A 60948-nucleotide genomic window follows, 5' to 3' on the forward strand; every position below is an offset into this window, starting at 1 on the left:
CTAAAGTAACGTTACTAGGGGGAAGAGGGGGTACATGACTCGCCAAGCCACGCTTCTGTAACAGCCGCTATCTTAACCCGGAAGCCAGCCGCACCAATGGGTCGGAGGAAACACTGTTCAACTGACGCCCGAAATCGGCTTGCAGGCGCCCAGCCCACAACAAAGAGTCGCTAGAGTGCGTGAGCCAAGTAAAGCACCCGGCATCGAACCCCAGGCTGTAGTGACGCTGCAACACTGCAATGCAGTCTCTTAGGCAGCTGCGCAACTCGGGAGGCGTGGTGGACCATTCTTGATACACTTAGGAAACTGTTGAGCATGGAATACCCAGCGGTGTTGCAGTTCATGACTCAAACCGGGGCGCCTGGAACCTACTACCAGACCATTCAAAGGCACTTTAATATTTTGTCTTGTCTATTCACCCTCTGAATGGCACACATACACAATCCATGTCGTCTCAATTGTCTCTAGGCTTAAAAATCCTTCTTTAACCTGTCTCCTCCCCTTTCATCTGAAGTGGATTTAACAAGTGACATCAGTAATAGATCATAGCATTCCACTAGATTCACCCGGTCAATCTGTCATGGGAAGAGCAGGTGTTGATGTCTTGTACACACAGAGTATAGTGTACAGTACATCAAGACGCCATGTAGCGCACATCTATAACAGCTCTTCATCATGTGGAGGTTTCAAGGTAACGGTGCTCAAGAAATCAGTATAATGATTTCATCTCTGACATGTGAACGTCCTCGATCAGAGGAGGCTGGTGGTCAGAGATATAGAAGGACGGGCTCATTGAATGCCTGCAATTGAATAGATGGAAAGGTTTCCATGTGTTTGATACCATTGCATTTATTACCATACCAGCCATTAAAATGAGTTGTATCACCGCCCACCAGCCACCACTGACATCAGTTGATAGTTGTCTATGGCGTTTCTGTGAGTAATTCCACTGCAGAGCTTTACTTGTGACCACCGGACCGGGTGGAACAAAGTGCCCTATTCTTCACCATCGGTTTCCATAGCTGTTGGAAAATACCTACAACATGGCCGCAGGAAGTAGGGGTGCCGAGGGTGCTGCAGGAAGTAGGGGTGCCGAGGGTGCTGCAGGAAGTAGGGGTGCCGAGGGTGCTGCAGGAAGTAGGGGTGCCGAGGGTGCTGCAGGAAGTAGGGGTGCCGAGGGTGCTACAGCACCCCCTGATAAATAAAAAATATTTTTCAAACATTTTATCTCCCCAAAATGTGTTAACTAGGCCTTTAATTGCTCCTGTATGAGCAGAGGACAACACTCCTGTATGAGCAGAGGACAACACTCCTGTATGAGCAGAGGACAACACTCCTGTATGAGCAGAGGACAACACTCCTGTATGAGCAGATAAACAGGCATCTGTGTTTACTGGTAAGTATTGTAATTTGATATTTAGAAAAGTACAGCCCTAGTATGTGATTGTAGAGAAGACAACCAGTAGAAAGCATAGTACCTGACCAAAGCCCAGGTTTAGTACCTGACCAAAGCCCAGGTTTAGTACCCGACCACAGTAATCCACAAGGTCAAAGCCTGAAACATGTTCAGTGATCAGCCCAATAATCTCACTTTTGTCCTTAAGTGTGCATTCTGGGACTGTTTGCCACAAATCTAAAAGCAGTAGATTTCTCCCTACAACCAAAAGTTGTTTACATGTCCTCTTACCGGGCCAGTCAAAGACAACCGTGTGTGTGTGTGTGTGTGTGTGTGTGTGTGTGTCCTACAGAGGGAGACAGGGTGAAGACAAGGTTAAGCATTCGGGCAGCAGTAAACCCTCTTTATTGAGATGGAGATGACAGTGCAGGCCTCTAAACAACATCAAGCAGCCCCAGATCCTTCCGGCAGGTCCTCATACACACTGTCTACGTCTCAAACGGCACACTATTCCCCTACACTGGGGCCCTGGTTAAAAGCTGTGCACTTCATAGGGAATAGGGGGCCATAACAACAAAGACTTGGGGAAATGAAGGCTGGACCCGCTGGAACACACACACACACACTGGAACCCATCCAAACCCATTCCTGCAGAATCAGCTCCATAGCAGCCTTATTCAACTCATCTGATATTAAAACATACAGTTGGGTTTTCTATGAGGAAAGCAATGAGGGAGCGCACACACACACGGTCAAAACAGAGTTAATATACGACTCCTTTCAGACAGTGAGTATGGTCTTTAGAGCAGTGTGATCTATGGGCTGCAGTAGACAGGCGATGCCTCATTCTTAGCCCCATGCCAGCAGAGTAGAATCTGAGTTTAGCAGAATGACAGTTTTGGTTCCTCGAGTCACCACCAATTCTAAGAGCTTGTAGAGCCAAGCCCGTAGGCCTGTTGTCAGTAGAGAGATATAAGCTGACAACTTTACATGTGTCAGTTATATTTATGATTCCCCGCTTCTGTATAACTAGGCTAAACCACTGATGTCACGTAAGATAATTCAATCAATTATCTTTAGTCTACAGGAGCAGATGCCAATAGTCTAATTCAAGACACTGCATACTTCAGCGATGTTACACTTCAATTCTGCTTATATCAACATCACGGTCCGGGATTTGCATTTTGGGTCACATTCAATGAAGAGGTGTGCATACTGTACATCCTATGAATGATGCAATCCATATATATATATATATATATATATATATATATATAGTGCCTTGCGAAAGTATTCGGCCCCCTTGAACTTTGCGACCTTTTGCCACATTTCAGGCTTCAAACAAAGATATAAAAGTGTATTTTTTTTGTGAAGAATCAACAACAAGTGGGACACAATCATGAAGTGGAACGACATTTATTGGATATTTCAAACTTTTTTAACAAATCAAAAACTGAAAAATTGGGCGTGCAAAATTATTCAGCCCCTTTACTTTCAGTGCAGCAAACTCTCTCCAGAAGTTCAGTGAGGATCTCTGAATGATCCAATGTTGACCTAAATGACTAATGATGATAAATACAATCCACCTGTGTGTAATCAAGTCTCCGTATAAATGCACCTGCACTGTGATAGTCTCAGAGGTCCGTTAAAAGCGCAGAGAGCATCATGAAGAACAAGGAACACACCAGGCAGGTCCGAGATACTGTTGTGAAGAAGTTTAAAGCCGGATTTGGATACAAAAAGATTTCCCAAGCTTTAAACATCCCAAGGAGCACTGTGCAAGCGATAATATTGAAATGGAAGGAGTATCAGACCACTGCAAATCTACCAAGACCTGGCCGTCCCTCTAAACTTTCAGCTCATACAAGGAGAAGACTGATCAGAGATGCAGCCAAGAGGCCCATGATCACTCTGGATGAAATGCAGAGATCTACAGCTGAGGTGGGAGACTCTGTCCATAGGACAACAATCAGTCGTATATTGCACAAATCTGGCCTTTATGGAAGAGTGGCAAGAAGAAAGTCATTTCTTAAAGATATCCATAAAAAGTGTTGTTTAAAGTTTGCCACAAGCCACCTGGGAGACACACCAAACATGTGGAAGAAGGTGCTCTGGTCAGATGAAACCAAAATTGAACTTTTTGGCAACAATGCAAAACGTTATGTTTGGCGTAAAAGCTCACACCATCCCCACTGTCAAACATGGTGGTGGCAGCATCATGGTTTGGGCCTGCTTTTCTTCAGCAGGGACAGGGAAGATGGTTAAATACGCTACAAAGTATTAACTTAAGGGGGCTGAATAATTTTGCACGCCCAATTTTTCAGTTTTTGATTTGTTAAAAAAGTTTGAAATATCCAACAAATGTCGTTCCACTTCATGATTGTGTCCCACTTGTTGTTAATTCTTCACAAAAAAAAGAGTTCTATATCTTTATGTTTGAAGCCTGAAATGTGGCAAAAGTTCGCAAAGTTCAAGGGGGCCGAATACTTTCGCAAGGCACTGTATATATATATATATATATATAACATTACACCTTAACATTGACAGATGAATTATTAAGACCAAGTACTAGACTAGCAAGTCTTCAGTAAACAAAAAGGAGAATTGAAGATCAGGGCCGGACTAACGCATTTCAGGCCCCGGGGCACCGACCTCCAAGGGGCCCTGGAAAATTATGCAGTTTTAAAGAAAATGTCCTGCTATTCTACACATTTTGCCATTGCTTATGGCGTGTTAATATGCTATTTGCCCCCCTCCCCCCCTCAGCACGTGCCCTACCTGCCTGTTCGGTAATCCAGCCCTGGCGAAGGTAACACACTTACTTTTCCTTGGTTCCAACTACATTCAATTTCTCAGCATGACATCAACACCACGATTGTGAAAAATAACAGTTCAGGGTTTTGCAGCCAAGGAAGGAAAATACTCTTATTTGTCCAGCAGGGGGTGAGAAGTCTGGTCAGTAGTGAGCAGGCTGGAGGTACAGGAGGTGCAGATGGGACAGGGTTAGGGTCCACACCTTTCCAAAGCGGCACCAGGATCAAGCCTCATCCACGATGGAGAAGATCGTTTCAGCAACAACAATTATACAACAGTGCCTTACAGACCACTCTGGGGAGAGCAATAGGGAGAGAGCTGTGCCAAATGAAATCAGTCCAGGAACGAGAGACATCAGAGAAAAGATTAGGTAAGGAGAGGGGGGGGCAGAGAGAGAGAGAGGTAAGGGGGGCAGAGAGAGAGAGAGAGAGAGAGGTAAGGAGAGGGGGGGGGCAGAGAGAGCGAGAGAGAGGTAAGGAGAGGGGGGAACCAGGGAGAGAGAGGTAAGGAGAGGGGGGGCAGAGAGAGCGAGAGAGGGGGGGGGGGCAGAAAGAGAGAGAGAGAGAGAGAGGTAAGGAGAGGGGGGAACCAGGGAGAGAGGTAAGGAGAGGGGGAACAGGGAGAGAGGTAAGGAGAGAGGGGGGAACCAGGGAGAGAGAGGTAAGGAGAGAGGGGGGAACCAGGGAGAGAGGTAAGGAGAGGGGGGAAAAGGGAGAGAGAGGTAAGGAGAGGGGGGGGAACCAGGGAGAGAGGTAAGGAGAGGGGGGAACAGGGAGAGAGGGGGGAACCAGGGAGAGAGGTAAGGAGAGGGGGAAACAGGGAGAGAGAGGAACATGGAGAGAGAGGAACAGGGAGGGGGGGGGGGGGGGGGGGAACAGGGGATGCTAAATAGGGATGCTAAAAAGAAGCAGGTGGTTCTATTCTTCAGACTATTCCAAAAGTTCTGTTCCTCAGATTCTACTCCATGATCGTCCAAGACTCCAGTCACCTGTCCCTGCCTGACGGATTTGCAAAAAGTCCATTCTAACTAACCACTAACATTAGGCACCTGACAGTCTGAGTGTGAGAGGCCAGCTTTGCACGCTTTCGTGACTGTGCTGAGGAGGACTGTGTGCCAAAAGCAGCGTGGTGGTAACCTCATACAGGAGCAACCATGTACGGGTTGAAGAGAGGAGCTTTGATAGCAGGGAATCTGCCATAAATAGCCAGGGAGAAGTCTAGCTCAGAGGGATCAAAATCAGCTGTTAGAACAACAATCTAGGCAACCACTGCAGCTCCAGCAGTCCACACCACAGGGCCCCACTTCCACCACAGTAGGAAGAGCAGGGGGCATCTAATGCCAACTCACCACCATATATCTACACTGAGTAGACCAAACATTAGGAACACATTCCTACTATCGAGTCGCGCCCCCCCCCCCCCCCTCCCCTCCTGTTTTACCCTCAGAACAGCCTCAATTCGTCGGGGCATGGACTCTACAAGGTGTCGAAAGCGTTCCACAGTGATGCTGGCCCACGTTGACTCAAACGCTTCCCACAGTTGTGTCAAGTTGGCTGGATGTCCTTTGGGTGGTGGACCATTCTTGATACACATGGGAAACTGTTGAGCGTGAAAAACTCAGCAGCGTTGCAGTTCTTGACACAAACCGGTGCGCCTGGCACCTACTACCAGACCCTGTTCAAAAGCACTTACCTGTTTCGTCTTACCCATTCACCCTCTGAATTCCACACAGACACCATCCATGTCTCCAGACTTAAGAATCCTTCTTTAACCTGTCTGCTTCCCTTCATCTACACTGATTTGAAGTGGATTTAACTAGTTACATTAATAAGGGATCATATCTTTCACCTGGATTCACCTGGTCAGTCTGTCATGGAGAGAGCAGGTGTTCCTAATGTTTTGTTCACTCTGTGTATAGTATAACACAAATGAGTGCAGCAGATATATGGATGTTTCTCTACAGTGCAGCAGACATATGGAGTGTTTCTCTACGGTGCAGCAGACATATGGATGTTTCTCTACAGTGCAGCAGACATATGGAGTGTTTCTCTACAGTGCAGCAGACATATGGATGTTTCTCTACAGTGCAGCAGACATATGGAGTGTTTCTCTACAGTGCAGCAGACATATGGATGTTTCTCTACAGTGCAGCAGACATATGGATGTTTCTCTACAGTGCAGCAGACATATGGATGTTTCTCTACAGTGCAGCAGACATATGGAGTGTTTCTCTACTGTGCAGCACAATATGGATGTTTCTCTACAGTGCAGCAGACATATGGTGTTTCTCTACGGTGCAGCAGACATATGGAGTGTTTCTCTACAGTGCAGCAGACATATGGAGTGTTTCTCTACGGTGCAGCAGACATATGGATGTTTCTCTACGGTGCAGCAGACATATGGATGTTTCTCTACGGTGCAGCAGACATATGGAGTGTTTCTCTACGGTGCAGCAGACATATGGAGTGTTTCTCTACGGTGCAGCAGACATATGGATGTTTCTCTACGGTGCAGCAGACATATGGATGTTTCTCTATGGTGCAGCAGACATATGGATGTTTCTCTACGGTGCAGCAGACATATGGAGTGTTTCTCTACGGTGCAGCAGACATATGGAGTGTTTCTCTACAGTGCAGCAGACATATGGATGTTTCTCTACGGTGCAGCAGACATATGGATGTTTCTCTACGGTGCAGCAGACATATGGATGTTTCTCTACGGTGCAGCAGACATATGGATGTTTCTCTACGGTGCAGCAGACATATGGAGTGTTTCTCTACAGTGCAGCAGACATATGGATGTTTCTCTACGGTGCAGCAGACATATGGAGTGTTTCTCTACAGTGCAGCAGACATATGGATGTTTCTCTACGGTGCAGCAGACATATGGAGTGTTTCTCTACGGTGCAGCAGACATGGATTTTTCTCTACAGTGCAGCAGACATATGGAGTGTTTCTCTACAGTGCAGCAGACATATGGATGTTCCTCTACGGTGCAGCAGACATATGGAGTGTTTATCTACGGTGCAGCAGACATATGGATGTTTCTCTACGGTGCAGCAGACATATGGATGTTCCTCTACGGTGCAGCAGACATATGGAGTGTTTCTCTACGGTGCAGCAGACATGGAGTGTTTCTCTACAGTGCAGCAGACATATGGAGTGTTTCTCTACAGTGCAGCAGACATATGGAGTGTTTCTCTACAGTGCAGCAGACATATGGAGTGTTTCTCTACGGTGCAGCAGACATATGGATGTTCCTCTACGGTGCAGCAGACATATGGAGTGTTTCTCTACGGTGCAGCAGACATATGGATGTTTCTCTACAGTGCAGCAGACATATGGATGTTCCTCTACGGTGCAGCAGACATATGGAGTGTTTCTCTACGGTGCAGCAGACATATGGATGTTTCTCTACGGTGCAGCAGACATATGGATGTTTCTCTACGGTGCAGCAGACATATGGATGTTTCTCTACAGTGCAGCAGACATATGGAGTGTTTCTCTACAGTGCAGCAGACATATGGAGTGTTTCTCTACGGTGCAGCAGACATATGGATGTTTCTCTACGGTGCAGCAGACATATGGAGTGTTTCTCTACGGTGCAGCAGACATATGGATGTTTCTCTACTGTGCAGCAGACATATGGAGTGTTTCTCTACGGTGCAGCAGACATATGGAGTGTTTCTCTACAGTGCAGCAGACATATGGAGTGTTTCTCTACGGTGCAGCAGACATATGGAGTGTTCCTCTACAGTGCAGCAGACATATGGAGTGTTTCTCTACAGTGCAGCAGACATATGGAGTGTTTCTCTACGGTGCAGCAGACATATGGAGTGTTTCTCTACAGTGCAGCAGACATATGGAGTGTTCCTCTACAGTGCAGCAGACATATGGAGTGTTTCTCTACAGTGCAGCAGACATATGGATGTTTCTCTACGGTGCAGCAGACATATGGAGTGTTTCTCTACGGTGCAGCAGACATATGGATGTTTCTCTACGGTGCAGCAGACATATGGATGTTCCTCTACAGTGCAGCAGACATATGGAGTGTTTCTCTACGGTGCAGCAGACATATGGATGTTTCTCTACAGTGCAGCAGACATATGGATGTTCCTCTACAGTGCAGCAGACATATGGAGTGTTTCTCTACAGTGCAGCAGACATATGGAGTGTTTCTCTACGGTGCAGCAGACATATGGAGTGTTTCTCTACGGTGCAGCAGACATATGGAGTGTTTCTCTACAGTGCAGCAGACATATGGAGTGTTCCTCTACAGTGCAGCAGACATATGGAGTGTTTCTCTACGGTGCAGCAGACATATGGATGTTTCTCTACGGTGCAGCAGACATATGGAGTGTTTCTCTACGGTGCAGCAGACATATGGATGTTTCTCTACGGTGCAGCAGACATATGGATGTTCCTCTACGGTGCAGCAGACATATGGGGTGTTTCTCTACGGTGCAGCAGACATATGGATGTTTCTCTACAGTGCAGCAGACATATGGATGTTTCTCTACAGTGCAGCAGACATATGGAGTGTTTCTCTACAGTGCAGCAGACATATGGAGTGTTTCTCTACGGTGCAGCAGACATATGGAGTGTTTCTCTACGGTGCAGCAGACATATGGAGTGTTTCTCTACAGTGCAGCAGACATATGGAGTGTTTCTCTACAGTGCAGCAGACATATGGATGTTCCTCTACGGTGCAGCAGACATATGGAGTGTTTCTCTACGGTGCAGCAGACATATGGATGTTTCTCTACAGTGCAGCAGACATATGGATGTTCCTCTACGGTGCAGCAGACATATGGATGTTCCTCTACGGTGCAGCAGACATATGGATGTTTCTCTACGGTGCAGCAGACATATGGATGTTTCTCTACGGTGCAGCAGACATATGGATGTTTCTCTACAGTGCAGCAGACATGGAGTGTTTCTCTACAGTGCAGCAGACATATGGAGTGTTTCTCTACGGTGCAGCAGACATATGGAGTGTTTCTCTACAGTGCAGCAGACATATGGAGTGTTTCTCTACGGTGCAGCAGACATATGGAGTGTTTCTCTACGGTGCAGCAGACATATGGAGTGTTTCTCTACGGTGCAGCAGACATATGGATGTTTCTCTACGGTGCAGCAGACATATGGAGTGTTTCTCTACGGTGCAGCAGACATATGGAGTGTTTCTCTACGGTGCAGCAGACATATGGAGTGTTTCTCTACGGTGCAGCAGACATATGGAGTGTTCCTCTACGGTGCAGCAGACATATGGAGTGTTTCTCTACAGTGCAGCAGACATATGGAGTGTTTCTCTACAGTGCAGCAGACATATGGAGTGTTTCTCTACGGTGCAGCAGACATATGGAGTGTTTCTCTACGGTGCAGCAGACATATGGATGTTTCTCTACGGTGCAGCAGACATATGGATGTTCCTCTACAGTGCAGCAGACATATGGAGTGTTTCTCTACAGTGCAGCAGACATATGGAGTGTTTCTCTACGGTGCAGCAGACATATGGAGTGTTTCTCTACGGTGCAGCAGACATATGGAGTGTTTCTCTACAGTGCAGCAGACATATGGAGTGTTTCTCTACAGTGCAGCAGACATATGGAGTGTTTCTCTACAGTGCAGCAGACATATGGATGTTTCTCTACGGTGCAGCAGACATATGGATGTTCCTCTACAGTGCAGCAGACATATGGAGTGTTTCTCTACGGTGCAGCAGACATATGGATGTTCCTCTACAGTGCAGCAGACATATGGAGTGTTTCTCTACGGTGCAGCAGACATATGGATGTTCCTCTACAGTGCAGCAGACATATGGAGTGTTCCTCTACGGTGCAGCAGACATATGGATGTTCCTCTACAGTGCAGCAGACATGGAGTGTTTCTCTACAGTGCAGCAGACATATGGATGTTTCTCTACGGTGCAGCAGACATATAGAGTGTTTCTCTACAGTGCAGCAGACATATGGATGTTTCTCTACAGTGCAGCAGACATATGGAGTGTTTCTCTACAGTGCAGCAGACATATGGAGTGTTCCTCTACAGTGCAGCAGACATATGGAGTGTTTCTCTACGGTGCAGCAGACATATGGATGTTCCTCTACGGTGCAGCAGACATATGGATGTTTCTCTACGGTGCAGCAGACATATGGAGTGTTCCTCTACAGTGCAGCAGACATATGGATGTTCCTCTACGGTGCAGCAGACATATGGATGTTTCTCTACAGTGCAGCAGACATATGGATGTTCCTCTACAGTGCAGCAGACATATGGAGTGTTTCTCTACGGTGCAGCAGACATATGGAGTGTTCCTCTACAGTGCAGCAGACATATGGATGTTTCTCTACAGTGCAGCAGACATATGGAGTGTTTCTCTACAGTGCAGCAGACATATGGATGTTCCTCTACGGTGCAGCAGACATATGGATGTTTCTCTACAGTGCAGCAGACATATGGATGTTCCTCTACAGTGCAGCAGACATATGGATGTTTCTCTACGGTGCAGCAGACATATGGAGTGTTCCTCTACAGTGCAGCAGACATATGGATGTTCCTCTACAGTGCAGCAGACATATGGATGTTTCTCTACAGTGCAGCAGACATATGGAGTGTTTCTCTACGGTGCAGCAGACATATGGAGTGTTCCTCTACAGTGCAGCAGACATATGGAGTGTTCCTCTACAGTGCAGCAGACATATGGAGTGTTCCTCTACAGTGCAGCAGACATATGGATGTTTCTCTACAGTGCAGCAGACATATGGATGTTTCTCTACGGTGCAGCAGACATATGGAGTGTTCCTCTACAGTGCAGCAGACATATGGATGTTTCTCTACGGTGCAGCAGACATATGGAGTGTTTCTCTACAGTGCAGCAGACATATGGAGTGTTTCTCTACAGTGCAGCAGACATATGGAGTGTTCCTCTACAGTGCAGCAGACATATGGAGTGTTTCTCTACAGTGCAGCAGACATATGGAGTGTTTCTCTACAGTGCAGCAGACATATGGAGTGTTTCTCTACAGTGCAGCAGACATATGGAGTGTTTCTCTACAGTGCAGCAGACATATGGAGTGTTTCTCTACAGTGCAGCAGACATATGGAGTGTTCCTCTACAGTGCAGCAGACATATGGATGTTTCTCTACAGTGCAGCAGACATATGGATGTTTCTCTACAGTGCAGCAGACATATGGAGTGTTCCTCTACAGTGCAGCAGACATATGGATGTTTCTCTACAGTGCAGCAGACATATGGATGTTTCTCTACAGTGCAGCAGACATATGGAGTGTTCCTCTACAGTGCAGCAGACATATGGATGTTTCTCTACAGTGCAGCAGACATATGGATGTTTCTCTACAGTGCAGCAGACATATGGAGTGTTTCTCTACAGTGCAGCAGACATATGGAGTGTTTCTCTACAGTGCAGCAGACATATGGAGTGTTCCTCTACAGTGCAGCAGACATATGGATGTTCCTCTACAGTGCAGCAGACATATGGATGTTTCTCTACAGTGCAGCAGACATATGGAGTGTTTCTCTACGGTGCAGCAGACATATGGAGTGTTCCTCTACAGTGCAGCAGACATATGGAGTGTTTCTCTACAGTGCAGCAGACATATGGAGTGTTTCTCTACAGTGCAGCAGACATATGGATGTTTCTCTACAGTGCAGCAGACATATGGATGTTTCTCTACGGTGCAGCAGACATATGGAGTGTTCCTCTACAGTGCAGCAGACATATGGAGTGTTTCTCTACAGTGCAGCAGACATATGGAGTGTTTCTCTACAGTGCAGCAGACATATGGAGTGTTTCTCTACAGTGCAGCAGACATATGGATGTTCCTCTACAGTGCAGCAGACATATGGAGTGTTTCTCTACGGTGCAGCAGACATATGGAGTGTTTCTCTACAGTGCAGCAGACATATGGATGTTCCTCTACAGTGCAGCAGACATATGGAGTGTTTCTCTACGGTGCAGCAGACATATGGAGTGTTCCTCTACGGTGCAGCAGACATATGGAGTGTTCCTCTACAGTGCAGCAGACATATGGAGTGTTCCTCTACAGTGCAGCAGACATATGGAGTGTTCCTCTACAGTGCAGCAGACATATGGAGTGTTTCTCTACGGAACAATAAAAAGCAGGAGCTGATGCACATAGAATTGCAGGAGCTGCTGACTAACAGAAAGGCACAATTAATACCACGTTCTAGACACACTATACTGCCAATGATGATTTGGCATCACCAAGGTTTGGCCACAAACAGCGCATTCCTTTACAGGACACAACTGCACTAAACTAGAAGCTTCAGACTGGTCAAGATCAGAGCCATGTCGTTGGGGAGTTAGGACCACAGAGGTCCTGTTGAATTCTAATGACTGGGACCACGGTTTGTACATTCTGATGTATTTACATTAAACGTAACAATTCTACAGCAGCCATGTTAGTGCCTCATTAACATTACATAGGGAAGATTTGAATAATGCCACTTGACATCTAGAATTAGAACAATATTCAACATTCTAAAAGTTGGCACAACTCTAAATCTATGACTCTGGTCCTGATATAGTCTGTTCTGTGTATCTTCAACCATGAACCTGACCGTCTGACCCGTGGTATTTTACGAGGGCAGTAGATATGTGAGAATGTGCGAGCCCACAGGATAGCTAGCTCCGGTGTTGTTTATGCAAGGGGTTTTTCATTACCCATACGTGTGTGGGGAGAGGGGTCATACCCCAGGGTAAATATTTATCAAAAGCTCAGGCCAACACAAATGTTTTTCTCTCCAGAAATGGCAAGATCGAAGAAGCTTGAACACAATGTTTGACACTTTTGTTTCAATGTCTATAGTCTGAATATCACATGTACTGTGTTCATATGGGTATGAGCAGTAAACACTCAGTGGCCAGTTTAATAGGTACATCACCCCATTCACGACATTGAGTCATGTGGCTCGCTATAAAAAGCAGGCAGACAGACATCGAGACATTCAGTTACTGTTTGATTGAACGTTAGACTGGACAAAGCGAGTGACCTACGCCACTGAGCGTGGCATGATCATCGGTACTAGACTCACAGGATCCAGTATCTCAGAAACGACCACCCTCCTGGGCCTTTCACACATAACAGCGTCTAGGGTTTAACGAGAATGGTGTGACAGATTATTTATTTTTTAATCCAGTCAGCGACAGTCCTCTGGGTGAAAACAGCTCGTGGATGAGCGTTTGAAGGAGAATGGCAAGAATCGTGCCAGCTAAGGTGGGCCACAAACAGACAAATAACGGCGCAGTACAACAGTGGTGTGCAGAACGGCATCTCGGAACACACAACTCGTGGATCTTTGTCACGGATGGGCTATTGCAGCAGACGACCACACCGGGTTCCACTCCTATCAGCTCAAAACAAGAAGAAGCGGCTCCAGTGAGCAGGCCATCCCCAACAGGTTATTAAGGAAAAGTACCTTATACCATAGCAGTTCAAATATAATGCATTACAACAACCCGTAGTTCCCCCCTATAGCAGAATCACATCTCAAGACATATAGAATCGTAGTGCGTGAAGAATCGCAATGATTATCATATATATTGTAATACTGATCATATCGTGAGGTCCCTGTCACAACCCAGCCATTTTAGACAAGTTACCTTGGCAGATAGCCCTTGTTGAGACAGAGCTAGAAGGCAGACAGCCCTTGTTGAGACAGGCCCCTGGTTAGAGCTGAAAGACAGACAGCCCTTGTTGAGACAGGCCCCTTGTTAGAGCTAGAAGGCAGACAGACAGCCCTTGTTGAGACAGGCCCCTTGTTAGAGCTAGAAGGCAGACAGACAGCCTTGTTGAGACAGGCCCCTTGTTAGAGCTGAAAGACAGACAGCCCTTGTTGAGACAGGCCCCTTGTTAGCTGAGGGAAGGAACAGACTGTAAAACAGAGTTTGCATCCAAATTCCAAAAGGCAACTTATTCCAGGCCTATATAGTGCACTACTTTTGACCAGGGCCCATAGGGAATAGGGTGCCAGTTGAGACAGGCCCCTTGTTAGCTAAGGGAACAGCTACAGACTGTATGACAGAGTCCATTCTCAGTCCCATGTTTTTAAAATATGCCCCAAATTGCACCCTATTCCCTATCGGGGAGGCAGGTAGCCTAGAGGTTAGAGTGTTGGGTCAGTAACCGAAAGGTTGCTGGATTGAATCCCCGAGCTGACAAGGTAAAACTCTTGTCGTTCTGCCCCTGAACAAGGCAGTTAACCCACTGTTCCCCGGTAGGCTGTCATTGTAAATAAGATTTCTTAGCCGACTTCCGTAGTTAAATACATTAGAAATATATAGCGCACCTCTTTTTTCATTATCTATTTAGGCAAGTCAGTTAATTAAGAACAAATTCTTAGTTACAATGACGGTCCTACACCGAACCCTATTGGCCCTGGTCAAAAGTAGTGCACTATATAGGGAATAGGGCTCCATTTGGGATGTTCCCACAGTCTCCTCTCCCATGTATTTGGAAGAGATCCATGAGGAGTCAGGCGGATTGATGACATGGCATGATAACTCCGTCCTTCCATAGTTCAGTCAGCTGATGGGTGAAAGGGAGGAGGGTCAGGTTCACAGCAGAACACAACAGGTCATGGTTTTCAGTTCCTCTGTCACCCAGGCAGTATGATGAATAAATGACTGTGTATAAACCCTGCAGTCCCTCCAATGTGTTTTAGAAAAAAACGTTAGTCGCCATCTAGTGGACTAACACAGCTATTGCATGGCCACAGCAACACGAGTTCAATTCAAGACCATATAATCCCCCCTAATTATTTGACTCTAATATTTCTGAAATTGTAGATGGCGAACAGCAGGCTGCAATCAAAGCAATGTTTCTACAGAGAATTCATACAATAAGATACAAATGTAGTGGTATACAAGCGGATCTCTGCGGAAATGACAAGTGTTTTTGTTTCGAGACCGACTCAAGAGGGACAGTGGATCACTGTTCCAGGGAGTCAGTATATCACATATGGAATGGGTTCAGAGTCCGGGGTGTGGCTCATTCCAAGCCTCTCTCTGTGGGGTTGGGGTAAAGGCAGAGTCTGGGGTGTGGCTCATTCCAACCAAGCCTCTCTGTGGGGTTGGGGTAAAGGCAGAGTCTGGGGTGTGGCTCATTCCAAGCCTCTCTCTGTGGGGTTGGGGTAAAGGCAGAGTCTGGGGTGTGGCTCATTCCAAGCCTCTCTCTGTGGGGTTGGGGTAAAGGCAGAGACTGGGGTGTGGCTCATTCCAAGCCGCTCTCTGTAGGGTTGGGGTAAAGGCAGAGACTGGGAGAAGAGACTAGGAAAGGGGCAACTGACAGGACTGACAACATTCTGAAATTCCTCAGCATCAAGATTGGATTAACAGGTGTATTGCTGTACAATAATACACGTACTGTTTACAGACTGACCGAATGCAGAATGAGGCAGCTGTGTATTGGACTGTCAACAGCTAGGTGAAGCTACAAAACATCTGCAACCCATCTACCGTACATTCAGATACACAGTGTCTGTGTCCCAAGTGGTAACTTATTCTCTATTGTGTATTACTTTTGGCCAGAGTCATGGGCCCTTAGTACACTATATATTTGGGACACATAGATTATTGAATCTGTAGTTTACCTCCTATAAATCCTGGTACCATTCTGTCACTAAGTTGCTGCTGAGACCGAGTTGCACAAAATGTCCCAGTTCTCAGAGGGGATTTTCAGCATTATCAAGGAGTCCATGCAAGGAGATTTAGTTGAGCCTCAAAGAACACCTTATTGTACCGCGTCCTATGCCGTGCCTTCAAAACGAACCCTACATATTACATGACCTGACTTTGTAAGGCTGAATCATAGTTTACCTTATACATCGGTTATGCATATAATCTCTGAAGGGCGCAGAAACTGTTTTAGGGTTTATTCAAAGCAGGAAAAACAAGATACTGTGATAAAGCCCATTGGGCAAAAAAATGGTAGAGTCAAATCAAAAATAAAATGTTATTGGTCACATGAATACAACAGGTGAAAAGCTTACTTACAAAGCCTTAACTCTTATTTTTCTTAAGAAAATATTTACTAAATAAACTAAAGTAAAAAATAAGAGGAACTATAAAATAACAGTAACGAGGATAGATATATATATACAGGGGTACCGGTACAGAGTCAATGTGGAGGCTATATACAGGGGGTACCGGTACAGAGTCAATGTGGAGGCTATATACAGGGGGTACCGGTACAAAGTCAATGTGGAGGCTATATACAGGGGTACCGGTACAGAGTCAATGTGGAGGCTATATACAGGGGGTACCGGTACAGAGTCAATGTGGAGGCTATATACAGGGGGTACCGGTACAAAGTCAATGTGGAGGCTATATACAGGGGTACCGGTACAGAGTCAATGTGGAGGCTATATACAGGGGGTACCGGTACAGAGTCAATGTGGAGGCTATATACAGGGGGTACCGGTACAGAGTCAATGTGGAGGCTATATACAGGGGGTACCGGTACAAAGTCAATGTGGAGGCTATATACAGGGTACCGGTACAGAGTCAATGTGGAGGCTATATACAGGGGGTACCGGTACAGAGTCAATGTGGAGGCTATATACAGGGGTACCGGTACAGAGTCAATGTGGAGGCTATATACAGGGGGTACCGGTACAGAGTCAATGTGGAGGCTATATACAGGGGTACCGGTACAGAGTCAATGTGGAGGCTATATACAGGGGTACCGGTACAGAGTCAATGTGGAGGCTATATACAGGGGGTACCGGTACAGAGTCAATGTGGAGGCTATATACAGGAGGTGCCGGTACAGAGTCAATGTGGAGGCTATGTACAGGGGGTACCGGTACAGAGTCAATGTGGAGGTTATATACAGGCTGTTACGGTACAGAGTCAATGTGGAGGCTATATACAGGGGGTACCGGTACAGAGTCAATGTGGAGGCTATATACAGGAGGTGCCGGTACAGAGTCAATGTGGAGGCTATATACAGGAGGTGCCGGTACAGAGTCAATGTGGAGGCTATATACAGGAGGTGCCGGTACAGAGTCAATGTGGAGGCTATATACAGGAGGTGCCGGTACAGAATCAATGTGGAGGCTATATACAGGAGGTGCCGGTACAGAATCAATGTGGAGGCTATATACAGGAGGTGCCGGTACAGAGTCAATGTGGAGGCTATATACAGGAGGTGCCGGTACAGAAGCAATGTGGAGGCTATATACAGGAGGTGCCGGTACAGAATCAATGTGGAGGCTATATACAGGGGTACCGGTACAGAGTCAATGTGGAGGCTATATACAGGGGGTACCGGTACAGAGTCAATGTGCGGTGGGTATAGGGTAGTTGAGGTAATATGTACATGTAGGTAGGGGTAAAGTGACTATGCATAGATAATAAAAAGCAAGTAGCAGCAATGTAAAAAGGGAAGGGGGGGGGGGGGCGTGCAGCAAATAGTCAGAGTCAGGTTGGCCATTCGATTAGCCGTTCAGCATTCTTAGGAGCAGAATCTGTTAAGAAGCCTTTTGGACCTAGACTTGGCTGATCTGAGGCCCCATGCTAAATATTTTCATTCTGCTGAGGGGTAATAAACATTGTCATGCCCTCTTCATGACTGTCTTGGTGTGTTTGGACCATGATAGTTTGTTGGTGATGTGGACACCAAGGAACTTGAAGCTCTCAACCTGCTCACCTACAGCCCCGTTGATGAGAATGGGGGGGGTGCTCGCCCCTCCTTTTCCTGTAGTCCACGATCATCTCCGTTGTCTTGATCACGTTGAGGGAGAGGTTGTTGTCCTGACACCACACTGCCAGGTCTCTGACCTCCTCCCTACAGGCTGTCTCATTGTGGTCGTTGATCAGGCCTACCACTGTTGTGTCGTCGGCAAACTGATGGTGTTGGGAGTCGTGCTTGGCCACGCAGTCATGGGTGAACAGGGAATACAGGAGGGGACTAAGCACGCACCCCCAAGGGGCCCCAGTGTTGAGGATCTGCGTGGCAGATGTGTTGTTGCCTATTGAGGCGCTATGCAAATTGGTGTGGATCTAGGGTTTCTGGGATAATCGTGTTGATGTGAGCCATAACCAGCCTTTCAAAGCATTTCATGGATATAGACGTGAGTGCTACAGGTCAGAAGTAATTTAGCCAGGTAACCTTGGCATTCTTGGGCTCAGGCACTATGGTGGTCTGCTTGAAACATGTAGGTTTTACAAACTCGGCCAGAGAGAGGTTGAACAGTTCAGCGAAGACACTTGCCAGTTGGTCAGCGAATGCTCGGAGTACACGTCCTGGTAATCCGTCTGGCCCTGCGGCCTTGTGAATGTTGACCTGTTTAAAGGTCTTACTCACATCGGCGAGACTGATCACGAGTCACTGTTGATTCCGCTTCATTTCAACAATATTTTTTTAATGTGATGACATTGAATCAAAGTAGAAAACTGATTGGATTTGCAAAAAGTCATGAAAGTAAAGTCATTATTATTTATTTTTTCCACCTGACTTGTAACCTTAATCCAATGACAGGGTGAAATGTTTTGTTGATTTCACGTTGAATTCAGGTTAGTTGACAACTCAACCAACTGTAAATCAAAACTAGATGTTGAACTGTGCCCAGATGAGTCTACTACTTACTAGTGTGCAGTTACTAGTGGGCTACAGATGTACTGTAAGGTTATTGATCATTCATAGATCTCTCAATGCACACTATTCTCTCACAAACACACCTAATCTACTGTAGTCCTCATAGAAGGATTTCCAAACAGAATGCTCCACAGGACATCCATTGCCATAGGACAGTGTCATGACAACCACTATCATTCCCTGGGTGTGTCTAAGGAACCTGCAGCCTTCCAGTCAGTTGGTTGACACAGTGCCAACTAGCGTTCTGTGCTCCCACTACTGCTGTGTGCTGTCTGAGGAAGACAGACATCTCAGATGGGCTGCACGAGTGAAAAGGTCAACAATATTCACGTGGTTGGTGTGTGCTACTTCATTTCATGCCATTTGCACCCTGTCCTCGTTAGATCTACCGTAACGTCTGCATGCGTCTAAGAATATGATCATTATTAATGATGGAATATGAGCGCCGACTGGGGATGTGATTGCAAAGCATAGTCTAGCTACGAAATGTTAGTTCAAAATGTAAATTACATCTAAAAAAAAACATTGGTAAAAATGAAGCAAAAAATAAATAAAAAATACGATTTAGCCTACCTGTGTTTTACCTGTATCTCTCAATTGAACTTTTTTGATAACTTTGTGCCGCTTCCGCCCATTCTGTCTCATATTCTTCTTGACAAGAGAAAAACCACGGGGATGTGTCGAAAGAAGATTAAGAAAAATAAAGCGTAAAGGTAGCTAAAATCTAAACGTACCGTATTGTACTCCTAGCCAGAGGTCTGATTCTACTTGGCACCGTCGACTGCGTGCCAAATTCACGCGCTGAATCTCTCCGCGCATTTGTCGTGACAGCGGTCCACCAACCGTCGCCGTCTCTCCACAACAACCTGTACACTGTAGCAATTGAGCCTGGGGACGAGATTACAACAGTCTTAACATGGAGGGACGGATGAATGCCATTTATCAAGCATGTTCGGATGTATGCTTATAGTGTTAATTTGTTTAGTCACACTAATTTGTCATAAGAATTTGTTCGTAATTGACTTGTCTAGTTAAATAAGATATTTTTTTTTTCATATATAATTATAGGAGACTTCCATCAAAGGCTGCGTTTTCACTTGCGGCCTTATTCTGATAATTTGTTCCACTAATTGGACTTTTCACCAATCAGATCAGCTCTTTTGACAATAATTGGGCAGCCAATGAGATTCAGATTCCCAGGCTAGGCAAGCTAAATCACCATGAAGCACGTGCTGTGAAGTGTTGACTTGGCCAAGCAAGGAGGACAAATTAGCCTACATATCCCGAACAGCTGTATTCTGAGCAAGCATAACCTTATGGTGTGTGTCCTGAATCTCAAATGGCATCCTATGTACTGCATTAGTTTTAACAAGAGCCCATAGGGAATAGGGTCCTATTTGGGACATATTGAATGCATGGCCATTCCACAATGCCAAAGACAGCCTTAATTTGCTGTCATTCTACACTAATGCATCACCAAAAGTATGTGGACACCAGCTCCTCGAACATCTCATTCCAAAATCATGGTCATTAATATGGAGTTGGTCCTTCCCTCGCTATAATAACAGCCTCCACTCTTCTGGGAAGGCTTTCCACTAGATGTTGGAACATTGCTGTGGGGACTTTCTTCTATTCATCCACAAGAGCATTACTGAGGTCGGGCACTGATGTTGGGCGATTAGGCCTGGCTTAGGTGTTCGATGGGGTTGAGGTCAGGGCTGTGTGCAGGCCAGTAAAGTTCTTCCACACCGATCTCGACAAACCTTTTCTGTATGGAACTCGCTTTGTGCACAGGGGTATTGTCATGCTGAAACTGGAAAGGGCCTTTCCCAAACTGTTGCCGCAAAGAATCGTCTAGAATTTTTTATTTATTTATTTATTTCACCTTTATTTAACCAGGAAGGCAAGTTGAGAACAAGTTCTCATTTACAATTGCGACCTGGCCAAGATAAAGCAAAGCAGTTCGACACATACAACGACACATGGAGTAAAACAAACATACAGTCAATAATACAGTATAAACAAGTCTATATACGATGTGAGCAAATGAGGTGAGATAAGGGAGGTAAAGGCAAAAAGGCCATGGTGGCAAAGTAAATACAATATAGCAAGTAAAACACTGGAATGGTAGATTTGCAATGGGAGAATGTGCAAAGTAGAAATAAAAATAATGGGGTGCAAAGGAGCAAAATAAATAAATTAAATACAGTAGGGAAAGAGGTAGTTGTTTGGGCTAAATCAAATCAAATCAAATCAAATTTTATTTGTCACATACACATGGTTAGCAGATGTTAATGCGAGTGTAGCGAAATGCTTGTGCTTCTAGTTCCGACAATGCAGTAATAACAAGTAATCTAACTAACAATTCCAAAACTACTGTCTTGTACACAGTGTAAGGGGATAAAGAATATGTACATAAGGATATATGAATGAGTGATGGTACAGAGCAGCATAGGCAAGATACAGTAGATGGTATCGGGTACAGTATGTACAAATGAGATGAGTATGTAAACAAAGTGGCATAGTATAGTATAAAGTGGCTAGTGATACATGTATTACATAAGGATACCGTCAATGATATAGAGTACAGTATATACGTATGCATATGAGATTAATAATGTAGGGTAAGTAACATTTATATAAGGTAGCATTGTTTAAAGTGGCTAGTGATATATTTACATCATTTCCCATCAATTCCCATTATTAAAGTGGCTGGAGTTGAGTCAGTGTCAGTGTGTTGGCAGCAGCCACTCAATGTTAGTGGTGGCTGTTTAACAGTCTGATGGCCTTGAGATAGAAGCTGTTTTTCAAATTATAGGTGGGCTGTGTACAGGTGCAGTAATCTGTGAGCTGCTCTGACAGTTGGTGCTTAAAGCTAGTGAGGGAGATAAGTGTTTCCAGTTTCAGAGATTTTTGTAGTTCGTTCCAGTCATTGGCAGCAGAGAACTGGAAGGAGAGGCGGCCAAAGAAAGAATTGGTTTTGGGGGTGACTAGAGAGATATACCTGCTGGAGCGTGTGCTACAGGTGGGAGATGCAATGGTGACCAGCGTGCTGAGATAAGGGGGGAATTTACCTAGCAGGGTCTTGTAGATGACATGGAGCCAGTGGGTTTGGCGACGAGTATGAAGCCATGAAGTATGAAGAATGTCATTCAGGTAGCGTTCTCCTGGCATCCACCAAACCCGGATTAGTCCGTTGGACTGCCAGATGGTGAAGCATGATTCATCACTCCAGAGAACACGTTTCCACTGCTCCATAGTCCAGTGGCAGCGAGCTTTACACCACTCCAGCCGACGCTTGGCATTTCACATGGTGATCTTAGGCTTGTGTGAGGCTGCTCGGCCATGGAAACCCATTTCATGAAGCTCCTGACGATCAGTTATTGTGCTGAAGTTGCTTCCAGAGGCAGTTTGGAACCCGATAGTGAGTGTTGCAACCGAGGACTGACCATTTTTACAAGTTACGTGCTTCAGCAGTTGGTGGTCCCGTTCTGAGAGCTTGTGTGGTCTGCCACTTCGCAGCTGAGCCATTGTTGCTCCTAGACATTTGTACTTCACAATAACAGCACTTACAGTTGACCAGGGCAGCTCTAGCAGGGCAAAAATTTGTAAACTGACTTGTTGGAAATGTGGTATCCTATGACGGTACCACGTTGAAAGTCACTGAGCTCTTCAGTAAGGCCATTCTACTGTCAATGTTTGTCTATGGAGATTACATGGCTGTGTGCTCGATTTTATACACCTGTTAGCAACGAGTGTGGCTGAAATAGCCGAATCCACCAATTTGAAGGGGTGTCCACGTACTTTTGTGTATATTTTGTGTATTTAAAACTTTGCAATAACTTTTGTCTTGAGAGTAGTGTAACATAGGTTGTATAATATCAGCTGATGTGCTTAAAATACTTTTACCTTACCCTATAATAAGCCTATAATCTGTCTCGCTGCTTACATTTTGTTAGGTAAAATACATTTTGTAATCACCTTGGCATGAATCCCAAACAAGCCCTTAATGTTTTGTTCCCTGCTCACTCTTACAGAACAGAACATACACACATAGAATGGTTAAAGTGTCGCAAAGGAAAATCCAGATCCCATTGACATTTAACTCGTTGTTTACGTCCCGGATGGTACCCTAGTGCACTGCTATTGGCTAAAACTCTATGGACCATGGTCAAAAGTAGTTCGCTACACCGAGTGTTCAAAACATTAGGTACACCTGCTCTTTCAATGACAATAGCTGTGTTCGAATACCCATACTAACATACTGTATACTACATACTTAATGAGTATATACTACATAGTATATACAATAAGTTAATTTTAGAACACTGTAAATGAACAGTATGCTTTCAGTTGAGCGTACTAGCTCTTCGCCTGTCTACCGGAAGTTGATACTGTTGCTATGCAACTTCTTGCTAGCTAGTTAGCATAACAAATGACTAGTTAGACATTTTACAACTTTGGGTGTGTTCTTAAATTCAATGTGGAGTGCCAGGGTGCACTCGTAAATTCAGAGCATTGTCAGATTATAGTTTGTAAATTCAGAGCGCACACTGGACGCTTGGGCTGAGGAGTAGAGTTGATTTGAGCTTTCTGACCTTACAATGGCAGTCAAGAACCCAAGATAACTTTGGCCAGCTTGCTAGCTACTTCCAGACACAAATGAGACCACTCTGACCATTTTACTCGCCCTATCAGAGCTGGTTAGGCAGTTTTCATGTTATCCAGAGCGTTGGTGGCTGTAATTGTGCTGCTGGCAACAATTTAATTACGCTTTTTTGCCAACATTTACTGTGTTGAGAGCTCGTAACCGAATGTCCATTAAGAACACACACCGACTATACCATTTATACCATTTAGTCAATAAACGTTGGGTAGTTAGATAGCCTATAGTTAATATACTGTCAAGTTTGATGTATGAGTAGTGGCGAAATAATTACCACTATGACCTTTGAAGTGGAGGATGACCACAGCAGCATTCCAATCTGTAGGGATCTCAGACGATACGAGAGGTTGAACAGGCTAAGAGGGGTTGCAACAATTTCAGCGGATAATTTTAGAAAGAGAGAGTCCAGATTGTCTAGCCCAGCTGATTTGTCTCAGGGGGTCTCAGCCCCCAGCAGCAACAGTGAGAGATGTATTTCTGGAAAGGTGGATTTTTAATAGTAGAAGCTCAAACTGTTTGGGCACAGACCTGGATAGTATGACAGAACTCTGCAGGCTTTCTCTGCAGTAGATTGCAACTCTGCCCCCTTTGGCAGTTCTATCTTGACGGAAAATGTTGCAGTTGGGGATGGAAATTTCAGAATTTTTGGTGGCCTCCCTAACCCTAAACCAGGATTCAGACACGGCTAGGACATCAGAGTTGGCGGAGTGTGCTAAAGCAGCGAATAAAACAAATTTAGGGAGGAGGCTTCTGATGTTAACATGCACGAAACCAAGGCTTTTACGGTTACAGAAGTCAGCAAATGAGAACGCCTGGGCAATAGGTGTGATGCTGGGAGCTACAGGGCCTGGGTTAACCTCTACATCACCAGGGGAACAGAGGAGGAGTAGGATAAGGGTACGGCTAAAGGCTATAAGAACTGGTCGTCTAGTGCGTTGGGAACAGAGAATAAAAGGGGCAGATTTCTGGGCGTGGTAGAATAGATTCAGGCCATAATGTACAGACAAGGGTATGGTAGGATGTGAGTACAGTGGGGGTAAACCTAGGCATTGAGTGACGATAAGAGCTTGCATCTCTGAGACACCAGCTAAGCCAAGTGAGGTCTCCCCATGTGTTGGGTGTGTGACAAAATAGCTATCTAAGGCATGTTGTGCTGGACTAGGGGCTCTACAGTGAAATAAAACAATAACTAACCGAAACAGCAGAAGACAAGGCATATTGACATTGGAGAGAGGCATGTGTAGCCGAGTGATCAATGAGCAGCAATAGGTGAGTCCGGGGGCCGTTCGGTAGTCGCTACTATACTAGGCGAGCGGGAGGCACGGTGTTCAGAAAGCTAGCGGGCCGGGGATAGTAGATGGGTCTTCGGTGACAACGCAACGGAAAAGCCTGTTGAAACCACATCAGACGATTACGTCGGCAGACCAGTCGTGATGGATCAGCGGGGCTCTGTGTCGGCGATAAAGGGTCCAGGCCAATTGGCAAAAGAGGTATTGTTGCCCCCAAATTAGCAGGTATACCTCTTCGGATAGCTGGGAGATGGGCATAGCTCGAGGTTAGCTCAAGGCTAACTGGTGCTTGCTTCAGGACAGAGGCGTTAGCCAGCGGTAGCCACTCGATTGCAGCTAGCTAGCTGCTATGATCTGGTGTAATGGCCCAGAGGTTGCGGCAGGAATCCGGTGATGTGGTGAAGGAAAGCAGTCCGATATCTCTGCAGTCTTGCAGGTATTGACTGAGCTAATGCTGGCCGGTGACCGAGATAAAGTTGAAGAACGCTAGCCGTGGCTAACAGTGACTACTAGCTAGTTAGCTGGCTAGCCTCTGATGGAGGTTCCAGTTATGATGTATAACAATAGCAGATCCGTACCACATTGGGTGGGGCGGGTTGCAGGAAAGTAGATGGGAAGTGAGATTAAAATATATACAAAAAAATGATGAGACAGACTATTTACATAGGACAAGACGAGACAAGACAAACGCACGTCTGACTGCTACACCATCTTGGATGTTTGAGTATTCGAGGATGAGTATTCGAACACAGCTATGGACTGACCAGGTGAATCCAGGGGAAAACTGTGATCCCTTATTGACGTCACCTGTTAAATCCACTTCAATCAGTGTTGATGAAGCGGAGCAGACCGGTTAAAGAAGGATTTTTAAAGCCTTGAGACAATTGAGACATGGATGTGTACCATTCAGAGGGTGAATGGGCAAGACAAAATATTTCAGTGCCTTTGAACAGAGTATGGTAGTAGTATGGTAGTAGCTGCCAGGCACATTCCACCACCCAAAGGACATCCAGCCAACTTGACACAACTGTGGGAAGCATTGGAGTCAACAGCATCCCTGTGAAACACTTTCGACTCCTTGTAGAGTCCATGCCCCTACGATAAGAAAATAACAAATAATTAAAGAGCAACAATAAAGTAACAGTAACGAGGCTATATACAGGGGGTACCTGTACAGAGTCAAAGTGCAGGGGCACAGGTTATCATACTCTCACATGGGCTCCATGTCCTCCCTACCAGGGGGTCAAGGCTTCGGCCCATGCCCTTGGTCTTCACCTTTGACCTTATTATGTCAACCGGAGGAAGAAGAAAAAGAAGAAGCATAATAGTACAGTATTCGCATATAAAAGTGCAAAATGATAGTAATGATATGTCTATATAGACTTCCTTGTTCCAGAGTAGTGTTTCTGTCTATGATTGGCCCAGTCATTCCCCATCTCTGTGTAAGACAGAAACCTTAGGTCGCATTCCAAATGGCACCCTATTCTCTGCATAGGGCTCTGGTCAAAAGTAGTGCACTATGTAGTGAATAAGGTGGCCTTTTGGGATGCAGACGTACACTTTGTGATTTCATGCACATTTGAGCAGGAAAGTAGGATGGATATCCTCCAAGCCTTAAGACAGAGAGCATGCTGGGAAGTTTCTATGAGGTTTCCGTTCACAAAGGGCCGTGCCAACATTCTGATCCAACAGACAAAGCAGAGCTCAGTGTGACAGTCTGGTTGGGTAATGGGGCTGAAATTACTAGCAAGAACACACAGACAGACACACACACACACACACACACACACAGGTGCACACACACACACACACACAGGTGCAAACACACACACAGACACACACACAGGTGCACGCTCACACACACACACAGGTGCACGCTCACACACACACAGGTGCATGCTCACACACACACACAGGTGCACGCTCACACACACACAGGTGCACGCTCACACACACACAGGTGCACGCTCACACACACACAGGTGCACGCTCACACACACACAGGTGCACACACACACACACACACACACACACAGAGAGACACACACACACACAGAGACACACGCACGCTCACACACACACAGGTGCACGCTCACACACACACAGGTGCACGCTCACACAGAGACACACACACACAGGTGCACGCACACACACACAGGTGCACGCTCACACACACACACAGGTGCACACACACACACACAGACACACACACAGGTGCACGCTCACACACACACAGGTGCACGCTCACACACACACAGGTGCGTGCTCACACACACACAGGTGCACGCTCACACACACACAGGTGCACGCTCACACACACACAGGTGCACGCTCACACACACACAGGTGCACGCTCACACACACACAGGTGCACACACACACACACACACACACACACACACACACAGAGAGACACACACACACAGAGACACACGCACGCTCACACACACACAGGTGCACGCTCACACACACACAGGTGCACGCTCACACAGAGACACACACACACAGGTGCACGCACACACACACAGGTGCACGCTCACACACACACACACAGGTGCACACACACACACAGGTGCACGCTCCCACAGAGACACACACACACTCACAGGTGCGCACACACACAGGTGCACGCTCACACAGAGACACACACACACACACAGGTACACACACACACACAGGTGCACGCTCACACAGAGACACACACACACAGAGACACACTCACACACACACACACAGGTGCACACACACACACACAGGTGCACGCTCACACACACACAGGTGCACGCTCACACACACACAGGTGCACGCTCACACACACACAGGTGCACGCTCACACACACACAGGTGCATGCTCACACAGAGACACACACACACAGGTGCATGCTCACACACACACACACACACACAGGTGCACGCTCACACACACACAGGTGCACGCTCACACAGAGACACACACACACACACACACACACACACAGGTGCACACACACACAGGTGCACGCTCACACAGAGACACACACACACACACACAGGTGCACACACACACAGGTGCACGCTCACAAAAAGACAAACCGAACATGTACATGACATTTTTCTGCTTGGCAAAATGGCGTCATGCTACGTTATCTGAACTAACACGCTCAAGAAAATAAATCTAATTGATCACAAAGACAACCTTCATGCAAAGAGTTTATTCTGAATCAGACTGCAGTGTCATACAACAGCAGCACAATCTGTGTGTTATGCTGATAATCATCAATACAAAAGCAAAGGTATGAACGAGTTTCCTTTAGATTTTACTCTAAACATAGCATTTAAATACTTGGCATAGTTTTGTAAATAAAATTATGAAAGATAATGGTTGCCCATTGGTTTCCCCTACTGGGGAGTACCAACTGCAAATAGACTGTATGCAAAAACATGTTTTCCTCGTCTCTCCCTCTTTTCATGTTTTCCTCGTCTCTCTTGCATTTCATGCAAGGAAGAAAAAAAGATGTCAGGGAGTACAAAATTAATTAAATCTCATATGAAAATAGAAAATATTACAACAAGTGTGCATAATTATTCATGTTGCACATAGCCTGCAGTACAAAAACGTCAAATGACACCAAGTTCCAGCTTCCTCTGGCATACGAATTTATGGACAGTAGCCTAGCTATGTTCTGTAATGGCCATTTTTGTGTTGTGATCAAGGGGCAGTTTACTTCTTAAGGTAAATTTTAAAAAAAAATCAACTTCATATTCATCATCTCCAGCACCACCCCAACATCAACATATGTGAAAGTTGTGTTTTTCTATGTTTTGTAGTAAAAAGAAGATAGAAGATATGTTTCCAATGACATCATCATCCAATTAGTAGGCAATTAGTAGTTAATGCCTACTCATAATTGGTTAAAATCACATGATGCTGGCCTCCCGATTGGTGCAGCGGTCTAAGGCACTGCATCGCAGTGTTGCGGCGTCACTACAGCCAGACTGTGTCATTACTGGCCGTGACCGGGAGTCCCAAAGGAAGGCGCACAATTGGTCCAGCGTTGTCCGGGTTAGGGGAAGGCTCATCGCGCTCTAGCGACTCCTTGTGGCGGGCTGGGCGCCTGCAGGCTGACTTCGGTTGTCAGTTTAGTGGTGTTTCCTCCAACACATTGGTGCAGCTGGCTTCCGGGTTAAGACGGTGGGTGTTAAGAAGCGCGGCTCGGTGGGTCATGTTTCGACCTTCGCCTCCCGAGCCCGTTGGGGAGTTGCAGCGATGAGACAAGATTGTAATCACGAAATTCGGGAGAAAAAGGGGGGTGGGGGGTAAAAATTACAATAACAACATTTTCGATTTAAAAAATGTAAAATCCCACGATGCACACCGATGATGTCGTTAGAAACACTTACGTATCTTCCTCTATCTTTTTTCTACAACACATTGAAACGCAACATTTTAACATATATTGATGTTGGGGTGGTGCTGGAGATGAATATGGAGTTGAAAATGTTTTGAAATTTCCTTTTAGGACAGAGGACTTCACTACAGGTAAGTCAAGCAAAAGTCTTAAAAATGGTACTAAGTTCAGACGAAATGCGGGCGTCAACAACCGTTGGTAATCTATCCACCTGGTTGCTCTTTATGGGATATTAATCAATGATATTGATCAATGGACTCAATTGATCAATAAACTTCTGAATCAATGAATATAGTTATATTATATATAGTTGTTTGTTTCGAATGGGAGTTTGTGCATTTTTGGAAGTCTGTGTATTTTTTGAGTAGCAGCACTGTTCTCCTGATTGATTGAAAGACCCACAGTGAAGAAAGTTAAGTGCAGTCACTATGTACGTATGCAGTCAACATTGCTACCTTTCAGGCTTAAGAAATGGCAGAACAATATGTTGTTTGTGAAACTTACAGTTATGAAACAGTGTGCAATTAGTAATTATTTGGCCTTAATTATAATGTAATGCCGAAATTGCCTATGGCGGCGACGTGATAAAGAAAAAACAATTATAAATATCAGAAATATTAAGCGTAATTAAGATAAGAGTTCTAAGTCAATTAAATGCTACAACCGCAATAATGCTACATGAAAGTGAATGTTATAAAACGATGTGATTATTGAACAGTATGTATTAACCCTTGACAAATAGGAAAACAGCATTAATGTGCACCTTTTACAATGCATTATACACCATTCACTAACCATTGTATCATTGACAGCAGTCTAAAACACAAAATTCACTCAATGTAGAAAGAAAGAAATGTTAAGTTGCATGAATAAAATAAATTGGGTTTTTTTCTTCGTTTTTTTTTTTATTTCTAAACATGTTGCTATGAATCAGCGACAAAAACAACAGTACATGATTTGGCTTGGAAGACGATGACAAACATAAGACAAGTCACCAGGGTTGGGGTCAATTCCATTTCAATTCAGTTAATTCCAGAATTCCCCCCCCCCCCCCAAAAAAAAAACAATCCAATACAGAGGCATTGAGAAAAATGTTAATTGGAATTTCAGTTAGCTTCCTGAACTGACTGATTTGAAATGTAATTGACCCCAACACTGCAGGTCACAGCTGACCCTAAACATAAGAACATCAGCTGAGATGGATCGATGGATCATCAGTAAGAGAGTCCAACATCAAATGTTCAACTGTTTTTCAGACAGCGTGTGAAAATGCACTAGAAATGGGAACTCATGGCACAATCAGAATTTCCCATTAAGTCAAGACTCACAAAGAAGATAAACCCTCATCTTGTCACTGAACAGAATGACCGTTTGATCAAGGCACACTGCACATAGCTTTGCTTGTAAGGTCGATCCTTCTTTATGTCAATCTTTTTCTTTTGAAGCGCTAGAAAATTATATACTCTCATTATGATACTGTACAGACAATATAGTACTGTACAGACAATATAGTACTGTACAGACAATATAGTACTGTACAGACATGATGATACTGTACAGACAATATAGTACTGTACAGACATTATGATACTGTACAGACAATATAGTACTGTACAGACATGATGATACTGTACAGACAATATAGTACTGTACAGACAATATGATACTGTACAGACAATATAGTACTGTACAGACATTATGATACTGTACAGACAATATAGTACTGTACAGACATTATGATACTGTACAAACAATATAGTACTGTACAGACAATATAGTACTGTACAGACAATATGATACTGTACAAACAATATGATACTGTACAAACAATATGATACTGTACAAACAATATAGTACTGTACAGACAATATAGTACTGTACAGACAATATAGTACTGTACAGACATGATGATACTGTACAGACAATATAGTACTGTACAGACAATATGATCCTGTACAGACAATGATACTGTACAAACAATATAGTACTGTACAGACAATATGGTACTGTATAAACAATATGGTACTATACAGACAATATGATACTGTACAGACAATATGATACTGTACAAACAATATAGTACTGTACAGACAATATGGTACTGTATAAACAATATGGTACTATACAGACAATATGATACTATACAGACAATATGGTACTGTACAAACAATATGGTACTGTACAGACAATATGGTACTGTATAAACAATATGGTACTATACAGACAATATGATACTATACAGACAATATGGTACTGTACAAACAATATGGTACTTTCAACTTGTGATCAAAGTGTGGAGAAATAAAATAGAATGGTTAAATACAAAATATCTCTTAAAATATTTAAAATATACTTTATTTTGTACATTATGCAAACTGATTAACAATTCAATGATAACAAAAATGTATATTTGGTGAAATGTAGTCACTTAACACGATACACATGTATGGCCACTAATATTTTCTATGAAATAAGCACCCGCCCACCAGCATACCCTGATACATCTCCATTTAGCTACAGGATGATTCAAACGATGACTCGTAAAAATGGTACGTCCCAAATGGCACCCTATTCCCTATTTAGTGCACTACTTTTAACCAGTGCCCATGGGGCTCTGGTCTAATGTAGTGCAATATAGGGAATAGGGTGCCATTATGGACTTGGTAATAATTAGATTCCTGACAATGGTTCCCAGCTCCACTGACTATGCAACTAAGCTGTTTGTACGACAATATTGCTCTTATCTTTTTACTATGTCCATATAATTATTGTTTACAACTCAAAACTAGCACACTCCATACCATTATTGCTTCCTGAAATTACCTGGGAAATAGAGCTAATATACTACCCAGATAGATCTTTTTAAAACATTGATTTCACTGCCCAGTGGTCTTGTAACCTGATCCAGTCTATAATGAAATGCACATCTGTATACAGAAGGCAACGTCTGGTCCCAGATCCGTTTGTGCTCTTGTCAATTCCATTGCACATTGTCAAGCCAATGAGTGACAAGGAGTTGGCATGACAGCACAAACAGACTGTCACCTAGGTAACCCCCACCCCCCATAACGTAGAACCAATGCCTCACAAAATATATTTCACTGATTTATCATTTCTCCACATCAGGGTTTGGGTCAATTCAAATTGAAGTCACTCAATTCAGGAAGTGAACATTCATAAATGGAAAAACGTGTTTTAATAAATAGCTTCTCGTTTTAAATTTTTTGAGAAATCATTGAAAATAGATTGGAATTTCAGTTTACTTTCTGAAACGACTGACTTGAATTTGAATTGACCCTAACCCTGACATCTGGTAGGAATAGAGTCACTCTTCATTGAAGAGCTCTATGGATTATGATTACAGTGTACGGGAAAGCGATGAGACAGACAGGCCACAATGTAACAAAATAATAATAGACTGATTGATTGGTTGATTAATTGATTGATTGACGGATTGATCGATCGATTCATCTGAAAATTAAAACAGTTCTCGAGCCAAAGACATTAATGTCCAATATAATACATTTCTCACTTCTCTCTGTCCATAACAATCAAATGTAAATATTTTGGTGTAATCGACTGAATGTAACAGAACAGCTCTTATGACTCCTATGTCTACTTGGTTGTGTAAAACATGTTTACATTCATATCTAAACAGCTCGCCCATAAACAAACAGAATCACACAGCGTGTGAACGATGAGTCAGCTAACTGTATTCACTATGGACATTTTAGGTTGTTATACGCATGACGGAATTGCATAATGTCTGCCAATGAAAAGCATCTAGGAGAGTAGAATAATAAAGTCAATGAAAAGCATCTGGGAGGGTAGAATAAGCCAATGAAAAGCATCTAGGAGAGTAGAATAAGCCAATGAAAAGCATCTAGGAGAGTAGAATAAGCCAATGAAAAGCATCGGGAGGGTAGAATAAGCCAATGAAAAGCATCGGGAGGGTAGAATAAGCCAATGAAAAGCATCAGGAGGGTAGAATAAGCCAATGAAAACCATCGGGAGGGGAGAATAAGCCAATGAAAACCATCGGGAGGGTAGAATAAGAAAGGATAAAGAACAAGCTGCTACAATAACACTAGAAATGAGTCCCAAAATGGCACCCTGAACCCTATGCAGTGCACTGCCTTTGACCAGGGCCCAGTAGTGCACTATATAGAGAGTAGGGTACCATTTTGGACCCCTCCTAGAATGGGTTGGGGGGAGATAAAGGGGAGATGGGGGGGGGATAGATGGAAGCTGCCCCTAGGTAGGGGGACACCTCCCTTTTGGCAGTGGAACACTCTTAGCACTCAACGACGCCGAGGGTGAGGGTGTACACAATGCTGTTGTCGGAGAAGAAGGCCGTTTCTGTGTTTGGGATGAGATGAAGGCATTCTAATGGGCAGCCAGGTCACAGTGTTGGAGGGAGCTAAACCCTCAGATGGAGAAAGATGACGGGCGTCTCAGTCTCTCTCCACTTTAATCCACTGGGCTTGGGTCTCAGGCCTCTGGTAGAATACACAGAAAGAAGGGATACACTAGATCATTTAGAGTGAATATATGTGAGTCCCAAATGGCACCCTATTCCCTATCAAGTGCACTACATTTGAGTTTCCCTTTAAAATGAGCACACGAAATAAGTAATAGGGTTCCATTTTGGACGTAGACTATATCATGTGACAGTCCTCATAACATGTCCAAAATGTATTTCACACACGTAAAAAATGTCTTCAAAATTAATGAAAATAATGTCATATCAGTCGTGTGTGTAGTGGTAGATTTGAATTGTAGGTCAAATAGCCCCATCTTGTGGGAAGAGTCCATAATAACAGCCACAATTCACTGCTTGAAATACATGCACCATAAATTATAACTCATTATAGTCACAACCAACAATGTTTGTGTACTCACAGTTGGCAGTGAAAAAAGTATCACAAATGTGTAACAAACAAAACATGAAACTATTAATTCCTGGTGAAACACTCTCATATTCAGAATAAACGTGTAACACAGCTCGACAGAAAAAAAACTTGAACAAAAAACAAATGCATCAAGTAGCTACCCGAGACAGATGACACCTCCTCGTCTTGCAACACTGTATCTTCAGAGGCCTCTCCATCGTCCTCTAGCTTGACCTCTCTATCGTCCACTGTGTCACTCTGGGAGGGAGCAGGGAGGACAGCGTTCTCTTCCACTTGTTCAACGCCACGGCTGGCCTCCCCCTCCGCCTCCCCGTCCACCTCCCCAGAGTCTGTGCTCCTGATGCTGAATCTCATGCGGGACATCGAGTCCACCACCTTCATCCGAGCCAGGCGCTCTATCGCCACCTGGTGGCTGGGCGAGGCAGCTAGCTTGTCCTGCAGGGCCTCTATGTGCTGTGAGGCACCTCTGCCCCTCCTCTCTCCCTCCAGACTGTGAGACAGCTTCTGGTCGGGGTTCATGGGGACCGAAAGTGGTAGTCTGTCTGGCGGAAACTCCAGCATACCTGGAGTTTCTCGACCCAGTTGGGTCCATTTGGCACTCCTGATGCGTTCTGGCACATCCTGTGGCGGCTCATTTTCTTGTAACTCCTGCCCACTGTCAGGCACCATAGACACTGCAGACCGCAGTTCCCCAGACTCTGTATCTCTCACATGTGTTTGTAATGTCTGTTCGTTTGCATTGCTTCTTTCTGGATCTTCTCCAGCAGTGGCTTCACTCTCTCTTAATTCAATCTCATCTGTTGCTGGCTCTCTAGCCCTCCGCTCCCCTGTAACTAGGGACTCTGCAGGCACATCAATCCCTAATATCCTGGCTGCCCTCTCCTCTATGGATTCGTTCTCTGGGATTCCCTCGGCACATTTCACTTCGTATAGATTGTTGAGATCCTTGGTTGCTTGGTTTTGATTGGTCTTCTCAGCAGCAGCGCACCCACCCACATTCTTATCATCTGTGAGTGACAGCTGCTCCCTCCAATCTTGACACAGAGTCTGAGCCTCTGAACGATTCGAGCAAGAGGCGGAGGATAGCTTTGTGTCTACTTCGTTCTCAGCTGGTTCTTCATATGTTTCAGCTCCTTGTGGACTACCACTGTCACCGACGATCGTGGCGCTACTTTGATCAGACAAATCTGGGCTTGACTCCTCATGGAGCGGAGACATTGGGCTTGGTCTGGACATCTGGCTCTCGCTCTCTTTTTTACAAATGGGGCATTCCTCTTCAGAGTCTAGACTGGCGCACCCTGGAGGCACTGCATTGCCTCTACCACCACCAAGTTTAGATTTGGCCGTCAAAGTTTTGTTAACTTCTGTTGAGTCTCGGGTCTTTTGTAAAGACTGACATATGTCCTCATAATCAGGGGGACTCGTAAGTGTGGAGGCGTCCTGCATCGGCTGCCTATCTGCCCAGGGGACTTCTGCTGCCGTATGCGTTGTTGGCGTCGGTGGGCTTAAGTCTCTGATCTCGCTGGGATCACTAGGAGAGTCAATAAAGTCACTAGGGCCGGTAAAGTCACAAGGCGGTGGTGTCTCCGAAGGCGAAGTGAGGTCTAGCTTCACTGACCTGCCACTGCAGCTACTTCTCCTCTGTGACAAATTCGAAACAACCCTGTATTCTCTGAATCCTGTAGGATCGCGTGGCGGGACAGGGAGCTCCTCTCTTAGCTGCTTGCTGAATGTCACTGACTTTCTTTCAGCGGGTCTTGAGAAGGCGCTCTTGACCTCCCTGTACTCTGGGTCGACGGACACAGTCCAGCTCTCGATACTGCGCCTAAGGCTGCTGGGTTTGCTAAGCCCCGCCTCCCCCGCTAGCCTTATCTTGATCCGCTCAGGGATCTGCACAGCGCCGCCATTGTTGGGAACATTATTGCTGGCAGTGCCTAGCTCTAAGATGTCTTTGTATGCCTCGTTGAGGTCCTCGATGCACTGGTCAACACTGGGCCTCTTGCTGCTCTGCTGCTGTGGTTGTTGCTGTTGATCCTGGAGCTCTTTGTTAATAGTCTCTAGCTCCTCAATGGCATCCCATGGCCGTCTGCTGACGGGCTTCAGCAGGAACTGACCGAAGCCCTCCTGCCCACTGCAGGTCGCTGCTGGTTTGACCTCCATCGTGTTTCCTGAGGGTGGTGGTGGTGGCGCTGCTGCTGGCGGCTGAGCTGTGCTCTTGTTCAGCTGGCTGGAGATTGAGAAAGTGGCCGTCCTGGAAAAGGCGCTGTTGCTGGATGGTTTCAGGCTCTTCACCCCTTTTATGGGATAGCTGAATGCAGTGCTGCCCACACTGCTAGGGTCTGGGGTGACGCCTGGGTCGGGGGAACCTGGGGCAGGGACTTGAGGGTCTTGTGCTTCCTTGTTTTCAGGACCTGGAGGAGGAGGAGGGGGAGGCTGACGCTTTCTGGCCTCTGGGCTAGTTTGAGTCTCCTGGTCACGGTACTGGTTCCCAGGCCAGGATCCCGAGAGTTTCAGCTCCTTGTGATGGTTTATTTTGGGGGGTTTAATGGGGAGTTTTCTCACTATTTTGCTGCTTGATCTGCTGCTTGCTATGCTACCGGTTAGTGCTTGCAGCTCAGCCTCTGCTGAAGATGTGCTTTGGAGACTTTGGTTTGTTAAGTGGCCAGTTTTGTTCTCGCTCGGACTGTCCACTGGGCTTGGTGGCCGGACTGGGCTTGGCGGCTTCTCGTCATTGTTGTTTTGATCATGGGACGTACTGCCCGGCGTTGGGGGGATGGGAACAGACACCAAACAGAATATTGTTTCGCTAAGTTTCTTTTTTACGCTCTTTTTCTCTACTTTCTCTGCTTTCTCTGAGGAGTCAGGCTTTCTTGGTTTCTCTTTCTCTGAGGAGTCAGGCTTTCTTGGTTTCTCTTTCTCTGAGGAGTCAGGCTTTCTTGGTTTCTCTTTCTCTGAGGAGTCAGGCTTTCTTGGTTTCTCTTTCTCTGAGGAGTCAGGCTTTCTTGGTTTCTCTTTCTCTGAGGAGTCAGGCTCTTTCTTTTTCACTTGAGTCACAGTTTCTGACACACCTTGGTCCACAAGCCTGATCTGCTGAGGGGGCGGTCTAACCTGAAAAGCAGTTGGATAGTTACCACAGCTCTGGTCAGGAGCTACACTGTCTACACTTCCTTTGTTTATTAAACCCCTGTGGCACCATCTAGTACTACTACCGTCGTTGTCATTGACAGATGTCTTGCGGCTGTCGGTATTGAGAGATAGCCCATGTGGGGGGGAAAAGGCACTATCATGTGTGGATTGTCCTAAAACCTTAGCGCAGGGAATCTCTTTGATGATGTTTCGGATAAGCTTGTCCGAGTCAGTGAGAGAATTTCCGCCAGGCCCTCCTGAGATGTGTCTCACTCGCGGATCATCAAAGGGTAAATAGTGAACATGCCCCAGATGTTCCTCGGTGTATCCAGGGTTAAGATTTGGGTTAGGGTTAACCTGTTTCCTGTAGGGTATACCTCGATCCCCATAGTGTTCCAGCCACGACCCTCCTGTCTGTCTGGAAAACCACCTTCCCGTCTCTGAGCTCACAGGCATCTGCATCTGTATCTGCATCTCCCCCCTCCACTTATAGTTCACCACTTCATTGCGGTTGATTGGGCCTCCCCTGATTGGGGGAGGGGCTCTCTTATAAGACGGGGGCGGGATGTAACCGGGGGGCTCCATGCCAAAGATTGCGGAGTGTTGTGCGAAATAGTCTTGTCTCTGCAGTTCTCCACCCCTTGGGTGATAGACAGGCCTGTTGTCCTTCTGTTGTTTGGACGCACTCTGCTCATCTACTACAGCTACAGAAAGCATCTCCTGGCTACCCCTAGTCTGCTGGTGTATCTCGTACGACGGAGGCTTGACAGGTCTGCTGAACCTGGGCTTTGGTAAAAGTGCAACATGACCGCCGCTTTGCCAACTGTTTCTGGCCCACCGGTCCCGGCCGACTGCGGCGCTGTGGTAATACCTACTATAAGGCCCGGAAAAGACGGTGCTGTTCACTCTCTGTCTATCAACCTGGCCCGGTCGAAGCTGGACACTGACCAAGCTGGACTGTGTGTCTGTGTGTTCAGTAGTTCCATCAGGCGACAGCACTCTGGGGAGGGACTGGGACTTCGCTCTGGTTCTGGGAAGGATAAAACCAGCGCTCTCTGGAGTCCTCAGGCGGTGCTGCTGGTCCTGAGCCCACCTCTCGCCCTCCCCATCCGACAGCTGCCTCCCCAGTCCCACCGCAGGCTTCCACTCCTCTGTGCCCAGGCTCTGGCACTTCCGCTCCCCAGTCACCCCAGTCAATACCCTCAGCTGTCCAGGAGCCGCGTCAGCTTCCCTCAGCCAGGAGATGGGGGTGTCATCCCATAGCTGCTTCTGTTGCTGCTTCTCCCTCTCCCCCCTGTGGTCCTCTGCTATCAGGGCCTGTGGCCTCCATGCCACCTCAGAGGCCTTCAGAAAGCTAGCGGACGCTCTCAGCTCCCGGCCGTCGGCGTAATCCAGAAGGACACTGAAGTCCTGACCTCTCCTCCTCCAGTAGGAGACATCCCTCTCATCCAACTGCTCTCTTCTCTCGATCTGCTCAGAATAGGTTAAGCTGGGAGCATCATAGAACCTGGAAAGACAACAAAGCACAATTGGTTGGTGATCATCATATAATGAAAATAGAAAAGATAAAAGAAGACAGCGAAAGAAAGAACCATGAAGTGTTAAGGTACTGCTGTTATAATACTGTACCTTCATTAATATGAATGTTTTTATATTTGAACCCATGTCTTACATAGGAAAATCTACAAATATTATAAACAGTGAACATGTTGGTTGTAATACAAACAACCTGGATATAGGATAAACTTGGTTTTTGCACATTACACCAAAACAACAACAACAAAACTCTTGAAGCATTTCCGTTCGTAAATTTATAAGCGTGTAATACCAACATAATTCAGTTAACCTCCCTTAGATTTGTAATGATAAACTCTGCTGACCTTTCCATGACCTGCCAGTCTATAGCTGCATCCCAATTTGTACCCTATAGTTGCATCCCAATTCGCACCTTACTCCCTCTGTAGTGCAGTAGGCCCTGGTCAAAGGTAGTGCACTATATAGGTAGTGTGGAGACCAGTGGAAGACATTCTAAAACGGAGTCTCAGATGCAACATCTGACGCCCACAAAACAAGATCAAACAACAACAAAAATCATGAATGAGCTTTATCTGGAACGCTCTCTTATGGAACCATACCAGCGTTCCATACTCTGTTTACCTGTGATGACACAATGCTGACCAGCCTGCCATGGTTTTATACGATCTGAGAGATATTGATAACTGTGACATTTTAAATGCTGGTATGTCTGGCTAGCCTCCAAGCTGATGTTTTGGCTTTGGGAGTGAAGAAGAGGGTTACATCCCAAATGGCATCATGTTCCTTATATAGTGCACTACATAGGGAATAAGGTGTGATTTGGGATGTAGCCTAGGAATCAATATCTCCATCTCCAATCCAAGAGGGCGGAGTCAGGCAACACACATATATCTGACGGAAGTGCTTGAGTCAGCGGCTCCCAACTCCCTTGAAGATGCCGTGAAATTGTGCGGCTGCTGCAATATGATCTGCATATTAGAACACACGCTGACCTTAATTCAGAAAGCTGGGCGTTCGTTCCCTATACAGTGCCCTATTTTTCACCGGGGTCCATAGGGCTCTCTGGTCAAAAGTAGTGCACTATGCAGGGAATAGGGTGCCATTTGAAGTGCTTTGAAAGGCTGTTCATGACACACATCAACACCATCATCCCAGACACCCTGGACCCACACTCAATTTCCATACCGCCCCAACAGATCCACAGATGACGCAATCTCAATTGCACTTCACACTGCCCTCTTCCACATGGACAAGAGGAAAATAACTACGTGAGAAAGCTGTTCATTGACTAAAGCTCAGCGTTCAACACCATAGCCCCCTCCAAGCTCATCACTAAGTTTGGGAAACCTGGGACTGAACACTTCCCTCTGCAACTGGATCCTAGACTTCCTGACGGGCCGGCCCCAGGTGATGAGGGTAGGCAACACCACCTCCGCCACACTGACCCTCAACACGGGGGCCCCTCAGGGATGTGTGCTTAGTCCCCTTCTGTGCTCCCTGTTCACCCCCAACTGATAATCGTAGACTATAGGAGAAAGATCGGAGAACACACCATCCACATCGACAGGGCTGTTGTGGAGCGGGTCGAGAGCTTCAAGTTCTTTGGCGTCCACATCGCTAAGGACTTAACCTGGTCCACATACACCCACAAAGTCGTGAAGAGGGTACGGCAGTGCCTCTTACCCTCGAGGCTGAAAAGATTTTGCATGAGCCTTCAGATCCTCAAAAAGTTTTACAGCTGCACCATCGAGAGCATCTTGACTGGCTGCATCACCGCTTTGTATGGCAATTGCATCGTCCTTGACCGCAAAGCTCTACAGAGGGTGGTGCGGACAGCCCAATACATCACTGGGGCCGAACTCCCTGCCATCCAAGTCCTATATACCGGTGGTGTCAGAGGAAGGCCCAAAAATTCCCAAAAATTCCCAAAGACTCTAACCACCCAAGCCATAGACTGCTCAATCTGTTATCATCCAGCTAACGGTATCGGAGTATCACTCTCAGACCAACAGGCTCCTTCTACCCCCAGGCCATAAGCCATAGCCAGACTGCTAAATAGCCAGACTGCTAAATAGTAAATTAATGGTACCCAAACTATCTGCACTGACCCTACGCACACTCACTATACATACACATCATATACACACTCACTAGACTATATATACACACTATATACATACTCACTAGACTATATATACACACCATGTACACACTCACTAGACTATATATACACACTATATGCATACTCACTATACATACACATCATATACACACTCACTAGACTATATATACACACTATAGACATACTCACTAGACTATATATACACACCATGTACACACTCACTAGACTATATATACACACTATATACATACTCACTAGACTATATATACACACTATATACATACTCACTAGACTATATATACACACCATGTACACACTCACTAGACTATATATACACACTATATGCATACTCACTATACATACACATCATATACACACTCACTAGACTATATATACACACTATATACATACTCACTAGACTATATATACACACCATGTACACACTCACTAGACTATATATACACACTATATACATACTCACTAGACTATATATACACACTATATACATACTCACTATACATACACATCATATACACACTCACTAGACTATATATACACACTATATACATACTCACTAGACTATATATACACACCATGTACACACTCACTAGACTATATATACACACTATAGACATACTCACTATACATACACATCATATACACACTCACTAGACTATATATACACACTATATACATACTCACTAGACTATATATACACACCATGTACATACTCACTAGACTATACATACACACCATGTACACACTCACTAGACTATATATACACACTATACTGTATACACACTCACTAGTCTATATATACACACCATATACACACTCACTAGACTATATACACACACTATATACATACTCACTAGACTATATATACACACTATATACTCACTCACTAGACTATATATACACACCATATACACACTCACTAGACTATATATACACACTATACTGTATACACACTCACTAGACTATATATACACACCATATACACACTCACTAGACTATATATACACACCATATACACACTCACTAGACTATACATACACATCATATACACACTCACTAGAATATATATCCACACCATATACAGTCGGAAGTTTACATACACCTTAGCCAAATACATTGAAACTCAGTTTTTCACAATTTCTGACATTAATCTTAGTAAAAATTAGGATTAAATTGTTTACTTGGGTCAAACATTTCGGGTAGCCTTCCACAAGCTTCCCACAATAAGTTGGGTGAATTTTGGCCCATTCCTCCTGACAGAGCTGGTGTAACTGAGTCAGGTTTTTAGGCCTCCTTGCTCGCACACGCTTTTTCAGTTCTGCCCACACATTTTCTATAGGATTGAGGTCAGCGCTTTGTGATAGCCACTTCAATACCTTGACTTTGTTGTCCTTAAGCCATTTTGCCACAACTTTAGAAGTATGCTTGGGGTCATTTTCCATTTGGAAGACCCATTTGCGACCAAGCTTTAACTTCCTGATTGATGTCTTGATGTTGCTTCAATATATCCACATAATTTCCCTTCTTCATGATGCCATCTATTTTGTGAAGTGCACCAGTCCCTCCTGCAGCAAACACCCCCACAACATGATGCTGCCACCCCCGTGCTTCACGGTTGGGATGGTGTTCTTTGGCTTGCAAGCCTCTCCCTTTTTCCTCCAAACATAACGATGGTCATTATGGCCAAACAGTTCTATTTTTATTTCATCAGACCAGAGGACATTTCTCCAAAAAGTATGATCTTTGTCCCCATGTTCAGTTGCAAACCGTAGTCTGGCTTTTTTATGGCGGTTTTGGAGCAGTGGCTTCATCCTTACTGCCTTTCAGGTTGTAGCGATATCGGACTTGTTTTACTGTGAATATAAATACTTTTGTACCTGTTTCTTCCAGCATCTTCACAAAGTTCTGTGCTGTTGTTCTGGGATTGATTTGCACTTTTCACACCAAAGTACGTTCATCTCTAGGAGACAGAACGCGTCTCCTTCCTGAGCGGTATGACGGCTATGTGGTCCCATGGTGTTTATACTTGCGTACTATTGTTTGTACAGATGAACGTGGTACCTTCAGGCGTTTGGAAATTGTCCCAAGGATGAACCAGACTTGTGGAGGTCTACATTTTTTTTCTGAGGTCTTTTGATTTTCCAATGATGTCAAGCAAAGAGGCACTGAGTTTGAAGGTAGGCCTTGAAATACATCCACAGGTACACCTCCAATTGACTCAAATTATGTCAATTAGCATATAAGAAGCTTCTAAAGCCATGACATCATTTTCTGGAATTTTCCAAGCTGTTTAAAGGCACAGTCAACTTAGTGTATGTAAACTTCTGACCCACTGGAATTGTGATTCAGTGAATGATAAGTGAAATAATCTGTCTGTATACAGTTGTTGGAAAAAATCCTACAATGTGATTTTCTGGATTTTTTTTCTCATTTTGTCTGTCATAGTTGAAGTGTACCTATGATGAAAATTACAGGCCTCTCTCATCTTTTTAAGTGGTAGAACTTGCACAATTGGTGGCTGACTAAATACTTTTTTGCCCCACTGTAGCTCCACAGTGATCTGGTACTGGTACTTCCTGTATATAGCTCCATTCTTGTGTATTGTATTTTATTCCTCTTGGGTTAGTTACTATTTTATTTTTTATTATTCATTTTAAACTCTGCATCGTTGGGAAAGGTTTGTAAGCAAACATTTCCCTGTTAAATCTACACCTGTTGTATTTGGCACATGCGATAAATACAATTGGATTTGATTTGATCCATTTGGAACGCAGCCCTGGTAAGATGCACTGCCTGCCTGCCTGCCGCTGAGCAGAAAAACTTAACTTTCCTTGTATATAAAGTGCCAGTTACGTGATCACGTGATGTCAACACAAACAAGGTACCGCTGGCCCCGAGACATCTTCTTCAAACAAGGTACCGCTGGCCCCGAGACATCTTCTTCAAACAAGGTACCGCTGGCCCCGAGACATCTTCTTCAAACAAGGTACCGCTGGCCCCGAGACATCTTCTTCAAACAAGGTACCGCTGGCCCCGAGACATCTTCTTCAAACAAGGTACCGCTGGCCCCGAGACATCTTCTTCAAACAAGGTACCGCTGGCCCCGAGACATCTTCTTCAAACAAGGTACCGCTGGCCCCGAGACATCTTCTTCAAACAAGGTACCGCTGGCCCCGAGACATCTTCTTCAAACAAGGTACCGCTGGCCCCGAGACATCTTCTTCAAACAAGGTACCGCTGGCCCCCAGACATCTTCTTCAAACAAGGTACCGCTGGCCCCGAGACATCTTCTTCAAACAAGGTACCGCTGGCCCCGAGACATCTTCTTCAAACAAGGTACCGCTGGCCCCGAGACATCTTCTTCAAACAAGGTACCGCTGGCCCCGAGACATCTTCTTCAAACAAGGTACCGCTGGCCCCGAGACATCTTCTTCAAACAAGGTACCGCTGGCCCCGAGACATCTTCTTCAAACAAGGTACCGCTGGCCCCGAGACATCTTCTTCAAACAAGGTACCGCTGGCCCCGAGACATCTTCTTCAAACAAGGTACCGCTGGCCCCGAGACATCTTCTTCAAACAAGGTACCGCTGGCCCCGAGACATCTTCTTCAAACAAGGTACCGCTGGCCCCGAGACATCTTCTTCTTCACCAGGAGTTTGATGCATTGCCCTCAGGACTATGTTACCGGGCAGACACCAGGGCCCAAAATAAATGAAGCCAAATGATCCTTTTTCCCAGCGGCGGTAAGGCTCCTGAATGTTTACAACCACATGCAGCTAGTGGAGTTATGTCACAAATGCAGCTAGTGGAGTTATGTCACAAATGCAGCTGGTAGAGTTATGTCACACATGCAGCTGGTGGAGTTATGTCACACATGCAGCTGGTGGAGTTATGTCACACATGCAGCTGGTGGAGTTATGTCACAAATGCAGCTGGTGGAGTTATGTCAAAAATGCAGCTAGTGGAGTTATGTCACACATGCAGCTAGTGGAGTTATGTCACACATGCAGCTGGTGGAGTTATGTCACACATGCAGCTGGTGGAGTTATGTCACAAATGCAGCTGGTGGAGTTATGTCACAAATGCAGCTGGTGGAGTTATGTCACAAATGCAGCTGGTGGAGTTATGTCACAAATGCAGCTGGTGGAGTTATGTCACAAATGCAGCTGGTGGAGTTATGTCACAAATGCAGCTGGTGGAGTTATGTCACAAATGCAGCTGGTGGAGTTATGTCACAAATGCAGCTGGTGGAGTTATGTCACAAATGCAGCTGGTGGAGTTATGTCACACATGCAGCTAGTGGAGTTATGTCACACATGCAGCTGGTGGAGTTATGTCACAAATGCAGCTAGTGGAGTTATGTCACACATGCAGCTGGTGGAGTTATGTCACAAATGCAGCTGGTGGAGTTATGTCACAAATGCAGCTGGTGGAGTTATGTCACACATGCAGCTAGTGGAGTTATGTCACAAATGCAGCTAGTGGAGTTATGTCACAAATGCAGCTGGTGGAGTTATGTCACACATGCAGCTAGTGGAGTTATGTCACAAATGCAGCTGGTGGAGTTATGTCACAAATGCAGCTGGTGGAGTTATGTCACACATGCAGCTAGTGGAGTTATGTCACAAATGCAGCTGGTGGAGTTATGTCACACATGCAGCTGGTGGAGTTATGTCACACATGCAGCTGGTGGAGTTATGTCACACATGCAGCTGGTGGAGTTATGTCACACATGCAGCTGGTGGAGTTATGTCACACATGCAGCTGGTGGAGTTATGTCACACATGCAGCTGGTGGAGTTATGTCACAAATGCAGCTAGTGGAGTTATGTCACAAATGCAGCTGGTGGAGTTATGTCACAAATGCAGCTGGTGGAGTTATGTCACAAATGCAGCTGGTGGAGTTATGTCACAAATGCAGCTGGTGGAGTTATGTCACAAATGCAGCTGGTGGAGTTATGTCACAAATGCAGCTGGTGGAGTTATGTCACAAATGCAGCTGGTGGAGTTATGTCACAAATGCAGCTGGTGGAGTTATGTCACAAATGCAGCTGGTGGAGTTATGTCACAAATGCAGCTGGTGGAGTTATGTCAAAAATGCAGCTGGTGGAGTTATGTCACAAATGCAGCTGGTGGAGTTATGTCACACATGCAGCTGGTGGAGTTATGTCACAAATGCAGCTGGTGGAGTTATGTCACAAATGCAGCTAGTGGAGTTATGTCACACATGCAGCTAGTGGAGTTATGTAACAAATGCAGCTGGTGGAGTTATGTCACACATGCAGCTGGTGGAGTTATGTCACACATGCAGCTAGTGGAGTTATGTCAAAAATGCAGCTGGTGGAGTTATGTCACACATGCAGCTGGTGGAGTTATGTCACAAATGCAGCTGGTGGAGTTATGTCACAAATGCAGCTAGTGGAGTTATGTCACACATGCAGCTAGTGGAGTTATGTCACAAATGCAGCTGGTGGAGTTATGTCACACATGCAGCTGGTGGAGTTATGTCACACATGCAGCTAGTGGAGTTATGTCACAAATGCAGCTGGTGGAGTTATGTCACAAATGCAGCTGGTGGAGTTATGTCACAAATGCAGCTGGTGGAGTTATGTCACAAATGCAGCTGGTGGAGTTATGTCACACATGCAGCTGGTGGAGTTATGTCACAAATGCAGCTGGTGGAGTTATGTCACAAATGCAGCTAGTGGAGTTATGTCACACATGCAGCTGGTGGAGTTATGTCACACATGCAGCTGGTGGAGTTATGTCACACATGCAGCTGGTGGAGTTATGTCACAAATGCAGCTGGTGGAGTTATGTCACAAATGCAGCTGGTGGAGTTATGTCACACATGCAGCTAGTGGAGTTATGTCACACATGCAGCTGGTGGAGTTATGTCACAAATGCAGCTGGTGGAGTTATGTCACACATGCAGCTGGTGGAGTTATGTCACAAATGCAGCTGGTGGAGTTATGTCACACATGCAGCTGGTGGAGTTATGTCACAAATGCAGCTGGTGGAGTTATGTCACACATGCAGCTAACACAGACATATGGAAATGTCTGCTCTACCCAAAATTACAACCAATTAATTGCAGCATTACCACAAAAATGGAAGAGGCAAGTAGAAGGGGAAATTATGTAAGGAATTTGTATGTCGGCCCTGTATTAAAGAACATAAATGGTTAAAGAAAAGTGTGATAAATAAAAACATTTACCAATTTCATTTAAGGACCAACAAACTGACAGCTGTGCCATATAAATTGCAAAATAGTTGGGAAGAGATTTTGGATGTACCCATTCCATGGCACATGGTTTATGAATTGATGCGCAAAACAACGCCGGATGCAAAACTTTGAATTTTTCAATTTAAATTACTATACAAAATTCTTGCAACTAATAGAATGTTATATATATGGGGGATACAATCTTCCCAGCTCTGCAGATTCTGCTGTGAGGAGTCAGAGTCATTAGATCATTTATTTTGGTATTGTCCATATGTAGCTTGTTTTTGGTCACAGGTCCAGGAATGGCTGAAGAATTGCAACATTTACCTAGAGCTAATGCTGCAGATAGCAATACTGGGTGATTTGAAAAGCCATAGTCAATCAATCAATAATATAATTATTATTTTAGCAAAATTGTTTATTTTTAATTTACAATCTGTAGAAGCTATGAGAATAGAAAGGTTCAATTATTTTTGTGAAGCATCACAGCACAGTTGAAAAATATATGGCAAATAGAAATCCAAAATGGCTGATGTTGAGAGATAGATGGGAGAGGTTGAAGGGAACTGAAGGGTGGGACTAATAACAAGATAAACAATGTAAAACATACGGGGTCTGTAAAATGTATATAGGTCCAGAACTGTTGTGAAATAGCACAGTTACAAATAGAAATCAAACTGGATGGACATCAGAAATAGAGGAAGGACTAAGAACAAACAAAAAATAACTATTGTAAAATAGACTGTCTGTAAAATGTGTATAAGATGTATAAACTGAAGGTAGAAGCCGAAGTGTTTATTAGTTTACTTCAATTGGGGGATCGGCGGTAGGGTTTGCGGGGAATAATAATAAAGGTATATTCTTTAAAACAGTAAAGTATGTATGTCTATATAGGTATGTGTATGTATATATGTGTATATGTAGGCATGCGTGTATGGATATATATATATATATATTTACCAAAAAAGATATGGGGGATTGGAAATGATGCAGACAATTACATTGATGGAACCAATATTCTTTCCGCAATATTAAGCTGATACACCCCTATAAAAAATGTATTCATTTAATTTAATTTTAAAGATGTTTTAAAAAACACAAGCAGCACCAGTGGGCTGGCATACAGTTGACATAGTAGATGACAGATTGTGCTGATGTGTATAGTGTATATAGTGTACAGTTGACATTGTAGATAACAGATTGTGCTGATGTGTATATAGTGTACAGTTGACATAGTAGATGACAGATTGTGCTGATGTGTATAGTGTATATAGTGTACAGTTGACATAGTAGATGACAGATTGTGCTGATGTGTATAGTGTATATAGTGTACAGTTGACATTGTAGATAACAGATTGTGCTGATATGTAAAGTGTATAGTAGTTATTGTCTGTATGTGTCCTTGTCTATGTTTTGGCACAGAGCCGCAATCAGAATTTACCCCACGAGGATAATAAAGACATTATCTTATTATCTTGCAGGGACAGACAACTCCTTAGTCTTATTTCTTAGCCATTTAATCCAATGCTACGAGGATCCCAAAATAGGATTTAATTTAATTGTGTAAAAAATATAATCAACTAAAAAAAAGAGTGTCCCTTCAGGCTGAGTGATGTACCTGATTATCGTAACATGGTCAGCCACATTCATACATGCTCTCAGTCCCATGGACAGCAGGCTCAGTCCCATGGACAGCAGGCTCAGTCCCATGGACAGCAGGCTCAGTCCCATGGACAGCAGGCTCAGTCCCATAGACAGCAGGCTCAGTCCCATGGACAGCAGGCTCAGTCCCATGGACAGCAGGCTCAGTCCCATGGACAGCAGGCTCAGTCCCATGGACAGCACGCTCAGTCCCATGGACAGCAGGCTCAGTCCCATGGACAGCAGGCTCAGTCCCATGGACAGCAGGCTCAGTCCCATGGACAGCAGGCTCAGTCCCATGGACAGCAGGCTCAGTCCCATGGACAGCACGCTCAGTCCCATGGACAGCAGGCTCAGTCCCATGGACAGCAGGCTCAGTCCCATGGACAGCAGGCTCAGTCCCATGGACAGCAGGCTCAGTCCCATGGACAGCAGGCTCAGTCCCATGGACAGCAGGCTCAGTCCCATAGACAGCAGGCTCAGTCCCATGGACAGCAGGCTCAGTCCCATAGACAGCAGGCTCAGTCCCATGGACAGCAGGCTCAGTCCCATGGACAGCAGGCTCAGTCCCATAGACAGCAGGCTCAGTCCCATGGACAGCAGGCTCAGTCCCATGGACAGCAGGCTCAGTCCCATAGACAGCAGGCTCAGTCCCATGGACAGCAGGCTCAGTCCCATAGACAGCAGGCTCCGTCCCATGGACAGCAGGCTCAGTCCCATAGACAGCAGGCTCAGTCCCATGGACAGCAGGCTCAGTCCCATAGACAGCAGGCTCAGTCCCATGGACAGCAGGCTCAGTCCCATGGACAGCAGGCTCAGTCCCATGGACAGCAGGCTCAGTCCCATGGACCGCAGGCTTAGTCCCATGGACAGCAGGCTCAGTCCCATAGACAGCAGGCTCAGTCCCATGGACAGCAGGCTCAGTCCCATGGACAGCAGGCTCAGTCCCATGGACAGCAGGCAGAGTGGCTCAAATCAAATCAAATCACATTTTATCAAATCAAATCAAATTTTATTTTTCACATACACATGGTTAGCAGATGTTAATGTGAGTGTAGCGAAATGCTTGTGCTTCTAGTTCCGACAATGCAGTAATAACCAACAAGTAATCTAGCTAACAATTCCAAAACTACTACCTTATACACATAAGTGTAAGGGGATAAAGAATATGTACATAAATATATATGAGTGGGCCTGTTGTTATGAAGTAAAGTGTTGCTTCCCAAATTGCACCCTGGCTATTTAGGTTAGACCTCAACAGTAGACAGAGTAGAGGGATACTGTTCACCCACATTCAGTACGGTGATAATAGCAAATTCACTTGTTTCTGGATGTAACTCAGACAATCATGTGTCTATGAAAAAAATAAAACAAAACCCTAAAGTAATGATCACAGTTATCTGGCAATGAGTTATTTCAGTGAATGATCTAAACTGGCAATATACAGTCACATCCTGATCAACTTCACCTCGTTTGGCTTGTCTCCACGCCCCTCCAGGTGTCGGCCATCTTCCCCATTATATCCCCTCTGTATTTATACCTGTGTTCTCTGTTTGTCTGTTGCCAGTTCATCCTGTTTGTCAAGTCAACCAGGGGTTGTGTGTCTCAGCTCCTGCTTTTCCCAGTCTCTCTTTTTCTCACCCTCCTGGTTTTGACTCTGAGCCCCCCTGCCTGACCACTCTGCCGGACCCTGACTCTGAGCCCGCCTGCCTGACCACTCTGCCTGACCCTGACTCTGAGCCCGCCTGCCTGACCACTCTGCCTGACCCTGACTCTGAGCCCGCCTGCCTGACCACTCTGCCTGACCCTGACTCTGAGCCCGCCTGCCTGACCACTCTGCCTGACCCTGACCCTGACCCTGAGCCTGCCTACCGACCTGTACCTTTACCCCACCTCTGGATTACTGACCTCTGCCTGCCTTGACCTGCCTATTGCCTATTGCCAGACCATGTAAACAGCAGCACAGGACGCTGGGTAGAGAAGCTTACTGTACGTGATGCCTTGAGAGCGTAACCAACCACCACACTGTAAACAGCTCAGGCGCCCTGTACTGCACACACACCCTGCAGAGTGAGGATTCCTCTGGACAAGTGTATGGGTATGTGCACACTTGTCCAGAGGAATCCTCACTCTGCGGAGTGTGTGTGTACAGTGCACAGAGCCTGAGCTGTTTACACTAATGTCTGTGTTGATAATACATATTACACACCTGGTGGTAGTGTATAAACTGAATGCGTCTCAAATGGCATCCTATTCCCTATTTAGTGCACTACTTTTGACCAGGGCCCATAGGGCTTTAGGCTGTGTACCTGTCTGTGTGTTGGTAGAGATGCTTGTGGTGGAGGGGTGGACTGACCCAATGGAAAGACGAGTGCCCTCTTTAAACATGGGTTCACATCGCAATGTAAACAAGCCAACAGTGCAGAATGGCGGCAGCTGTACATTATTCCTCATATCACAGCATAAAGCACCCTATTCCCTATATAGTGCACTACTTTTGACTAAGGACCATAGGGAATGTAGAGAATAGGGTGCCATTTGGAGCACAGACCTCATATTCGATCATATCACAGTGGTGCAGAAGCCTCAGTGTTCGTTCTACAGCCCTGGAAGGAAGGAAATGAGGAGACAGAAGAAAACACCCTCCTGCGCAGTGCAGACGGAGTGGCTCGGCTTTACATGCAACGCCGAAGGGCCCGGAGAGAAAGGAAAAGGGAGGGAAGGTATGGAGTGGGGGGGGGGGGGGGGGACTCACCCGCTATCCGTGGCGAGAGAATCTCCCAGGGGCTGTGCTAGGCTGTCACCTAGGTTACCGCCGCCAGCTTCTTTTCTCCTTTGGTTCCTTTCCCCGCCACTCTCATTGTCCCCGCTGCCGGGGTAGACCTTCGCCAGTAGTGCCTGCCTGCTGCTGCTCCTGAAGACACAGGCCCCCCTGTCTGCTGCCTGTTCATACCCGTTCAGTGAGCCAACACGACCAGGCCTCTGGTTCTCTGCCGCTGGGATTTCACGGTGGCAGTCGGTCGTGGCGGCGACGTGGTGCTGTTTCTCGCAAGGTGCGGAGGCGGATGAAGTTGAAGAGGGGCAGGGGACGCTCGTCTTGGGCAATTTGTATCCGTGTGAAATGAGGAGGTCGTCCACGCTGTACATGGTGCTGTGTGTCTCTCTGTCTGGCTTGGCAGCAGGAGGGCGAAGGGGTTTCTGCTGTTCTTATGCTCAGTGCTGCTGGTGGGAGCTGGAGCAGAGCTGTTCAGTAGAGGCCATCACTATGGGGAGAAGAGAAACGGGGAAAAAGGTAACGTTTAGCTTTTAGCATCTCATCTTCAGAAATACAGATACCCAGTGCTTGTACGGGACACTAATGTAGGTACACTATACTGTAAATAAGGCGAGAACAAACAGGGAGAGTGAAACAGGAAGAAGATCACGTTCTGTCAGCGCTGTCCCAAAAGTGCACTACTATTGACCATCTACAGTATGTCCCAAATAGTATCCTATTCCCTACAGTATAAAGTGCACTACTATTGACCAGGGCTCAGGTCAAAAGCAGTGCCCTATAGAGGGAGCACGTGCCATTTTGGGATGCCATTTTGGGATGCAACTTAAGTGATCATGTCTTCACAGTACTGTGTGTATGGAATGATCAACAGTATGTTGGCTGCTGGAGAAAAGGGAAACAGATCTGATGAAGCTCCCCTGGTCGGCAGCCACAATAATACATGTGTTTACATGCAGATTTCACATTAGTCACACAGTGTGTTCCTGTGGGGCGACTTCACAGGATAAGAGAGGTCACTGGATACGTCCCAAATTGCACCCTAAGTGCACAACTTTTGACCAGAGCCCTACGGGACCTGGTTTCAAAGTAGTGCACTATTTAGGGACAGTAGTAGTGCACTAATAGGGTGCCATTTGGTTAGTAGACTATTTGTATTTGTAGATGTGTTCCTGTTACAGCCCAGTTACAACGATCAAACTCACGGAAGTCAATAATTTTCTAAAACACAGAATCTCTTCTAAAATAAATATAATTAATTACGTGAAAATGTATTTCCTTAAATCCTATACATGTATTTCCTGAAGCTAGGATAGCAGAGTTGCTTATAAAAACATCTGAAACCCTACCCTACTTCAAATGGTATCTTAAATGACCCCCCCCCCCCTAATTGTAAATCGCTCTGCTAAATAACTCAAATGTACAAATTCGTCTCAAGCTTGCAACAGAAATAACTCGTACTGCCTTCCACTGCAGGATTCCTGGGCTATACTGTGGCTGTGGGTGTGGTTGTGTGTACTGTATCTGCATGTGTGGTGTACGTGTGTTTCTCTCTCAACAGCCCAGCTTGCAAATACATTGCATTCGGAAAGTATTCAGACGTTACAACCTTATTCTAAAATTGATTAAATCGTTTTTTACCCTCGTAAATTTACACGCAATACCCCATAATGACGAAGCAAAAACAGGTTTTAAGAAATATAACATTTTCATAAGTATTCAGACCATTTACTCAGTACATTGAAGCCCCTTTGGCAGTTATTACAGCCTTGAGTCTTCTTGGGTATGACACTACAAGCTTGGCACACCTGTATTTGGGGAGTTACTCCCATTCTTCTCTGCAGATCCTCTCAAGCTCTGTCAGGTTGGATGGAGAGCGTCGCTGCACAATTATTTTCAGGTCTCTCCAGAGATGTTTGATCGGGTTCAACTCAGAGCTCTGGCTGGGCCACTCAAGGACATTCAGAGACTTGTCCCGAAGCCACTCCTGCGTTGTCTTGGCTGTGTGCTTTGGGTCGTTGTCCTGTTGGAAGATGAACTGTTGCCCCAGTCGTAGGTCCTGAGTGCTCTGGAGCAGGTTTTCATCAAGGATCTCTGTACTTTGCTCCATTCATATTTCCCTCGATCCTGACTGGTCTCCCAGTCCCTGCCGCTGAAAAACATCCCCACAGCATGATGCTGCCACCACCATGCTTCAACATAGGGATGGTGCCAGGTTTCCTCCAGACGTGACTCTTGGCATTCAGGCCAAAGAGTTCAATCTTGGTTTCATCAGACCAGATAATCTTGTTTCTCGTGGTCTGAGAGTCCTTTTGGTGTCTTTTGTCAAACTCCAAGCGGGTTGTCATGTGCCTTTTACTGAGGGGTGGCTTCCGTCTGGCCGCTCTACCATAAAGGCCTGATTGGTAGATTGCTGCAGAGATGAAATTCCTTCTGGAAGGTTCTCCCATCTCCACAGAGGAACTCTGGGGCACTGTCAGAGAGACCATGGGGTTCTTGGTCACCTCCCTGACCAAGGCCCTTCTCCCACGATTGCTCAGTTTGGCCAAGCGGCCAGCTCTAGAAAGAGTCTTGGTGGTTCCCAACTACTAGGCCACTGTGTTCTTGGGGACCTTCAATGCTGCAGGCATTTTTTGGTACCCTTCCCCAGATCTGTGCCTCGACACAATCCTGTCTTGGAGCTCTACGGCCAATTCCTTCGACCTCATGGCTTGATAATTGCTCTGACATGCAAGGTCAACTGTGGGACCTTATATAGACAGGTGTGTGCCTTTCCAATGTCCAATCAATTGAATTTACCACAGGCGGACTCCAATTAAGTTGTAGAAACTTCTCAAGGATGATCAATGGAAACAGGATGCACCTGAGCTCAATTTCCAGTCTCATAGCAAAGGGTCTGAATACTTATGTAAATAAGGTATTTCTGTTTTTATTTGTAATAACTTTGCATAAATGTGTAAAAACCTGTTTTCGCTTTGTCATTATGGGGTATTGTGTGTAGATTGAAAGCTGTAACGTAACAAAACGTGGAAAAAGAGAAGGGGTCTGAATACTTTCTGAACACATCGTATTAATTAGTGCCCATCACAGACTCAGCCTGCCTGGAGATGACAGTGGCAGGGCTTATAAAGCATCCATTCTGTGATCAAAGGCTTTGCACACATTAGCATGCTGATTATCAGGTTTGGACGTGATTAGTGGCTTTGCCATTCAGTTTTCATGAAAAAGTCGGCATTCAATGGACAAATGTCGAGTCATAGGCCATATGAGTGCCTGGCCAGACTAACACTGAGTTAGAATACACTTTTAATCTAGCCCAAGTGGTGCAGCGGTCTAAGGCACTGCATCTCAGTGCAAGAGGCATCACTACAGACTCTGGTTCGATTCCAGGCTGTATCACAACCGACCGTAATTGGGAGTCCCATAGGGCGCCGCACAATTGGCCCAGCATCGTTAGGGTTTGGCCGGGGTAGGCTGTCATTGTAAAATAAGAATTTGTTCTTAACCCACTTGCCCAGTTAAATAAAATATACAAACAAAAAGAGCTCTGGTGGAAGGTAAGTGCATTTGGGTGCCCTTTGGAACATCCTACTGTATGTAAACTCCTACTGTATGTAAACTCCTACTGTAAACTCCTTTCCGTTGACTCTCCAGGCAGATAGACTAGGTGTTTTAGGTACCCAGAAGATGATGAAGAAGAAATAATTGCTCTGTGCGCTGTGATTACTACTAACAACATTGATGCTAAATGTTGTTACTGATGTAATTATGTTATTGCTACACAGGTTTAAGTGCAATTTTAAAGGGGTAGTTCCCCTAAATTACTAAATTACATGTTAGTTTAAGATAGCATTTGGAAGACAGGCGCCAAGTAAACAAAACCAAAGCATTGATTGCTGTCTTACCTGGTCCATAGACTGCTTATAGGTCAAGGAAACCATGTTATTGTGTAATTTGGGTGGACTATCCCTTTAAACAGATCAGTGGCCTTGTGGTTAGTGTGTTTGCCCTGAGATTGGAAAGTTGGTAGTTCGATCCCTGGCCAATTCATACTAAAGACTTTAAAAATGGGACCCCGATGCTTCTCTGCTTGGCACTCAGCATTGAGGAGATTGATTGAGGGTAAGGCCCTGCGATACACTAATGTCCTGTCCAGGGGGTGTACTTGTACGTCAAGCTGTTCACTATGGATGCAAGGCCTGACCATCTATGATATCAAAATGACAGTGTTTATTGACATTTACTTTGTTTACAAATACTGGAGGTAAAAAAAATGTATATTTTGGGTTCTGATGGGGTACGACAAATAGACTAAGTTCATTTATAAGCTATATTCTACATGAATCCATGGGTACATATAATTTATTTACAGGTCAACAAATTGATGTAGCAACTGCAGATTACCCCTTTTAAGTGTTACCAAGAATTGAATAACTAAGATTCCTTTAACAGAATAAGTCCCCCTTTAAAACGACACAATAAGACATTATAGAGAGAGAATCAAAAACCGTGATGTACATACAATGGGTAAATTGTGACTGACTCTACAAATAACAATGAGTAGTTATTTATGATGCGTTGAGTCTCCTCCTTGACCAGGCCGACACAGGAACAGGTTACTGTAGCTCTCTCACAGTGTCCCTCAACCCATTCACCCTTTAAGGGGAGCACATTTACCTTCCAACCTTGTACTAAACACACTGGATTTTTTATTTTACCTTTATTTAACTAGGCAAGTCAGTTAAGAACAAATTCTTATTTTCAATGGCAGCCTAGGAACAGTGGGTTAACTGCCTTTGTTCAGGGGCAGAACAACAGATTTGTACCTTGTCAGCTCAGGGGTTTGAACTTGCAACCTTCCGGTTACTAGTCCAACGCGCTAACCACTAGGCTACCCTGCCGATTCAACAAATATGGTTTGGTGATGACTTGTATCAGGTATGTTAGTGCAGGACTGGAACAAAAAAACGACCCTCCCTGGATGAGTGTCCACAGAAATGGCTTGAGGACCCCTGCAATGCAAACCCATTAAAGGGACAATCTGGGATTCAAACAAAAACAAAATGGAAACCCTGCCGCTTGAGGGATGAGGCTGACAAAAAATGCAACCCCTCTCAAATTCATAAAGAATCGATGGCTATATATCATTAATTTAAAAGTCCAAAACAGGATGTATAAATCCCAGATGTCTCCTTTAATCTGCTTGTTCAAAACAGCTGTCCCTTTGCCATAAAACTAGCTGACACATACAGCACATCATTCATTCGCTTACACAAATGCACACAATTTCAAATTCAATGTAGTTGGGTAGTCAGTAACAGATGTCCGTGGAAACTTTAGCACTTTCAGTAGGACGTCAACACAAAGGCTAATGGGCCCTGGTCAAATGTAGTGTACTATAGAGGCTCTGGTCAAAAGTAGTGTACTATACAGGGAATAGGGTGCTATTTGGGATGCGGATAAAGTCTAGTTGCTCGTTATAAACAAGTCAAGTAAATGGCATAGTTTGTGGGGCGAAAGGGTAGTCAGGGTTCGGTAATTCTACTATTGCCATGTGTGTTTAATGTTTGATAATATAGTCATAGTATGGAGAAACATTTAACCTTGAAATGTTGTGGTAAGCCTATGGGGGGCCGGTTCCTGATAGTAGTTCTTACAATTATGTGAATAAATCTGTGCATGCATCCCAAATAGCACACTATTCCCCATATAGTGCACTACTTTTAACCACTATGGGCCCTGGTCAAAAGTAGTGCACTGTAAAGAGAATAATGATACTTCACATAAATGTCCATCCACATCATTTCACACTTTCTTAATTTCTATTTATATTCCAGCATATTCTCTTGACCTCAATTTGACCTTCGGACATTAAACATCATTTAAAAACCTTGTATACATCACAAATGGCACCGCATTCCCTATTATAGTGCACTACATTGACCAGGGCCCATAGAGGACTATATAGTAAATAGAAAGGCATGTCACTCCCCTTATGAGTCCTCAGTAAACACCCAAAGGTGGCACTTGAGATAGTAACATTGAGTAAATAACATCTTAAAATAATCTCTAATGTCTAGAATATTTTTCTAGAACCTCTAACGTCTAGAATAACGTCTAGAACTTCTAACATCTAGAATTAAGCAATATGGCCCGAGGGGGTGTGGCAAATGGCCAATATGCCATGACTGTTCTTAGGCACAACACAACACGCCCTTAACATGTACCACAAACCCACGAGGTGCCTTACTGCTATTATAATCTGATTAGCAACGTAATTAGAGCAGTAAAAATACATGTTTTGTCATACCCGTGGTATACGGTCTGATATACCAAGGCTGTCAGCCAATCAGCATTCAGGGCTGGAACCACCCAGTTTATAATAACGTTTAGAACCTCTAACGCCTAGAATAACCCATAGCCCCTTTGATGACTCCAGGCTCCTTGTGTGTTGTGTCAAACAGTTGAAGCACCTGCTGCCTGCCTCTCTACAATAACCTACAAAATATTTCCTTAAGGGTTTCATTTTGGAACTAGCACACCATGCAGGAGCATTGTAGAGGTCTGAATATAGGTAACCTAAGCCTTGTCCGAGCATAGAATAGTCCATAGGGGCAGAACTCCCTTCTCCTGTTCCAGTAGTGAGGCAGCTTGATGTACAAGCACACCCCTCGGACAGGATGCTAGTGAATATGGCAACTAAAATTGACACAGTAGATGAAAAGCACGTGCTCTATGACTCTCTCTGTTGCCATGGTGAAGAAAACCCGTAGACCAAACAAACTGTACAGACAGAAAAATAGTTTGGAGAAGATGAAGAAGGTGGCTACTGAAACCATTCAGTGTCGGTATCCGTAATGGCACCCTATCCCCTATATAGTGTATCACTTTTGACTAGGGCCAATATGGTTCATCTTTGAGCAAGGTCACCAGTGGAAACCATAGAAGAAGCACTTGGGCACATGTGTCTCCAGGTTGTATCCAAAATGGCACCCTATTCCCACAGGGCTCTGGTCAAATGTAGAGCACTATATAGGGAATGGGGTGTCATTTGGAATGCGCACATGTGCCTCCTTGTAGGCTCCAGCAGCAACTGCAATGACAAACAGTCACACACCGACTCACAAGACTAATACCCTGACTGATTCAACGCATGCAAGGAAAAATGGCAATGCTGAGGTTGTTGAAACCACATCAGAGATTCTGTCTGCTGTTGATCTGGCTCACACCTCTTCCTCCCCTCTTCTCCCCTCATCTCCCCTAATTTCCCCTCCCTCCCTTCCTCTCCCACCCCTCCTCTCTTCTCCCTCCCTTTCTTCTCCCTCTCTTCTCCCTCCCTCCCTATCTCCCCCTCCCTCCCTCTCTTCTCCCTCCCTCCCTATCTCCCCCTCCCTCCCTCTCTTCTCCCTCCCTCCCTATCTCCCCCTCCCTCCCTCTCCCCCTCCATCCCTCCCTCCTCCCCATCCTTCCCTCCCTTCCCCTCTACCCCTCCCTTCATTTCCCTCCCCCCTCCCCTCCCCTCCCTCCCTCCCCTGAGTAGTCAGGTAGTAAGTAGTGCATTGTGACACCGTGCAGCAACACCGTGCAGAAAAACCATGCAACCAACACCAGCCTGCATCCCTAATGACACATTTTCCCGATATAGTACACTTCTTTTGACCAATGCAAATAGGAAAGCAGCCTTTGCAACACCATGCAGCCTACCTCTGTGCTAATGATGGATATCTAAAAAGACCTGAAAGTAAGACAGACACTTTATCCTGTGTTGTTTTTTAAATGTCCTGTATTTCGGACCTATGACTTAAGCTAGTGTCTGAACTTTGACCCATGACTTAAGCTAGTGTCTGAATTTTGACCCATGACTTAGGCTAGTGTCTGAATTTTGACCCATGACTTAAGCTAGTGTCTGAATTTTGACCCATGACTTAGGCTAGTGTCTGAACTTTGACTCATGACTTAGGCTAGTGTCTGAACTTTGCTATCTAAGTTGAACCATAAGTTGAATACCACGTTTGGACCTTGTCCTGGATATATATAAAAACAAATAACATATGCATTACGCTTATTTTCATATATGATTCAACCTGCCTCTATAAAGGCATAACCGTCTGAAACAGAGAAGCCGCCACTGCCTATCAATAACTGATTATTCCTGTTACTATGTAGACTAGATAGATACATTATGGTTAGCTATAGAGCCTTGCTATACTGCAGTGTTAGATGGTACAGCCTACATATAATTGACTGTTAAGAATGATTTCTCAAGTCAGCTTTGCACTCCCATACAATACAAAACATTGCTTTACGCAGCAGGCTAGGTTACTGCAGGTATATACTAGCGCCTATGAAAAAAAAGGTATATACGTGCACACACACTAAGTTAAAAATGTAGTGAACGGTAGTGCATTAACAACGGTCGTTAGCCAAATTATAACCCCATTGCAATGTTACACGTCTCCCTAAAAAATACACCCCACCATGTCATCAAATACATATTCACATCGCGCCATCAATCGCTGTTTAACGTTGATCAATCGAAGGCTGAACATGTTCCGTGTGTGCAAGTTTAAAGCGCCGTTAATTATAAGGTTTGCAGATGCGTCTTAGCTGACTGTGTGTGTTTACCAAGACCCACACAGCCACCCTGCGCTACCGTGTACGTGAAGCAAAAATAGACAGCCCCTCCCCTGAAAAATTATATCTGCATGGCAAAGCATTATCAGAGTATAAAAAATGCATAAATATTTGCGAGATCATTATAAACGCGAAACGACAGAGATACGCATCCTACCTGGAAGATGCCTGGCGCGGCCGTTGCAGTTCCCCTGCGCCCAGCTTCAGTCGCCGAGAGAACTGCACAGCCCTTCTGCTGAGCATGCCTATTACGATAAGGAAGGAAAGACGCGCTGCCTGGACGGAGTGGAGTTTCCTCCACCAGCTCATCAGCCTGTGCTGTGCTGTGCGTTCGTCGTTCCTTTAAAAGGGATTTCAAAATGGTTTCTTCCAAACTGTGTAATAAGTTTTTTTTTTCTTGACAGAGGCGTCAATAAATGTTTTCCATATTATTGATTGTGTTTCAATGGAAGCATGTATCCATACATACCATTATGCCATAAATATATGTCTCTGAATACATTCATATATATACGTGAGTATTCATGGGTTTACACGTACTACACACACACACAACACACGATGATTATATTCCGTCATTAAAACCATAATTCCCCTCAATGTACAAGACAGTGTAATACGTGTGTAATTACTCTATATTACCTGAAAGCAGCTCACCCGTTCCACAATACATCTTATATACCCTTAGACTTGGTTTGACAAGGTGAGACCCTCATACAAAGAACCACATGAGGCCACATGTTGCCGATGTAGCATAGCACCTGC

The 60948-nt window shown here is 45.1% G+C and overlaps 2 protein-coding genes across 6 annotated transcripts in view; both read right to left on the reverse strand.

The window, feature by feature from the left end:
• The window catches only part of LOC110531012 (supervillin), a 107664-nt gene extending 87719 nt beyond the window's left edge, over positions 1-19945 (reverse strand). For 2 of the 4 annotated variants that reach the window (XM_036986474.1, XM_036986473.1), the window contains exon 1: positions 19587-19943. In XM_036986474.1, the coding sequence (XP_036842369.1) occupies positions 19587-19671 (85 nt within the window). In that variant the 5' untranslated portion in view covers positions 19672-19943. Of the gene's footprint in view, positions 1-19586 lie in introns of all 4 variants that reach the window. The other 2 variants (XM_036986472.1, XM_036986475.1) reach the window with 2 other exon arrangements.
• Positions 19946-30079: 10134 nt separating this feature from the next.
• LOC110531013 (junctional protein associated with coronary artery disease homolog) lies at positions 30080-60468 on the reverse strand. Of its 2 annotated transcripts, XM_036986477.1 has the most exons (4): positions 60341-60468; positions 51532-52039; positions 34249-38741; positions 30080-33694 (listed from the first exon to the last, which is right to left on the reverse strand). In XM_036986477.1, exons 2-4 carry the CDS (start codon positions 51921-51923, stop codon positions 33687-33689), a joined length of 4893 nt encoding a protein of 1630 aa, XP_036842372.1. In that variant the 5' UTR covers positions 51924-52039; positions 60341-60468; the 3' UTR covers positions 30080-33686. The 2 variants fall into 2 exon arrangements, with proteins under 2 accessions (XP_036842372.1, XP_036842373.1); XM_036986478.1 differs by lacking the exon at positions 60341-60468 and having other exon boundaries at positions 51532-52062.
• Between the last annotated feature and the right edge of the window lie 480 nt (positions 60469-60948).

This window comes from Oncorhynchus mykiss, chromosome 8 (assembly GCF_013265735.2).
Source record: "Oncorhynchus mykiss isolate Arlee chromosome 8, USDA_OmykA_1.1, whole genome shotgun sequence".
NCBI lineage: Eukaryota > Metazoa > Chordata > Actinopteri > Salmoniformes > Salmonidae > Oncorhynchus > Oncorhynchus mykiss.

Bases quoted from the DNA above. Each gene is read 5' to 3' on its own strand.
- LOC110531013 (XM_036986477.1), bottom strand. From the start codon at position 51,923: ATGTACAGCGTGGACGACCTCCTCATTTCACACGGATACAAATTGCCC. The intron at 38,742-51,531 runs GTGAGTCCCCCC...TTGTCTTTCCAG, and splicing joins TCTCTCGCCACGGATAGCGG to GTTCTATGATGCTCCCAGCT.